Here is a 72089-nt window from a genome sequence, read left to right as displayed (position 1 = left end):
TCCATTCCAATAAAAACACAGAATCATAGATTTAGAGCTGGAAGGGAACTTAGATTTCATTTAGTCTATCGCCCCTCATTTTACAGATGAAGAAATTGAGGCACAGAGAGGTTGTGACATGTCTGATGCCACACATTTAGCACATTTACTGGGGTTTGAACTCCAAATGCAGCCTTCTTTTCCAATGCATGATACACAGCCATCCCTCACGCAAATCAAATTCGATTGCAAGTCATGTCATTGTCTCCTGGGTGTCATGGTCCTCTTCAAAAATGAAGGACAAACCGCATACACACACAGCTGTCCCCATAAAGACAAAATGTTGTCTTTGTTGTTGATTTGTTGTTACTGTTGTTGTCGTCAACTGTTACAACATCCGACCTAACAAATGGATGATTTCGCATCCATTGGCTTTTCAACATGAATTCATATGGGTAACTTTGTCATCATTTTTTCCCATCATTATTTTATCTTTCTTAGGTTGGCTTTGCAATATACAAATGGTAGAGTAGCAGATGGAGAGCTTATGTGCAAGCCAGGAAGACCTGGCTTTAGGTCCTGGCTTAGACATATACTGGCTGTGTGTCCTGGGCAATTTACTTAGCTTTTCAGTGTTCTAGTCAGCTCTCTAAAACTATAAATTGCAAAGAAGGTGCCAATCTACATCGATAGAAGAGATTCCTCATCTGGGAGTTCCCTATGCCAGGGAAATCATAGGCTCAGTTCCTAACCCTATCCCTGGGCTCTTGAATTGTTTTCCAACATGGTGTTGGGCTTCTGAAAAGAATCAGTTCATTGGTTTTGGCCAAGGATTGCTATTTTAGTATGATAGAGATTGATCAAGGAGTAATTCAGAACAAGGATGACATGGATCTTTCACAGAGTATGGACAAAAGAGGAAACTGAATGGAGGGAAAAGCTTGTTTTCTGGTAAAGCAATTCAGATGACTGAAAAATTATAGGACTTTTCCATCTCCTAAGTTTGGCTTGCATGGGGATATTTATTTCTTTTTCTAGTCCTTCCAAAGATTCTGAAATGTATTTCACTCACTTGCTTATTCCACAGAGGCATGAAAGTGGCAATCAGGACAAAGTAGCTCTAGTTTTCTGTTCCACAAAAATAAATTATAAAATAATAATTCAATTTACCTGAGGTAGAACCACCTAACAACATAATGTTTCAAAACCTATTAAGTTCAATCATTCAACTGTTTGTTTTCTGACTTTATCCTTGAGAAGTTCTCTGATTTCCTTTGTGTGACTACCTCTTTTCTGCTACATATTGAAACTCTTTGCAGCTTAATAGATTTAAGTTACAGGGGCAAAATAATAACAATAACATCATCATCATCATCGTCGTCATTGTCGTCATTATATCATCACAATTATCATGATCTGCTGGTCACTATTCTGGCAATGAACCTCTATGAGCCTGCTTGGCTAGTCCCACACCATCCTTGTCTTTAAAGCCTTTCTAGTTCATGAAGTCCTTCCAGAGTTTATATTCTGCTGTCACAGCCTTTGAGAAAGTCTGGTCACCTCTATTCCACATGAAGCAACTAAGGAGAGTGTTACTGGAAGTGTTTTGTCTATAATGACACAAAAATATTTAGAAGATTCTTGGGGTGTTTTGCTAAATTGTCTGAAATGATCAACTGTTTGGGTGCTCTGTCTACACAATCTTATGAGAATTCTAATAGAAGTCTCCCAGCATTGCTTCTCAGTCTGGGACTTTGTAATTTAGGAGAGCTGTGAAATTAGTTGGTCAGTCTACCAGCATCTATTAAACGTTATATGTGCCAGGCACTGCGCTAAATGCTGGGGATATGATGAAAGGCAAAAACAGAGAAAAGGCTAGATGACAACTTGTTGGCTATGTTGTAGAAGGAGGGAATTTTTATTCAGGTTTAAATTGGTCTAGATTGATGATTTCCACTTAGTGATTTGTGAACCTTTGAGGGTTTGTAGCAATGGTCCAAGGGATTTGTGCTGAAAATTCTTTACTGGCGCCTTAAGTTGTAAATAATTACCCAATTATGTTACAAATATATTTTTCCTCTCTGACAACAAACATATCTGAAGCATTATAGGTTTGTTTCTATAATTATAGGTAGAATAAAATTTTACATTTTATAATTTAAGAAAAAAAAACCAGTTCCTGCCTTCAAGGAATTTACGTTGTAATGGAGGAGACAACAAATAGGTGGATACACACAACTATATGTATATGTGTGTGTGTGTGGGTGTGTGGGTGTGTGTGTGTGTAGCAGATGGAAGGCAATCTGAGAGGAGACTACATTAGTAACTAGGTAGAGGGAGGGGAGCCAATGTCTAGATTTCTACTCAATTGCGCCATTCATTTCTATCATCATTTCTAAGTCACTCTGGCGGGGGAAGAAAAATGATGAAGAGGAGAAAGGGGAAGATGAGCAAGGCTTTGCCCTTTCTTTCTTCCCATTGTGCCTATATTTCTGCACTCAAAATCTGAGAGAAATCAGGATTTTTGACCACTTGACTGAACCATTCATTATGCATCCTTCTCCTCATTCCACTTACCTCCTCACTGACCTCTCCTTTACCTTGCATTATTCTGGGAAACATTTTTGTTTCATTCGGGGTTCATTGTTTGAGGAGAACTTTCTTCATTGGTCTGAAAGAGACTCCAAATTCAATTCGAAAGGGTAACACTCCACTATCTTGCTGACCCTCGCCAAGATAAACCTCATAAGAAATGCTCAAATCAAATGGTCTCTGGAGATACAATAAATGTTATCTAAGTTACCATCTTGCTTTCTCAAAACTAATTTTTTTCTCATTACTCCTCTCTCATTCACTTATGTGCTTTCACAGATGAATTAGTGCAGAGAAAAAGTTGCACTAAAGAAACTATGACATATCTATGAGGATTGAACAATACACAAGAAATAATAAGATCATAGTTCTACAGTTAAAGGGATTATAGAGGTCATCTAGTCCAATTTCTTCATTTTATAGATGATTAAACTGCAATCCAGAGAGGCTAGGTGTCTTGACTGATATCACAAAGGTTGTAGATATCAGAGGTGAGATTTGAACCCATAGTCTTTACACTGCATCACATTGTCTCTTCCACAGTCATGACAATAAACTTTTCCAGTAGTTATAGTTTGCATGTGTAAGGGGAGGAGGTAGAAATTTGGCTCCTCTCTAGGATAAAATCATAGAAAGCAAGGGGCAGATAGCAGCAGTAATAAAGTATTGATATATTAATGAGGCATTATCCTCCTTATATGAAATATAGTCAAGCCCAAGATTGACTATAATCCTCTGATAGTCCCTAAAAAGTGAACCTTATCAGCCCTAGGACAAATAGAGACAGAAAACAGTGTTTAGAAGGGTGAATTCTGAAAAAAAAAAAAAAGGGTGAATTCTGGCTATAGATTTAATAAAAATCTAGCTCTGACATTGAACTGCTAAGAAGAAATGACATAAGGAATGTCCCACATAGCAAGACACTCTATCCAAGGGAGAATAATGAACTAGGAGAGAAAGTACTTCAAGGGCCAGCAGTACCAGAAGACTGAGTTACCTTGGTCACATGTGTTCTTTACACACATATCTCACTGCCATTGTACTTTAAGTGTATACACACTCTTCCCATGGACTCCCCTGGATATTCCCATAAAAGAATTCCCATATATATTTATGGGAAAATGTCCCCACAATGTTTTGTAACTAGTGTTTTTAATTATGTTATTCTAGGAAATGCTTTTTCTGTAAGGTAAGTGTGTCTATTATCTAATTGTTAATAGGAAGCCTACCCCCGGGGGCTCAAGAGCTAGAGTTTTAAAAGTGTAGACCCCTTGACTACATCCTAGAAACTATAAGAGTAGCCACCCTCTGGAGAAGTAGCCCAGAAGAGGTGCTATACACACCATTTTTAGAGTTTCATATTTAGAAAACTTCAGATAAAAATTAGTGAGCTAACCAACGAAAATAAATGTGAGGGCTCTTTTCCATCATTAGTTTCATAACTGAAGCATACCTCACATTTTCTTTGGACTCTCTCTGCTGACTCTGAAACTTATGGACAATCTTTCTACAGTTCAACCAGAAAAATCTAAATCTAGGCAAGTCTCTCAGGGCATAGGGTTTCAATAAAAGATTAAAAATAGCCTTAATAATCATGAGTCAGTCAGACATGCACCTATTACAGACCATCATGGAGTCATTTCATTACAAGACCAGGAAAGCCCTGATTCTAAAGGGTTACCCAAACTCTCTGAGGTGAAGGGGGGATGGCTTAAGGTCACACAGGTCATACAGGCAGAACCAAGATTTGGACCCAGGCCCTTTGAATTAAAATCTAATTCTTTTTCCACTGTAGCACACTCTTTCTAATCAACTGATACACACTCACATACATATCTTTACATTACATGTGTGTGTGTATATATATATATATATATACATATTATTGTTTATTATTATTATCCTCATTTTACAGATGATGAAACTGAGGTTAAGAGAGATTAAGTGACTTGCCTAGGGTCACATAACTAGTGAGTGTCTAAGGCAGGATTTGAACTCAAGTTTTCATTATTCAAACTTCCAGGCTCTATCCATTTTGCTACCCATAGGTGGGGGGACCATCTATATTATATATGTGTACATATGGGTCTACATACATATAAGTGTATATACACATTTGCAATATATGTGTGTACATATGTACATGTGTACATATCCACACACATAATTTGTATTTCATCAATATGCAATAACTTTTTCTAGTTCATTATTCTTTCCCTATCCCCTTCTCCTGTAGAATGTCAGTTTCTTGAAGACAGGGGCTGTTTTTATTTTTACTTTTGTATTCCTAGCATACATAGTTCCTGGTACATGAGATTATAGACTTTTAGAATTGGAAGAAAAAAAAATTTAAAAAAAAAAGAAAGGAAAGAAAAGAATTGGAAGAAACCATAGAGGCCAGAAAATGTAACTTCCTCCTTTTACAAATCAGGAAACTGAGGCTCAGAGAGGTGTGATTTGACTAGAGTGACATAACTAGTAAGTGTTTGAGGCATGGTTCCACCTCAGTTCTTCCTGACTCCAAATCCAATATACCTGGGACTTCATAAAGGCCTACTGTATTGAAAGAAAATTCACATAATAATTCTTCCACTGAATTTTTTTAGTCCAAGTCTAAGATTTCACCAGCATAGGAAACTTTTAGTATGGAAATTCTCTCAGCAACTCTCTAACTTAGATCCTCTAAGAGTTACCTTAAGGGGAAAAAAGGTTACATAGGTAGTTTGCATCAAAAGTAGGAGCTTGAACACCTTCTACCATTGCAGGTTGGCACCTCTCTGCAACTCATGGTCTTAGAGAGGTGTCTGAGCCTCTGAGAAGTTAAAGAACTTGTCCAGAGTCACATAGCATGCATGTATGGATTAGAAGTAAGATTTTAATCCAAATCATCCTGGTTTGGGGGCTATCTCCGCTACACCAACCTGTTGAGGAAATAAACAAAATTCATTCAGCATTCTAATGTGCTTGACTACTGTAGACCCTGAAATTGTAATACTAAGAAGACCACTAGCCCATCTTCCTGAAGTGGAATTGGGGAAAGCCAGTGAACCACAAATAGCATATGTTCATTGAGTTGATAAACTTGAAATTTTTCATTTGAGTCCTAGATCCGACCAGACCGCCAGAAGGACCTTGACTCAATGGGAAGAGAGTTAAATTTGAAATGGGAAGAACTGAATTCAAATCCTGCTTCTGCCACTTACCTGTGTAACCTTGGGAAAATCAATTTGATCTCTCTGGGTCTCAATTTCCTCAAACATAAAATGAGGGCATCGGACTAGATCAGGGGTGGGGGAACCTGTGGCCTCGAGGCCACGTGTGGCCTTCTAGATCCTTGGGTGAGGCTTTCTGACTGAGTCCAAGTTTTGCAGAACAAATACTTTTAGTAAGGGGATTTATTCTGTAAAGTTTGGATTCAGTCAAAGGGCCGCGCTTGAGGACCTAGAGGGCCTCATGTGGCCTTGGGGCCACAGGTTCCACATCCCTGGACTAGCTGAACTTGAAGGTCCTTTCTATCCATGATCTGTGTCTGTAGTTTACTAACCAATATCTTAGTAATTTGAATACCCATCCTTTTATTAATTCACTCAAGAGTAAAATTAAAAAATATAAGTTGCCCTGCCACTGTTCTTTCTAATGCTATAGGTGGTGCAGTGGATAGAGCCTGGGAGTTCAAATAATGAAAACCTAAGTTCAAATCGTGACTTAGACATGACCTGTGTGACCCTGGACAAGTAACTGATTCTCTCTCAACCTCAATTTCCTCATCTGTAGAACGGGAATAATTTTGTTGTCATTTCAGTCATGTCCAACTCTTCGTGATGCCATTTTGGGGTTTTCTTGGCAAAGATATTGGAGTGGCTTACCATTTCCTTTTCCAGCTCATTTGACAGTTGAGGAAACCGAGGCAAACAAGGTTAAGTGATTTGCCCAGGGTCATACAGCTAGTAAGTGTCTGGACCAGGATTTGAACTCATGAAGGTGAGGCTTCATGATTCCAAGCCCAGGGCTCTATAATAGCACCAATCTCCCAGGATTGTTGTGAAGAATAAATGAGATAATATTGGTAAAGTTTTTTTTTTAACCTCAAAATGTTTTATAAAAGCTCATTATTATTATCATCAACATCATCATTATTTCACTTAGGGCGAGCAAAGGGCTGCTAACCCCATTTACTCTCACTAAACTATGTCTAGCATGATTCAAGAGTCATTTTAACATGGTCTAGTTTATGAGGGTAGTTCCCTGGTCTAGTTCTCAAATGAAAGAACATGCAGAAAAACCAGAAGTCAGTACGGAATGAAAACGTTTTACAAGAGGAGAAGAACAACTATATTTTTCCAAGGAAAATGTTGTTGGAACAACAACAAAAAGAGGCAGGGATAACTCAGAATAAAGGAAGTAAGAAAAGGAAAGAAGCCACTAGAGGAAAGATGATGATCAAACATACTAACCTTCTGGAAAGTTGGCTTTCCATAATACTGTCCTTTTTTTTAAACCAAAGGAGAAATGGTGTTGGGAAATGCTTCATAGAACTAAAATGTCAGCATTATGACCAATGACTTTTAAAAAGAAAATATCAAGCCCAAGATAACTCAGGAAAATATCTTAAAACAAATAATGAAAGTAGGAGCCCTTAAAATATTCCAGAAACAAATACTATATATTCTACTTAGTAAGCTAGGCCAAAAAAAAGGCAATTTGGAGTAGTGGATAGGGGGCTGACTTTGAAGCCATAAAGAACAGGGATCAAGGCAGAAAAAAAAATTTATAAACTGCTATTATCTTTTGGTGTGAGAGATGATGCTATGAAAAATGAAACCCCTGGCCCTTTGGATAAACATATAGAAATGTATACATCCAAATAAGAGCTGTCCATTTAAAACCATCAGTGATCTTAGGAATCTGCACACATAATGAGACAGGGGCATGGTAAAGGCCAGTGACTTCAAACTCATAGAGAAGTAGGAGTCATAAGACTTTCTTTGGGTCTCAGGTTAACATAGAAAACCACATATTAACATCATCTAAGTTCCATTGTATTTTTATTTTGCTAAATATTTCCCGATTATAGGTTAATCTCATTCAGGTTGAGACCTTCTGATTTGGTGGATAGAGTCTTTAATGTGAATCAGGAAGATAAAGTGTTCATTATATCACAATTTAAAATTATTAGTTAAAAAGCAATCATGTTGATTCAACAATCGAGGCTGCTAGGTAGCCCAATGGATAGAATGCCAGACTTGGAGTGAGGAAGACCTGAGTTCATAATCCTGCCCTGGACACTTACTAGCTATATGACCCTGGACAGGTCATTTAACTTCTATCTGCCTCAGTTTCCTCATCTATAAAATGGAAGATTGAACTAGGTGGCTTTTCAGGTTCTTTCTAGTTTTCACTCTATTACCCTATCACTGAATGCCACATCTGACACATTTGTGACCCTGGACAAATCAGCCTCTCTAAGCATCAGTTTCCTCTTCTGTAAAAGATGGATAACAACATTTGGAGGGCTTTTTGTGATGTTTATATGAGACAATGGGTGTATTTGCAAAGCTCAGCAAAATGGCAACAATCATGTGAATGTTATTATTATTAGGTTCGAGCAATCCTGCCATTGCTTAGGTCATTTTCACAATCCCCTTCTGGAATTATCATCAAATCCCGTTTACAAGCCACACAAAGAAATCTTAGACTCGTGGAATCAGAAATTCAGACAAAGTTAGTTAGCAATGAGGGAACTTTGAGATCACCTCCCCCAACCCTTTCCTTTTGCATACGAACAAGCCAGGACTCAAAGAATAGTCTCATTATTTTATAGAGATCTTGTACTTGAGTTCAAACACTACCTGGCTTAATCCTTCACCTTTCTTGCCAAATTTGGTTCCAAATTGAATTCCAAATTCCTATTGGCTGTTTCCAAACAATAAAGGCACAAAAAAGGAATAAAGATCGACCACCATAGCAACTATGGAAAGGGGACATGCTGCCAGGGTAAGGTTGGGATTAGCTCACTGGATTTGGAATTATCTGGGTTCAAATCTCACTTTGGACACTGTGTAACCCTGGACAAATCATTTGACCTCTCGAAACTTTAATTTCCTCATCTATAAAATGGAAACAATAATAGTACCCAGATCACAGGGTTGTTATGACCATATATGGATTAATATACACAAAGTGCTGTGTAAGCCTTAGGTAGTGGTAATAATAATAATTAGCATTTATATAGTGCTTTAAGGTTTGCAAAGCAGTTTAAAACATTCACTTAGTTTATTCTTACAACAATCCTGGGAGATGGGTGGTATTATTATTCTCATTTTAGAGATGAGGAAGTGGAGAAAGACAGAGGTTAAGTGACATATCTAGGGTCACACAGCTAGTAAGTGTCTGAGGCTGGATTTGAATTCAAGTCTTCCTCATTCTAGGTCCAGTGTTTAGCCACCCAGCTACCTTAAAGAATCATATAAAATTCAAAATGTGCCAACAGCTCTAAAAATAAAACTCCAAAAAAGGGAATTCTGATCCTGTTTAAGTTAGATTGTGCGATGGATAGAGCACTGGGTTTGGAATCAGGAAGAATCATCTTCCTGAGTTCAAATCTGGTCTCAGACACTTCCGAGATGTGTGACCCTAGCTAATTGCTTAACCCTCTTTGCCTCAGTTTCCCCATCTGTAAAATGGAGAAGGAAATGACAAACCACTCCAGTATCTTTGCCAAGAAAATCCCAAATTGGATTACAAGGAGTCGGACACAACTGACAAACAACTGAACTGATAATTATATAGAGAGGCATCTGGGTATAATGGTACCAAGTCCCACCTATCACATACTGGCCTTTGGGGAAGTCATCGCAGGTCTCATGGCAGCTTTCCTTAGACTATGAGTTCATAAAAAGGTGCAGCCCGTTGGGGAGAGTGAGAGCTCCCTGTGCCAATGAAATCAAAGGGCCGGGCCCTGTCTCCATCCTTAGACCATAAGTGAATATTAAGCTACGTTCAGTATAGAATGTCAGAAATGGGGGAATAACCACGGAGGGAAACAATTGAGGGCCTTGGGAGGAGGCAGGCTGAAGAAGGAGGATGAGAGCACGGCAGAGCATGGCTGGAGCAGCCAGATACACAGCAGCTCCTTCCCTGGTATTTAGTCTATGCTGTCCTTGGAGATGCCAACTTACTTGTGCTCATGTTTTCCCTTTCATCCTTCCTGCCCCTCACCCTACTCCCATAGGATGGACACAAAGTCCACAAGGGCAGCAACTACTTCAGTGTTGCTTTTGTATCTCCACTGCTTTGCACAGAGTAGGTGCTTGATAAATGTGTGTTGAATTAAAATAGATCAATTAGTGTGATGCATGATGGGGACCCATGACATCAAGAACCTACACATGGGGGCCCTGAAGAGTGCCCTCTTATTATCTGGTTCTTTGATTTTTGCCTAAATCCTAAGCCTTAGAAGAAATTCACAGCAATTTGACTTACACTAATAACTTCCTAATGGCTCTGAAGCTCAAGCTCGCTCTCTCTCTTTCTCTCTTTCTCTTTCTGCTCTCTCTGTCTCTGCCTCTCTCTTCGTCTCTCTTTTTTTCTCATCCCTCTTCTTCCTCCCTCTTCTTCTCTGTTTTCCTTTCCATCTCATCTTTCTCTCTGTCTCATCTCTCAACTCTCTCTCCACCTCTCCTTATCTTTCTCTTCTCTCCTCTTTCTCTCTCCATCTCTCTCTTCATCTCTCTCCATTTCTCCTATTTATGTCTCATCTCTCAACTCTATTTTATTCCTTTCCTCTCCTCTTTTTTCTCCTCTTCTCTCTCTCTCCCTTTCCCTCTCTTCCCTCTACCCTCATTTTCTCTTCTCATCTTTCTCCCCTCTGCCTCTCCTGTTTTCCTTTCTTTCCTTCTTTCTCTCTCTCTCTTTCTTTCTTTCTTTCTCTGCTTCTGTCTCTTTGTCACACACACACACACACACACACACACACACACACACTCACACTCAATGTTTGCAAGTTGGATGGCGTCTGTTTTGGCCAGCAAGTTTCTGTAAAAGGTTTAGGGCCAGTATTAACAAAAAAAATAACTCATAAGGTGTTAGTTTGAAACAGAATCTGCAAGTTTATAGAAGCATTAAAAGCTGTTAAAAAAAAAACTACCTCCAAACTGGATTCCAATACTAGAAAACAAAAATGTCCATTCAACAGCAAGGTGTAGGGGAAGAAACTCTAGACATGGGATCAGAAGACATGTGTTTGAGCCTCAGAACTGCCACCTGCCCTCTGACCCTGAGCTTCCTTTTAAATCAAATGGGAATAATAATAATAATAATAATGATAATACATGCACTGCCTATATCACTAGGTTGTTATAAAGAAAGTGCTTCGAATGAAAGATTTTGATTTAAAAGACTCTGAGACTTAAAGCATTTAAATTAAATTATAAACAAGGAAACTATTGAGAAGCTGCTGAGAGGATTCTTAACTAAATCAAAAAAACCACTTTAGCTTAACCAAGATGAAAACAATCAATTCATGGGAGGCAATTCTTGGGATTTCTGGACCACAATTTAAAATATGTAAATGACAGGGTCTTGGTCAGCGATGGAGTATGCTTAACAAGGGGCTGGTATGAATATATTTGCCTGGAGTCTTACAAATTTAATCGAAGAGGCTTTACTATGGAAGCAGAAGGGAGAAAACCAGCTATGTGGACCCACCAAACTAGATATTATGAAGAGTAGTTTCAATGTAATAATAAGGAAAACATTTGAGAAATCCAGAAATTCATGAGAAATAAAATCACAAAAAAGAGCCAATTAAAAACATGGCCTCATATGTCTATACAAAAATGTAAAAAGTATGCATAACATAACAGCAATATTGTACGATGAAGAACTGTGAATGACCTAACTATTCTCAACAATACAATGAGCCAAGAGAATCCCAAAGGACTAATGATGAAACATACTCTCCAGCTCTAGAGAAAGAGCTGATATTGCTTGAATACAGACTAAGTATGTTATTTTCACCTTCTCTTTCTTTCTTTCTTTCTCTCTTTCTTCTTTCCTTCCTTCCTTTCTTTCTTTCATTCTTTTCTTTTCATTAAGTCTTCTTGTACAAAAAGATCAATATGGAAATGTTTTACATGATTGCACATGTATAACCTATATCAGATTGCTTACTATCTTAGGGAGGGGTTGGGCAGAGAAGGAGGGAGGAATAGAATTTGGAACTCAAAACTTTTAAAAATGTTAAAAAGTTGTTCTATGAAATCGGGAAAAATAGTATATCCATATGTGTGTATGTGTGTGTGTCTGTATTACAAAAGATATACATAATAAACAAAGTGAGCTGGAGATCCTAAAAAGAAGAAGCAAATTTGGCCTCATAGGTGTCCTAGAGACTCAATAGGATGACTGGAATATGAGTCTGGAAGGGTATGGCTCATTCAAAATATATAGGCTAGAAAGGGATAATAGAAAAGTGTTGCATATTCAGAAGATATACTCATGTGAGAAGAGTCAAGAACCTGATGGAGGAAACATAGTAGAGAACATTTGGGTAGTGATCAGCTACAGGAAATGCAGACATAATACAAAATTTTCCAAAAGTCTTTACTTAAATCTATATTTAAAACTACTTTTAGGACACCCTGTGTTATCATTGGAGTATACATACTACAGACCACTAGGGGAATATATGTTAGGTTTGCCACTTTTAATCCAAATAGAAGAAGGATTCCCTATAGTGTGAGATCATTTAAGCATTCTTGTTTACAAATGACACTGTGCATAATAATACTAACTTATATTTCTATAGCATTTTAGCATTTGCAAAATGTTTTTACAGATCATTTCATTTAATCCTCACAAAAATCTTACAAGGTGAATAATAACAAGTACTAAATTTATTTTTACAGATAAAGAAATTGAGGTTCAGAGTAAATCATGAATTGACCAAGATCCCATAGCCAGTAAGTGGGAGCTTCTGGTGGGGCCAGGACTGAAACCTAGATCTTTTTATTTCAGATCCAATGATCTTCACTAGGAGGTCCCTATGTGGATGAAATTATAGAACCAGACTCCCCCCCCCCAAAAGTACTTATAAGTGCCAATCTCTCAGGCTTCTTATGAGACTCAAGGGAGATAATGTGTGTAAGGCACTTTGCAAAAACATTACATAAATGCCTGTTATTATTTTTTTAATCCAGTGATCTTTATCATGTTTCTGGAAACTAGAGAACTTTCTATTTATTTACTTATTTTGGCTAGGCAATGGGGTTAATTGACTTGCCCAGGGTCACACAGCTAGTAAGTGTTATGTGTCTGAGGCCAGATTTGAACTCAGGTCCTCCTGAATCCAGGGCTGGTGCTCTATCCACTGCATCACCTGGCTACCCCAAAACTAGAGAACTTTTGAATGAAACAACTGAATTTCTGTATTGGTTATCCCTATTGCCTACAGTTTGGGGATGCCTTTGCCATTTCAGAACTTGTGGAGTATGACATAGATATGGAAGACTTGTCATGTATGTTAGCAGCTGAAATTCTTTGCAAAGGATTGTTTCACCCTTTTAAAAGGTTAACAGCAAATCTATAAAAATAAGCAAAATTTAGTAAAGACCAATAAATACGTGGTGTGTGTGGGGTGGGGTGGAAGAAGGAGGGAGACAAGATATCTTTCAGTTTCCAGGGATTATATTATGTCAGACTCATATCTATCATATGCAGCTAGATGTTCTTTGAAGACTGTGGGATTTTCTTGGTGTCACTAAGAGTCTGGATTCATAAAAATAACTAAATTCATGAATTGTTACCAATTAGCTGCAAATGTGTCATTTGGGATTAGCGTTTGGTGCTAACTGTAATATTTCCTGGAATTCAATTCACAAAATCATTGTGTTCCTAAACTCAAACACCTTGAGATCCTTAGGCTAGTGTCTAAGGGTCTGTGTGTGTCACATGAGCACACAGGCAGAAATAGGAGGAAATACTTTTGGCACAGAGATATGCATCATCACACTTTCGAAGGACTCTGGCCTCATAAATCAATACCAGCATTTCTCAAATTACAGTAGGTATGTGGACCTGTATGTACTGGTAGAGTTAATTTCAGTACTCTTAGAGATATATAGCCCTAAGCAATTGTTTAATGGAGGCAACAGTGGACTGTGACCTCTCTGGACAAGGTGAGGCGTCCTTTTCCATTTTGAAACTTCTCCTGTGAGACTTGAAGCATTTGCTTTAGACACTAGTAGGTGAAATGGAGCAGTGGTGCCCCAGATAACTGCTTGGTTTTCTAGTGTCATTGACTACAAAAAGGCCTGGCCAGATCACTCTCTTTTGTAATTTATGGAGGTCATTAGGGGTTAAGAGAAATCTGAGAGGGATTGTGGAATGGAGAGAAATTTGGAGAAATGCTGATCTTTGTTGAGACAGATGGCATTAGAGCTGAATGGAATTTTTGATCTGTCCCATTACATCACTTCCAGTTATATCGAATTCATGTTTCTTAAGCACCACAGCATTTTTGTGGTAGACAAATTTTGTCCCAGATTGAAGCAAAATCCAGATGAGAAGTGAATTCACTGTTGTGTCTAACTGAAAAACATAAAGAGTAAGATCGTTGTTATGGAAAGAAATCTGTAGAACATAAACATGACCCAATATTGCTTTTGAAGAATCTTTTCCCTCTGCAAAAAATGCAATGAGAAAAAGCTTATGAATGGAAAACTGGTGCTAGTCGCATGACAAGAGATTTAAAGAAAAAAAAAATCTGATTTCAAAAGAGGAAAAATTTTGTAAGTGGGGATGGTGGGGGAGAGGGTAGATTCTGAGCCCTCTACTTTTAAGGAGTGTGAATCCCAGTCTGAAGAACATGGAATTAGAGCCAAGTTATTGTGAGGACAAGGGCAGTGTACTTATGTTTGGTTGGGGAACACTGATTTTGATTCAGTCCAGATGATGTACTCTCTCCCTTGATATTTGGATTTATCCATTTTAAAAAAGCCTGAGTGATAACAAAAACACTTCTATCCCAAATCTAGGAAACAAGACCCTTTAAATAACTAAAACTTTTTGCAATACTGTAAGATAAGAATTCATGGTGCCCAAATGATGATCATAGGTCTAGAAGAAAGGGATCATCTAGTCCTACCCTTCTGTTTTCTAAATGAGGAAACTGAGGCTCAGAGAGATGAAATAGAACTCTAAACTTGATTTCATTTACTTTTTATTTAAGTTAGCAAGTAGGTTTGCTAAATATCCCTCTACTCAAACTTATTTTCCCTTTAAACCAGATGACTATAGCACAAAAAGAGAGAAACTTGGTGCACGGCAATTAGTACTAAAATATCGAAAGTATCATGGCAGCTTCTTATTGAATCATCTCACAAGATTTTGTCAAGAGAACTCAATGAAGTAATGTAGGGGAAATGCTTTGAAAGCCTTAAAGCTCTTGTAGAAATGTCATTGATTTTTATTGATATTCTTGTTACTTTCACTATTAAGTGACTTGTCTGACATCAGGAAGCTTGCCATAGTGGCAAGAGTGCTGGACTTGGAGTCAGGAAGACTTGGGTTCAAATCCCTCCTCTGACATCTACTAGCTGACCTTGGCCAAGTCACTTAAACTCCAAGACCTTCAAGTCCCTAATCTGGGGCTGATAGTAATATCTGCAGAACCTACCATGATTGTAGGATTTCATGAGGCTCAAATGAAGTAATATGTGCTATTCACTTTACAAAATTTAAAGCAATTGGTAAATGTCATTGGGGGCAGGTAGGGTGGCACAGTGGATAAAGTGCCAGGCCTGGAGTCAAAAAGGCTCATTTGCCTGAGTTCAAATTTGGCCTCAGACACTAACTAGCTGTGAGACCCTGGGTAAGTCACTTAACCCTGTTTGCTTCAGTTTCCTCATCTGTAAAATGTGCTGGAGAAGGAAACGGCAAACCACTGCAGTAACTTTGCCAAGAAAACCCCAATGGGATCATGAAGAGTTGGGCATGACTGCACTAAGGTGGTGACTGTATGAGTGGAGAGAAGGGCATATATGCCAATGATGTTGTGAAGGTAGGTTCTAGTTTAGGAGAGAGAACAGGATTGAGTATATAGGTCTTGGAATTATATGCCTAGAGGTAATAAATAAATGAGTGGGAGCTAATGAGTTTGCTAATTGAGCTAGGGTAAAGGGAGAAAAGAGGGCCCAGGAGAGTCCTATAGGATATCCATTGTTAGTGGTGGTCTTTTTGCTTACTCTCATCATGAATACTGCCAGGCAATAAGATCAAGTGTCCTATGGAAGAATATTTCTTGTTGCATTTCAGTGCATAATGAAATCAACTGTAGTAATTCCCTTATTCACTTCTTGAGGTGACCCTGTGAACTATCTTCCATTGACCTACAATTCCTTTGTGCCTTCTGGCTTCATTTCTGGCAAGAATGTTGATCTGGGACATGATTCAATCCCTCCAGCAACTCAGTTGTTGGACAGAGACCTCCTATTTGGAGTATCAACAGATAAAGCAATGTTTATAAGTTTGAAACTATTTGACATGTAGGATGTCCTTTGCAGAATTTTGATGAAAATGGGATTGTCAATAGATGGTGAAATCCTTCAGATGCCCTATGAAAAAATATGGTGTTAATTGTATTCAGCGGCAGAAAATCGGAGACTCCTCAGGGAGATCTACAACCACTTAGAAGAAATCAGTCTAACTATCCACACAGAAAACCACAAGTGGATAAAGAACACATATGGTCCTGAGTAAGTCATGTAGTTAGTCAGGCTGCCCATTTGTTATTCCATTGACCTTGAATAGGCACTATAGATGGAAATACATTGAATTCAGACTCGAATGAGAAGAAGAGAACAGAATAAACAGAATTTGGGAGATTGTGCTTTCATTGATCCTAAATTACTCTATGCTACAAAGCAACAACTCTCTTTTCTAACACCAATATTGCTCCTAGTGATGCTATAATAATGATGGAAATTATGGAACACAATGATCATCATGACAGGTAAACTATCAGTGACCCAAAGGGCAATGAACAGATGTCTGGTGGATTTCAGTAGGATGTGGCACATTCCCAATTTACAAACAAGATGTAACATAAAAGACATCATTCTAGAAATCTACCAGTGTAAAAGGAAATGATCTGACTGTGTCTCAAGGCTGAGGAGTAATATATAAATAATCCAAGATCCACATTGGTATCTGCTAATGTTAAAAGAACTTGAGGAGTATCTCTGGAATGTTGGATGGAGCCTCAATGAAGACTTCGTGGGAGGAGAGTAAGAAGAATCACACAGGATGAGAGGACATGGATGGGTTGTGACCTCTACCAAATGGAGAGAACATTTACATTTATAGGGCTGTGGCTCCATCAATATTTCTCTGTCCTTTTCTGTATTAGGCTTACTGTTCACTTTCTTTTCTCAAGGTAATAACTAAAAAAAAAATTATGCATAAACATATCATCTTAGGGCAGGTATTTGCTCTGAACATCTTGAATATAAAATATTTCAATCCATCTATGATTACCATTGGGAAACCTCTGACACTTATTCTTCCAATCCTTTTTTTTTTTAACATTGCTCCTTATGGCAGCAATCTAATTCTTACTGTCTTTTCATACATTAAACTATCCGTCCTAAACCAGGCAAATAAAACCAAATAGAAATGAAAACAAATTTGAACACAACGTGTACGTGTGTGTGAATGTGGTGTGTTTGAAAACAACAACAACAACAAAAACTTTGAGTTCTTTTTGCTGGCTGTTTTTCAAGTTACATAGACATAAATTTGTCCAAACACACACACACACACACACACACACACACACACAAACACACACACGGCACACTGCAAACTAGCCTAAGATACTTAAATGTCAAAAAAGAAATCAGAAAAGAGAGTTTCATAACTTTGAGCTTTTACTACTGAAGCCCAAATCAAAGTAGTCATTAAATCTTTTATTTCGAAGCATATGAATGCGGTTTTCTATTGCAAAATGAAATGGAAAATCTCTTCCTCGCCCACCACTGAAGCTCTTCTCTGTTTTCTTACCCCTGACTTAAAGTAAGGTATTTCCTTAATCCCTTTCTTTTATGAATATTCAATAAGGCCAGTTAACAAGAAACATGATGGTGCTCAAAATAGATTAAACCTGATTGATCCCAAATGCTCTACACCAAGATAGCTTTGAATACGCCAACTAGTTTAATTCCTGGTATCAGTTTTTTCATGACTTAAATGGCCAAGGCAGTCAAGACAGGCCAGATGGTCACCCTTATAAGGTTCTTTTGCTGTAGCTGGCATGTGATAGTCAGGAAGACATTAGAAGCCACCTTAAAGGTCATCTGGTTCAAACAGGTCCAGATAGGGGAAGTGATTGCCCAATACCATACAGCTAAGTGCCATAATGGTAAGGAATCAGGAACACCTGAGTTCAAATCCTACCTTCATTTCAAACTCTGTGACCTTAGGCAAGTCACAACCTTTCCTAACCTCAGTTTCCTCATCTATTATAGCATCTACATTATGAGGAACAAATGAGATTATATCTATATCTATATATATAATTCTCCCACTTATTACCTATAAAATAATGACTAATTAACATTTATATAGCACTTAGTTTACAAACTGATATATGTATATATGATACACATGGATCTATATGTGGTTTATATGTAATATATAAAATTTGATGTATATATACATACATACATATATATCAGTTTGTAAACCATAAAGTACTATATAAATGTAAATTAATCATTATTTAACTGGCAGTAAGTGGGAGAGCTAGATTTCAAATCCAAGCTCCCTGACTCCAAATCCAACTTCTATAAATTAAAAATATAGTTCTTAGGAGTAACTGAAGCAAGATGTATAAGCATTTCTACAGACAGGTGAAATTTATTTGCTTTTCCTGGGCCTATTTGGGCCTACTATATAGGCTTCTTAGCCCCAATAAGACAGATTGGGAGGGTGAAGAGCACAGGACTAGACATGATAAGACTGGGGGGGAAAGAGAAGAGGATGGAAGAGACTGAAGGAGGAGAAGGAAGAGATAGATGGAGAGAGAGACTGAGAGAGGAAAAGGAGGAGAAGGGGAAAGGGGAGAGAGAAAGAAAGAGAGACACAGAGAAGGAGAAGAGAGAAGAGATGGGAGGAGAGGGGAGGAGAGGAGAGAAGAGGGGAGGAGAGGAGAGGGGAGCAGAAGAGAGGAGAGAGGAGAAGAGGGGAGGAGGGGGAGGAGAGTGGTGAGAGAGAGAAGGAATGATATAGCCAGATATTGTTCATCTTCTGTTTTTGAAGAGGACCAATGACATCGCAGGGTGATGGCTGTGATTTGGATTTAAGTGAGGCTGAGTTAAGCAAAATTGTCAGCTTCACTCTCTCTTCCAGAGTCATTCAAGTCCAGGGGCAGGACAAAAGTCAAGATGACTGGTGATGGTCTAGCACAAGGTAGATGACCTTAGTGTCTTTGATGTCTGATCAGATTGTAAGTGCTCCACAGCACCTGCTTCAGCCATTTGCAAGGAAAAGTCAAGTGCACACACCATTCTGCTGACTTACATATTTTTTCCTCCACTGAATGATGCTTCTATAGAGGATGGTTTGCCAGGTATCATTAGTCAGACAGAAAATAGGTCAAAGCCAGGAAGCCAGGCAAGGCGAGACTGGGTAGGAAAGTTTCACTGGGCTTAAGCAGGGTTCTTAATCTGAGGTCTTTGAACTTGGCTTTTTAAAAAAATCTTTTGATGACTGTATTTCAATATAGCTTGTTTCATTTTCACATATATTTCCTTTATATTTTCTGTTACGTATTGAAAAACATGGACATTTATACATTGAAATATATCTTTCTGAGAATGGGTGCATAAACTTTCCCAGATAGCCAAAGGGATTCATAACACAAAAATTGTCAAGCTTCTTGTTCTAGAGAAAGGTGGTGTCAAGAGCTTGGGAGTTCAGAGTTGGTGAGAATAGCCTTCATGGGTGGGCTACACCAGTGTGGGCTCTGGGCTTAACCAAAAGGCAGCTCACTCACTCTCTGCCTTTCTGTGTAGGGGTCCTGTCAGCGCTTACAGGTAGAGAGATATGTCTGTAGCCAGAGGAAGAGTTCAAGTCCTCCAGGCAGAATGTGTTCCTAGTGAAGACTAGGGAAGAGGTGCTATTCCTTGAGCCTTGAGGAGATAAGGGTCAAAAAGGAAAAATGACATTCTTTTGTCTGAGAAATTCTCTTCAATTCTGTTTGGTTCTGTCAGTAGAAAGCTGGTCTCCCGCGAGCCCCTGGGACCTTGAACCTTTAGGTTTATTTTGATTCAGTCAGAAACAAGATCTTAAAAATAAATAATCATCTTTGAAAGCAATCCTCTTTGGGTCATCAGGCAGGGCCAGGACTCCAAAGGAAATTGCTGGGTGCCCTGATTGTGTCTGTTACCAGTTGGCTATTTCAGACAAAATGCTCTGATTGCACTTCTATTGGATTAGAAACAGCGCAGACAGATCCCCTCACATGGCAACCAGACCTGTTGAAAGAATGCCTATCCCTGGGACAACCTACAGTCAAACACTGGCTCATTTGGACCAGAAAATGGGATTCTTCTAATGCTGTATGTTTTGGAAAATAGTTTTGTTAATCTTCAACATAACTTTCCAGTGAATAAACCAAAACTCGGAGCATTGCTCCCCAACTGACTGTGAGCCGTCTGTTCTGCATCCCCCCACCCCACAGCTTTGTTTGTACTTCTCTTGCTTGCTCTAGTCTGCATGGCATCGTTATTTTCCACGTGTTGGTCTTATCATTCTTATGATAAGCACAGATCTGGTTATGTCGCTCTCCTACTCAAAAAGCTTTATGGTTCCCTTTTGCCTCTAGATTTCAATATGCATTTCTCTGTTTGTCATTTAAAGCCCCTCCCAATCTGGTGTTGGTCTACCTTATAGAATTAATTTCACATGAGTTCCTCTCATAAACTCTCTGTTCTGGCCAAAATGATCCATTTGCTGCTGCCAGCACATAACATTCCACCTCCTAGCTCCTTGCCCACGTACAGTCCTGAAATGCTGGTCCTCTTCACCTGGGCTTCTTGAAGCCCTTAGCTTCCTTCCTACTAAGCTTAGGCATCAATTCCTGCATGAGCCTTTTCCCTGCCTCACTAATGATTGGCGTTTTCTGCACCCGCCCCTCCTAATTACATTGTATTTTGTTGTATGTACTTGGTACCTACTTAACTGTGCACACTGTAACCCTACAATAGGTTGTAACTCCTTGTGGCCAGGGTTGATAGAATTTTTGTTTTTGAGTTCCTAAAAACTTACACGTGTGCAGCATTTAATAAAGGTTTGTTGAATTGAATTTTCATCTCTTTGAGGCTAGAAACAAAGACCTCTCCCTCTCTCTCTCTCTCTCTCTCTCTCTCTCTCTCTCTCTCTCTCTCTCTCTCTTCCCCCTCTTCCCCCATATACATACACATATATACGCATATGTGTGTATACATATAACTATATAACAACTATGTATAGTATATAACTATAAATATTATATAACAACTATATATGTATATACACATAACACTTTAGAACTATATGTGTGTGTGTATATAAAACTATGACTATTGAGACACACACACACACACACACACAGTGAGAGAGAGAGAGAGAGAGAGAGCTGTTTACAAGTTGTTTCCTGCATCTGATTGGGGCAGAGACTTGAGGGCAGGAACTATTTTGCCTCCTGATGTAAAATAAGCGCTTAATTGACTTGACTTATATCTCTTCCCTCAGCACCTAGCCCTGTGCTTTGCCTGTATTATTAGTTATTACATATTTGATGGGTTGAATCAAATGAGACATTTAAATTACTCTATATATATATGTATATATATATATATATATATTTATTGAACCAGTTCTAGACCAAAGCAAACATTAATAAGATTAGCATTACATAGAGACAGAGAGAAAGGCTTATACCAAAGAAGGAACCATTTTTCTAATTAGTCTTCTTAAATGTTTCAGAACATGAAAGCAAAAATGCTAATGTGATATAAATATGAAGATACACATCAAGGCTTCTATCTATCTCTCAAAAGGTTATTTTCCCCCCATAAAAGAGCTTTATCAAATTATATACTCCATTATAAGAAAAAACATGTCATAGTAAGGAAGGGATTTTGGACTTTGGATTCTAGTCCCAGCTTTGCTATTAGCTAACTTTGTTATGTCATCTCCCTGAGTCTCAGTTCCCTCAGCTGTAAAACACCAACATTGAATAAGATGGTCTTAAAGGTCCCTTCCAGCCCTAACAGTCTTATGGATCTGGAGTTACTCCTTTATATTTTGATGAATATTCTCTCACCCACTCTGATGACTAACCCCGTCATGGTTCTGGAAATAATTGCCATCCTGCCATAAAGAAAAGTTTACAGATTTGCAAAAAAAGTTACAAAGAGGTTATGGGGAAAAGAAAAAAAAATTAGCGGGTCTTCCAGGTTCCATTATCTAGTTCAAGAAGTCCACTCAACAGATTGTTTCCAAGGTAAACTGACTCCTTTTCATGGGTCATTAAAGTTTGTGTCCCATACATTTTCTCCAACTTATTTCTTGCTAAGAACTTATTCTGAGGATTCTTGTGTTCACATGATGAGCTTTCCACTGTGCGTGCAACTGCAGACTGAACATTAATACTGGTATGTGGAATTGGCCATGAATCTCTAATGGGAAACTTTCTGCTTTCAGATATATGCCTAAGCTTCCCATATGTGGCTGAGAGCAGATTTTGGCTCTGTGGATTTATTATTTTTTCCCCTTGATCATCTTTCTTGCCTGTGGTCCAATGCCCCCTGAAACTCCATTGTCCTGTCTGAGTAATTAAACATGAAGCACTTAGCAGGTGAGTGATCAGAATCAGATGCCTCTGATTTATTCTCCTTTTCACACCAATGGAAAATAACGTTTAGTGGGGGTCTTTTTCCAATGGCTCTACCTTTAAATAAAGCTCTATCTAGCATTGACTTCAGCATCACATTCCTCAAATTAACAAGGTGAAAAGCCATATGTTTCCACTTAGAGACTAAACTTAAAATGTGTTTTCAATACACCAGAGTTTACCAAGACTCCTGGTTATGAGCCCATCTTGTTCCAGTGATTTTATGTCTATCTCCAGTGCTTAGCATAGTGCTTGGCATATGCTGTTCAATCTTTTCAGTCCTGTTCGAATTTCCATGACCCTATTTGGGGTTTTTTTTGGCAAAGAGTTTGCCATTTCCTTCTCTAGATCATTTTACAAATGAGGAAACTGAGGCAAAGAGGGTTAAAGTGACTTGCCCAGGGTCATATAGCTACTAAGTGTCTAAGACCAGATTTGAACTCAGGAAGATGAGTCTTCCTGACTCCAGGTCTGGTTCTCTATCCACTGTGCCACTTAGCTGCTTAGGTACTTAATAAATGCTTGTTAAATGAGTAAATCAATAAGAAGGTTCATTCAACAAAAAGGCTATGGTCAGGATGGCAAATCTTTCTCCATAAAAATCATAATACAGTCAACAAGGCACCTACCTGGTTTTGTGAATAGAGCCATGGACCTGGAATGAAGAGCTGGGTTCAGATTTAGCTTCATACACTTAACTAGCTGTGTGAACCTGAACAAGTCACTTAATCTGTTTGCCTCTGATGCCTTGTCTGTAAAATGGGGATGATAATAGCATATACCTCCCAGGGTTGTTGTGATGATAAAGTTATATAATATTTTTCATAGTGATACAAGATAATATTTGCAAAGTGCTATGTTTATGCTAGCCCCATACAATTTTGTAAACATTCATCAAATTTCTTACACATATTTGCATATAGTATTACATGAGTTTATGATATAAAATGGTGGATAGCTAGATTCAAATTTTCAATTAAGGAGAGTTAAATTTTTCTCATGATCCTACACCTGGGCTTCCCAATGAATAAAATTATCCAAAATGAAAAGGACTGCTGGGGAGTTGTTGGGTTCCCTGGCCCTGAAGGTCTTCAAACAAAGGCAGATGAGTACCTGTTAGGGATGTCATAGTGTGAAATTCTCATTCCAACATGGGTTGTACTGAATGGCTTCTGAGATCCCTTCCAACTCATATCCTGTGGCACAGATGGTAAAGCCAGCAGAGGTATACACAGACCTATGGCAATCTGGTAGGCACCTGTTTCTAGATTGACTCCAACCCATCCAATTTGGATGTATGTTTGTTCAATGAGTTTAAACTCTGTCCACTCAAGTAAACTATCACTCGACCTATATTCTTCCATCTTGTCCACAAGTCCAACATGTGTTTTCTAAAATGTCTTGCTAAAACCCAAATATAATATAGGATCACAGATTTAAAAGTGGACAGGATTGTTAATAGGTCATCAAGTCCAGCCCTCAGTTTTACCAATGAGGTTACTGAGGCACAGAATCACATAGCTAGAAACTATCTGAGGTAGTATTTGAACCTGGCTCTTCCTGGCTCCAAGTCCAGTGCCTTCTCTACCCACAATACCAAACTCTCTCTCAATAGGTGTACAGCAGTCCTCTGAACTACAATCTAGCTGTCCTATCAAAAAAAGAGAGAGACCTTTAATGCCTGGTTATTCCATTCATGCTGGTTCATAGTGCTCAGAACCATCCACTTAACCACATCTAGGGGAGTAGCCCTAGAAATCTCAGGACCCTTAGGATTTGGGTTCCTTTCCAAGTCTCTTTCTGGGACTCAGTGACCTGATTTTTAAAGGTCACCCTGATGCAATTCTATCATTCTTTATGCTAATATGTCTCTTTCTGATTCACTCAAGGGACTAATTTGTAACTCATGTATAGATAGCTTAGCATAGTGCCTAGCATATAGTAAGTGCTATATAAATGTTAGTTATTAATATTTATTATCACTATTATATGGGAAATCACCCGTTGTGGCCACATCTTTTATGGTTAAGCATCTCGTTGGAGGGCTTCTTCTCTGAGGTCTACGGGATGAGGTCCTGGGCTCTTGAGGATCGCTCCTTACATATGCATTCTAGGATTTTTGTTCACACATTTCAGAATTTACTTTTTCCTTTTTTGGAAAATTAGGACATTTTCCCATCTCTCTGCCTCCTGGACCCTCTCCTGTTTCCTACCATTTCTCAACTATTACCAGCAGCAGATTTATTGCTCTGATTCCAAGTTATTTCAATGTCTTGCCTGCAATTTCTCTGGGCCTAGAAGTTCAAATTAGAACCACTGAACTATTGAATTTCATACTGAAAGTAGGGGTGAATTGAGATCACATCGCTTAGGGTTTTCACGGACCCCCTTGGCAATCTGGTGAAACATCTTCTCAGAATAATATTTATAAATGCATAAAATAAAATACTTATGATGACAAAAGAAACCAATGATATTGAAATGTATTTATCACACTATTAAAAAAATTCATAGACCTCCTAAATCCGTTCACAGAGTTCCTGAAGGTTGGGGGACCCCATGTGGAGAACCTTTAATCTAATTGAACTTCCTGATTTTATAGATGGGGAAATTGAGATACACTCAGAGTAAGTGACTTGCCTAAGGTCATACCATGAAGGATCCAAGCCTAAAGGCTGAGACTACAACATAGGACTCCTGACTCCCAGGTCAGCATGTTTTCCATTTTGAATATGGGTGTAGATGTCATGCCAAGGAAGTGCTTAATTTATAAAACAGAGAATCAAGTAATCCATTTCTCTTCCAAGTTGAAACTGAAAAAAAGGACAAAGTATTTGAAACAGGAAAACAGTCTTTTTTGAAGAGAAAGTGAGTATTACTGAAGAAAAATAGAATCAAATTCATATGCTAAAACATTTTATAGAAATTTTTAAAAGTCCAAAAAAGGACTAAAAATATTAGGATTTTCCAGTTCCATTCATTGTCTGATTCCCTTTAAACCTCAACTGTTTTCTGGGAAGGTCAGAACACATAATATTTGACAAACTATCATAAGAATAGTGGAGAGAATTAATAAGTGGACTCCCCAGTTGACTTCTCACCAATCCAGTTGATGAAATGACAGAATACAAAGAGGAAGATAATACATAATAATGTATTAATATACTTGAGATAGTCAAGGCAGGAGAGACCTGGCAGCAGAGAAGAAAGTTACCTATGTGGGAAAACCCGAGTTCTTGAGTTCTTTGCCTTTCCCTTTGAGTCTCTACCAGGAGACAATGGGAGAGGGCTTTCTCTCTTTCTCCCTGCTATTAGCTATGATTCATTTCAACAAAGCTTATCACCCAATAGTAGACCAGAATTAAAGCAAGAGATAGAGTTGAGGAGTGTGACCCAGGCAACAGAGAAGAGAACCAGTTATGTATTCAAGAGAAAATTGATTATGGCAGTCAAGAATTGAGTTTCAGAGAGCAGCATCTCTGGGGACCCCAGATTAGCAGCTTGTCCAGGAAAGGCACAGTGCCTGAGGGAGAGGGAGAACATTAAGGAAAAGACAAATGATACTGAGACCCTAAAGTGCTGGAGATGTGAGTTGCCTTGCCTATATCTCTGTTCTGTATGTATGTCTCACTCCCAGTATACTCTTAGTAGGTACTCACTAGTCCCACTAATACTGTATTTTGAGAGAATATAACTCATGTTTGTGGATAGAATATTTTGCTGCTACTGTCCTTACTATACCATCTCAGTAAATTCTTTCATTTGGGGCTGTTGTTTTAGCTGGCTAACTATTGGGGAAGTGGGAAGGGGAAAGGCATTTATTAAGTGTCTTCTGCATGCTCGGAATCTTGCCAAGCACGTTATAAAAATTACTTCATTTGGTCCTCATAATAACCCTAGGACATAGGTGCTTTTTTATCTCATTTTTACAAATGAGGAAACTGAGGTTGACAGAGGTTAAGTGACTTGGCCAGGATCATAAAGCCTGTAAGTTTCTGTTCTGAGGCAAAATTTGAACTCAGGTCTTCCTGAATCCAAGTTCTTCACTGCATCCACTGTACTACTTAGCTACTTCTCTAGAAGGAACTTGGAGAGTCATGAAGAGTTCACCAATATGGCCTGGAATTGATACTTTAAAACTAAGTTTCATTGGTGCCTTTTCTCTCCACACCACACCTACCTACTACCCTCCACCCCAGAACTGAAGCCTGGCTTGTAATGAAACAAAAAGTTAAGTTTTAAAAAAATTGATAAAGTGACCCAGACAATGTATGTAACACTTTGTCCCTGTATCCTCCCACCTCTTTCCCAAGAAGAAAGGAATGTTTTGTTATCTTTTCTCTCAGGCTAGTTATTACAATTACTTAGAGTTCATCTTCCTTTTAGTGTTTGTACTTAGCACTATTATAATCCTTAAGTTGTTGTTCTAGATACACTTACTTCATCTGGCATCAATTCAAACAAGTCTTCCCATTTTTTGCTTCATAAAAGAATGTAATTTTTCCCCCTTTAGAAAAATCAATGATTGCATCCAGTATCAATCAAATCACAATCCAAACTGTAGTCTTAGCGTCATTGATAAGGGTAGTACCAGAGGTGTGCACAGACCATCGGCTGCCATGAGTGGCCCACACTCTATTTCTATGGTGGTGTGAAAAGAATGGGCATCCTGGTGGAGCCAGCTAATACAGACTAGGATTCAGGGGAGAAGTAGTCAGTAATTATACATTAAAATGAAATTTTAGAATAATTTGTGAAATTTATTATTATAACTGATTTTAAAAATAAAAAATAGACTTGCTCAGTGATTTACAAATCATCCTTTCCTAGTAGAATGTAACCTCCTTGAGGACAGAGTCTGTTTTGTGATTGTCTTTGGATCCCTTTCCCCCACATTCTGGAGCAGAGTCTTTCTTGTTCAGAGTAAACACTTAATAAATGTTTCTTAGCTTGCTTAACTTGCCTTTTTTCTTTCCTACTTTAAACCTCATGAAGTTTGGTTTTTAATATTGAAGTCTGGACAAGAGTGTTCATAGTATAAATTCTTAATACAAGATTTCTTTTAAAATGGCCTGGCTTCCATGACATTTCATCATGTTCAGCTCTATGAAAACTTTGATTAAAAAAGAGACATTTAGAACAGTTGGTTGACAAATTGGAATGCACCATGAAAAGCTCCCACTGAGATCTTAGTGAAGAAGCCAGAATGAAATGTGATTGTTGTTTCAGGGCTATTTAAAGAAAGCTGAGTTCTGTGTGAGCCAAAGGAGATGATGGCACTTTGGCGACATGAAAAGAGTATGAGATTTGTAGTCAGAGTATCAGGGTTCAAATGCTGTTTCTGCTACTTATTACCAGGGTGGGACCTTGGGCAAGTGCTTAGACCTCTCTGGAACTCAGTTCTCCATCTGTAAAATGAAAGGGCTAGATTAGATGATCTCTTAGTTATAGCCCTAAATTTAAAGTTCATTCTATCTTTATAAAAAAAGTGACATATAAATCATGCTTTAAAGATTTACAAAGAACTTTACGTACATAATCAAATTTGAGCCTAGTTAATAGAGCAACCCTGTGAGGTCAGTCAGTCAATAAGCATTTATTAAGCACCCAGAATATGCCATGCTAAGCACTGAGGATACAAAGAAAGGAAAAAGACAATCCCTATCCTCTAGGAATAGACAATCTAATGAGGAAGTCGATAAGCAAACAAATACGTACAAACAAGCTGTATATGGGATAAGTAGGAAATAATTAACAGAGAGAAGACACTAGAATTAAGGGTGATTAGGAAAAGCTACTTATAGAAGGTGGGATTATAGTTAAGACATAAAGGAAGCCAGGGAAGTCAGCAAGTAGAGATGAGGAGGCAAAATGTTCTAGGCATGGGGGTGGGGGACAGCTACAGAAAATGCCCAGAGCTGAGAGATGGAATGTCTTGTTTATGGAAAAACCAGGAGGCCAATGTCTTTGGATTGAAGAGTGCACAGAGGCAGGAAGGTATAAGAAGACTAGAAAAATAGGAGGAGGCTAGGTTATGTACAAAGGGCTTTGATGCCAAAATAGAGGATTCTATATTTCATCCTGGAGGTTATAGGGAACCATTGGAATTTATTGAGTTGGGGTGTGTGTGTGTGTGTGTGTGTGTGTGTGTGTGTGTGTGATGATTATTAAACCTGCACTTTAGGAAATTCACTTTGATGGCTGAATTGAGAATGGATTGGAGTGGGGAGAAACTTGAGGCAGGCAGACCCACTAGCAGCTATTGCAATAGTCCAGGCATGACATGATGAGGGCCTGCACCAAGATGGCGGCCATGTCAGAGGAGAAAAGGCAACATATTGGAGAGATGCTGCAGAGGTGAAATCAACAGGTCTTGGCAACCACTCAAATATGGGGCGGGGGTTGGTGAAGAGTTGAGGATGACACCTAGGTTGTGAGTCTAGGAGACTGGCCGCATGGCAGTGCCCTCAATGGTAGCAGATAGGATGCAGGAAGTATTTAAAGGGTTTATATGATAATGGGTTTGTGAGATAATGAGGTAGGCACTACAGATATTAGATAGACCAGGACACAGTCTCACAGGTGATCATAAGTGTCACAAGTAGGATTTGAACCTTAGTCTTTTAAACACTAAGTCCAGCATTTTCCAGGATTAGTAATAGCTAATAAATAGCTCACATTTATAAGACACTTTAAGGTTAGCAAAACACTTTACATGTTATCTCATTTTTTTTTCAAGTTTTGTTGTAGCTTTTATTGAGAGTGTTCACATGATGATTAGGCAATATTACTTTCTTACAAAGTTTTGTTTTTTCTACTAAAAAAAATCTGTAACCTTTATTATTACAAAAAAAACAGTACAAAAATGTCCAAAATATTGAAAATGTTTTCCCTCTCCCTCACAGCACCGTTATACAGAATAGAGAATTAACAATAATAGCCCAATGATAGGCTAGATGGAGAAATCTCCAAATAACACCCCAGACACATAGTGGTTTATTTCTCCTTCTCACAAAAGCTTAAATAAAGACCAAGAAAATTCCAGTAACACAAAAATGGCAGAAAAATTTGAGCGATCTAAAAAAATTCACATCACCAATAATTCACATCTTACAGAAAAGTTATGGACAAGATTTCTTTTATAAAACTACATGGTATCTCATTTGATCTTCACAACAATCCTGTGAAGTAGGTGCTAACCCATTTTACAGATGAGAGAACTGAGGCTAAGTGAGGCTAACTGACTTTCCCAGGATCACACAATTCATGTCTGAGATAAGATTTGAACTCAGGCATTCCAAGGTGATTCCAGATCCCACACTCTGTCCATTGTGCCACCTACTTGCCATATAGGTTAAAATAATAATAGTAACACAAAATAGTGTTTCTGGTAGCAATCCAAGCTATCCCTTTCCATTGACCTATTCCTAAATGATAGTTACTTTTCTGGATTTAAAAAAAAATTAAAGTAAAAGAAAGCCCATCAAAATATAAGAGCAGGATTCCCAAAGCCAAGAATCTCAAGGGCAGAGATAAAGAAGCATTATTTGGCCTAGAATGTCCAGTTGTTGCCAGGTGGATAACATGGGGAAATGGGTTTTTCTGAACTAGCCTTAGACAAAATTGTGAAATAGACAATATATCTCCTAGGAGCCTCAGCCTCTCAGCTCTGCACTGTTTTTGCCCCAGCAATGACATCTCCCTCACATGCCAGGAGTTTGGTTTTCTCTTATAAAAATGGCTTTTAACAATCTGAACCTCATTCTCCACACTGTTAGGAGAATATTGCAATTGTCCAACTCCCTCATTTTGCAGAGAAAGAAATTAAAGTACAGAGAAGTGGAACATCTACTGTCAGTGTCCATGAAGATCCTCATCAATGCTTGTATGATTCAAAATGGGAAAGGGACATGGGTTACCCAATGGTTGAAAACATTTGGACACACGTTGGCTCCACTGACCTATTATCTTAGCTTGAACATTAGAAACTTGACTTATAAGATCCTGGCTTTCTAATAAAAAACACCAGAGGGTTATCCCATAAAAGACCTTCCCCCCTCCCCAGGAAACTACTGACACTGCAGGGTTCATTTAGGTAATGAATGGCAATTCTGTCTGAGGCAAGAACATGGTGGGATTTGAAGTCTTCTACTAAAATCAGAGCATGTCTGGAAGCAGCTCAAATTTGCTAAATCAGCTGAATTTGCTAAATAAAAACTAATGTTCAGTTTTTTGCTACTTCACTACTTTCTTCTTCCTCTGAAATATGGGAAGATTGGCCTAGAGGATTTCTAATGTCTTGCCTAACTCTAAGAAATGTGTCATGACAATGTAACCTGTGACTCCAAACCCCAGCTCTGGGTTTATCTGAACTAGGTTCAATATTTAGGAACTTCTCACAAGTCACTTTGTGAGGGGCTTGTGCCTTCACCCAGGTTTTTCTTGGGTAATATTAGAATTCGGTTGGTTTTGTCCACACCCAGAATTTTCCCCTGGGAACATTAGAATAAAGCTAATATCAAGCATCACACACACACACACACACACACACACACACACAGCAGTCTAAAAGTTTTCTCCTTTCAGGATAGAAAACCTTCTAGATGTATTTTGGACTCTTAGAGGGAATTGTTGTTATTTTTCCTTCATTTTTGAAGAGGACCATGACATCGGGGAGGTGTCATGACATACAAGTGACCTGGATATAAGTGAGGCAGAGCTGTGCAAAGTCACCAGCCTCACTCTCCTCTGGAGCCACCTGGGTCCAGTGGCAAGGTATAGATTAGGATGACTGGAGATGGCCCCAAATGCAGTGGGAAATCTTTGCCTTTTTAAGCTAAGGTCTTTCTCAGGTCTGTTTGTCTGAGGCAACACCCATTCAGTGATTAAGGCTAGGTAAGAAATAAGGCAAAGAACGACCTCTTTTACCTAGTCAAAAAAAAAATCATTCTGGGAGGGGAAGACCCTCAGGGTTTCTAGCCAAAACGGAAACAATTGCTATTTACATTCACTGTGAGCCATCAGAGCCTAAACAATGACCAAGTGAGGCTTGGGCTGGGACCTATTCTTGGCCAGTCAATAAGAGCCAAAGTGATTTGGGTTTGAGGCATGGCCCTTAAAAAAGAAATCTAGCCCATAAACCCCAAGATATCTTTCGAGGTTTCAGTAATCAGAATTTATATTCATTTGGGCAGAGCATCTACAGGTAAGGTTATGATTCCCTATGTGGACAGAGGAAGGGAAGGGAGAGGAAGGAGGAGGAAGGAAGGCAGGAAGACAGGAAGGAAAGCAGGAAGGAAGGAAGGAAGGAAGGCAGGAAGGAAGGAAGGAAAGAGGGAATGAAGGAAAGAGGGAAGGAAGGAAGGAAGGGAAGGAGGGAGGGAGGGATCTGCATTGTCCAACTGGAACCGGCCAGTAGGGTCCCCAGTGGGGCATACTTCTGTAAAAAGGACCATGTTTCTCTCCTGAATGTCCATGTGCTTACTTCCTGCTCTTTCTTAGACCAAGCTGTCAAGGAGGCCAGAAGCCTTCCATTCACATATGATGATTTAGCTGATTGCTCATTTATATTCTTTTGTTTTATTTGGAAGGTAGCTAGGTAACCCAGTCAATAGAGCACTGGGCTTGTAATCAGGAAGATTCATCTTCCTGAGTTGAAATCTAGCCTAGACCTTTACTGCTTGTGTGAATCTGGGCAAGTCACTTCATCCTGTTTGCCTCAGTTTCCTCATTTGCCAAATGAATTGGAGAAGGAAGTGGCAAACCATTCTACTATCTTTGCCAAGAAAACCCCAAATGACTCAGGGTAACAAAGAGTGGGACATAACTGAGTAAAAACAAGAGATTTTATGTAGATTTGTTACACAGCCATTGATTTTAAAGTTTATCTGCTATGTGTCTTTACTGCTTTTGCTCTAATTATTTTGTGTTAAGAATTCTAGATTTGGTCTGACTCCACTGTAAAACAGTTCAACTTCAGTTGGCAATAGTTTAGCATCAGAATTCTTTTCATTTCATCTATCATCTTCATCTGTTTCTTGTCAAGAAGATGGTTTACCACACTATTTTTAACACTATCATTTTTTTAACAGTCTACTGTGAAAGTCAAATGATTGTTTAGTTAACTAGATGTATGACACTGGATAAATTGGATAAATTATTTAACCTCTCTGGGCCTCAGGTTTTCATTCATGAAATGACAGGATTGATTAGATAAAGCCTGGATGATTGGAAAGAAGGTGGTGCCCTTGACACTAATAGTGAATTTCAGAAGAGGGAAAAAAACAATTAGTTCTGCTTTGGACAAGTTGAGTTTGACATGTCCAATAGTTGTTATGGACCTATAATTCATTAGAGAGGTGTGAGCTGGATATTTAGATCTGAGAATCATTAGCATGTAAATGATCATTGAACCCCTGGGAGAAGATGAAAGCCCCAAGGGAGAGAGTATAGAGAGGGAGAAGAGAAGAGGCTCCAGGGTCCAGGATGGACTGAGAAGGAGTGGTAACAAGAATGAGGAAGGTGATTGTCTGGTTATAATCTGGCCTGCCCAGGCAACACGTGATATATTATATTCAGTTCTAGATGTTACATTTTAAGAAGGACGTTGAAATATAGGAGCATATCCAGGAGAGGGTGAACCAGTGAATTAGTGAAGAGACCAGAGACAATGTCACATAAGGACTAAATGAGTGAAATGAAGATGTTTAATCATTCAACATGCATTTATTAAGCACTTACTATTCCCCAGATATAGTACTAAACACTGAGCATGAACATTAAAAAATAAAAACCAGTCTCTACCTTAAAGGAGCTCAAACTCCAATGGGGGAGACGAGACCAGTACAGAAAGTCAGCCTTAGAGGGAAGATGCTGGGAGGACCAAAAAAGGAGAAAAGGGCACCCTGAGCTGACTCTTAAAAGAAACCAGGGACTCCAATAATCAGGGGTTGGAAGGCAGGATATTCTAGGCACGAGAGCGAACATTACTGAGGGAAAGTGCTTGGCTCCAGATGGTTAGACTAGGAGTATTACATGGAAATAGCAAAGAGACAGATATCAGCTTGTAAAGGGGAAAAAAACCAAACCAACAACTTTTTAACAACTAGAGGGAGCCAAAGGTGAAATAGGAAGATTTGGGCAGCTGTAGGCACTGGTAATATTCAACCACAATATTAGTGATCACTTATCGGGAATTAGTAGGAGGAATTCTTGTTCAGATATAAATAAGAAGAGAGGATCAATCACCGCAAGAGATTCTATAATTCCATGAAGTTACAGGAAGACAGGTTTGGGCTCAATGTAAAGAGAATATTTTTAGCAACTCTAACTGTTCCCAAATGGCAAATGAGACATCTCTACTACCAGCAATGCTAGAGGATAACTCACATCTTCAGTTTCCACTTCTTGTTAACTAACCATTTTCATTCTATCTTTCTGGACTCAAAGATCATGATCTGTAGTAGAGGGAAAAAATTAAGAGTTAACTGATTCTTCTTTCTCCTCATCATCTGTATCTATTTCTATCATCTATCCATATCAATTTCTGTTTCTTCTTTCATCATTCTCTTACCTTCAACCTAGGGGGAAAAAACCTCCCCAAACTCACAACCCAACATTTTGGCTAAATATATTTCCACAAATTTCTAAAGAGAGAGATTTCCCCCTTTTTTCATCCTCATCATTCCTTCTACCTTTTAAAGATTTAAATCTATCAGGTATGAGAAAGAGAGATCGAGAGGGAGGAGAGGGAAAAAGGAAGTGAAAGAGAGAGAGAGAAAGAGAGAGAGAGAGAGAGAGAGAGAGAGAGAGAGAGAGAGAGAGACTCGAATAGCTCTTTGCACTATTAAGGTTCCCCCATCTTTACTATATCATGCCTTTTTGCCACTTTTATCATTTATCATTTGCTTCCTGGACTTATCTATTTCCTCCTTCTGGACAGGTTATCCATAATATACTCCCATGACAATATTGCTTCTGTTTGTCTTTCCATTGAACCTCACCCAAAAGCTCTCCACCATACTCACCCCCTCCAGTTCCTGGATTTCCTCACATGAATAAATCTTGTTAATATATTATGCTCTTCTTTTTCCCCACTGTAAGAAAAACAAAACAGAACAAAACAAACCTGCTCTTTCAAAAGAAGGTTTATCCCTCCAGACTTCTCATGAACTACATCATCGTCATCATAGCTAGCATTTATATGGCACCTTAGAGTTTATGAAGAACTTTACAGATATCATCTCATTTTATCTTCACAATAATTCTAGGAAGTCAGTATGTTCCATTATTTTTCCCACTTTATAAATAAAGTTCAAATTCTACCTCTGATATCACCTGTATAACCTTAAAAAAGACCCATCCCCCTCTTGAGATTCAGTTTCCTCATCGGTAAAATGAGGGGGTTGGATGAGATGGTCTCTGAGGCACCTTCTAGCTCTTGAGCTATGATGCCATAAGATTCCTGCCAAAGTCCTAATGGAAAGACAAATTATTCTCAGCTGTTTTCGGAGAGGTCTTAAATAAAAATCCAATTTCCATAAGATCATAAGTCTCTTGCCTGGAGGGAATGTTTCATTCTTTCTACTTGTCTCTGAAGCCATTGGAACTGTGACTGGCAAGCAATCAATGAACATTAAGTGCCTGCTGTGTGCCAACTTCAGTGCTAAGCACTAGGGATACAAATAAAAGCAGAAGGCAGTCCCTTCCCTCAAGGAACTCGTAGTCTCAACAACTATGAACAAACAAGGTACACATATGTGATAATTTGGGGACAATCAACACAAGGAAGGCACTAGAATAGAAGGGGATCAGGAAAGGCTTCCAGAAGCAGAAGCAGAAGCAGAAGCAGAAGCAGAAGCAGAAGCAGAAGACGAAGAAGAAGAAGAAGAAGAAGAAGAAGCAAAAGAAGAAGCAGAAGCAGAAGCAGAATTAGAAGAAGAAGAAGAAGGAGAAGAAGAAGAAGAAAAAGAAGAAGCAGAAGCAGAAGCAGAAGCAGAATTAGAAGAAGAAGAAGAAGAAGAAGAAGAAGAAGAAGAAGAAGAAAAAGAAGAAGCAGAAGCAGAATTAGAAGCAGAATTAGAAGAAACAGAAGAAGAAGAAGAAGCAAAAGAAGAAGCAGAAGCAGAATTAGAAGAAGCAGAAGCAGAATTAGGAGAAGCAGAAGAAGAAGAAGCAGCAGCAGAAAAAGAAGCAGAAGAAGAAGAAGAAGCAGAAGAAGAAGAAGAAGAAGCAAAAGAAGAAGCAGAAGCATAATTAGAAGAAGCAGAAGCAGAATTAGAAGAAGCAGAAGAAGAAGAAGCAGCAGCAGAAAAAGAAGCAGAAGAAGCAGAAGCAGAAGCAGAAGCAGAATTAGAAGAAACAGAAGAAGAAGAAGAAGCAAAAGAAGAAGCAGAAGCAGAATTAGAAGAAGCAGAAGCACAATTAGGAGAAGCAGAAGAAGAAGAAGCAGCAGCAGAAAAAGAAGCAGAAGAAGAAGCAGAAGAAGAATAAGCAGCAGAAGAAGAAGAAGCAGAAGCAGAATTAGAAGAAGCAGAAGCAGAAGTAGAAGAAGCAGAAGAAGAAGAAGAAGAAGAAGAAGAAGCAGAAAAAGAAGCAGAAGAAGAAGAAGAAGAAGAAGCAGAAAAAGAAGCAGAAGAAGAAGCAGAAGAAGAAGAAGAAGCAGAAAAAGAAGAAGAAGAAGAAGAGAAGCCAGCAGGATAGGCACTAGGAACTCAGGGAGCCTGGAATGGCCTCTTGCAAGATAGAGTTTGAGATGAATCTTGAAGGAAGCCAGGAAATCCAGGAGGCTGAGGTTAGGAGAGAGAGAGGTACAAGTATAGGAGGGCAATCAGTAAACAAACAAGGAATTGGGAGATGCAGTGTCATGTCCTGAAGCCAATAGATCAATGTTGCTGGCTTGTAGAGTGGAGTGAAGGGAACAAAACTGTTATTTATCCTTTCTTTTCTTTTTTTTTTTAGTACTTCATTAATTTATTTTGATTTATCAACAATCACTTCCATAAGCTTTTGAGTTTTAAATTTTTCTCCCCCTCCCTCCCTAAGATGGTGCGCAATCTGATATAGGCTCTACATATACATTCCTTCAAAGAGGACCAACCAATGACATCATGGGGTGATGTCTTGACTTGCGCTTGAATTGGATTTATGGAAAGGTGGGAAGGGACCAGGTAATGAAGGGCTTTAAAAGCCAAACAGAATTTTATATAGATTTCTTCTCATCTACAAGTCCACATTATGGATTTCTTCTTCTCCTTGGAAGAAGAGGGGGACCTCTTTCCCCTCCCCTTGATATAGCATTTTTATATAGTTATTGCTTGTTAAGTGTTTGCTGCTGCTGCTACTGTTACTGTGGAAAATGGATAATGATGGTCAAAGATGGACGATCATGAACAGTGTTATGGTAATGGTGGTGGTCATATTAGTAAAATATTTATTTCTCAGAACACATTCAATCATCTCTAAACTGTATGGCCCAAATTCAATGCCATAATGGTTCTAACAAAACAAGTTTGAAAAAAATCCTACATATTTCCAGTCAAAAAGGATGAAATGATCATTTTACTGACTCCAGTTATCCATTTTTACTGAAACAGCAGTGGCAAACTTCTGCACTTCTTGGGTTTAGTATGTTTCACAAATATTAAAGGTCACGTATGCATCCATTAATAGCTAAATCCAAAACATGGCCAAGTATTTTTCAAAGCTTAAGAAAATTGCTAGCTTGGCCAGACCATGGTTCCCATACTCTATATGTTTAGTTCTACGAGATGCAATTTTTTTCCTTCTTGCTTTGCCTCTGTTGCATGCTTGTAGTGTTTCAGCCTCAATGGTGTTTAGCATCCAGATTCTAGTTTCCATTCCTTATATGACACATCTTGTAGGGACTTGAAAATTAATGCGTATGTCTCTGCAATTCTTATGACATTTGTTCATAGAAACTCATCTCCCACTCTGATTTTGAAAACCACTAACATCGTTGCAGGCCTAGTGACTGGGTCTATCTGACTTGGGCAGCGAGCCTGGTTCTCTCACTTCTCAAATTCAATGCATGTTATTTGGTTGATGGTTTAGCTGTTTTTCTATGGTTTGCTTGGGCTGAGATCTTATGCTCCATCTGATGTTATTAAGTCATGGGGGTGATATCTCCATTGTAAACCGAGTAAAGATTTATTAGTCTACTTAAGTGGGGACGTAATGAAAAACAATCCATTTCCTTCTCGTGTTTCAAAGGGCACCTGGCTTCTTAAGGCTGTAAATCATAGTGATTAGTGATTCTGTGCTTTCTTCATATGTTATTTACCACCGAATTAGCCATAGTAGATGGCCATGATTTTCATGCTACTGGTATTCACAGAAGCCCAGCTTTGCAATCATTCTTCAGCACTGCAAATATATGGAGCAGCCTCTGGGAAACGGAAATTTAGAAGTCATACCTACAGTTTTGCTGTTGCGTCTGCATCCTACGTTCCCAGAGATGTTCAGAAAAAAGGAACTAGATCCTTTCTAGGGTCATCTACCTAACACATTTCAGTGCAAAAGTGTGGCGCCTTGCCAACTGCTAGGGAGATCTGCATAAATGTGGCATCCAATTTCCATTTGTCGCGACAAAGCCCTGGGCCAAAGGAAAGGGACAGCATAGGAAGGCATAGTTTCTCCAAGTTCCCATTGAGAACATTTGACTCTTGTTTTCCTTAAATGTTTCCCACTATTTCCCAAAGCTTGATTACTTCAACAAACAGACTCAACGGGCTTAATGGTGTGAGTGAAGGCTCCCAGAAGGGGGTCTCCTGTCATGCCAAAAGGGACCTTGACTTTTCACTCACTTCATGCCTCTTGAGGTCTCTGGGTGGCACAGTGCACGGAGCACTGGGTCTGGAGTTAGGAAGATCGGAGTTCAAATGTGACCTCGGATGCTTTCTAGCTGTGTACCCCTGGGCAAGTCACTTAACTCTGTTTGTCTCAGTTTCTTCATCTGTAAAATGAGCTGGAGGAGGAAATGGCAAGCCACTCCAGTATCTTTGCCCAGAAAACCCCAAAAGGGGTCATAAAGAGTCAGACATGACTGAAAATGACTGAATACATGTGCCTCTTGAAGTCTTCGTGGTGGCAAAAAAGATGCAATGCTTGTGTCTGCAGTCGATAGCACACATTACATGGGTATTCTAGGGAAATGGAGCTCCTTTGTCAATTTGCCCCAAAACAATCAATAGTTAAGGCAGGTGCAGTGATTATGTCCTAGGTCAGAGAGCCTAGTATGTTATAGTCAAATACTCAAGGAAGTCTCACTCTACCAAATTTGATCATGCAATGACAACAACAAACCAGAGTCCATAGCTGACTGATAGCAGGCAGCATGGTATCTTGGATGGGGAACTGGGAACTGGGGAGGGGGGATTTAGAATCAGGATGACTTTTTGACACCAGATAGGTGCATCTGGGTAAGACTGGTGGCAAACTGCCTTTGCTGGAGAGAATTTCTACAATGGGAATTTCTCAAGTTTACAAAGTACTTTAGAGTGTAAATACTTTAATTGCATAAAGTATTTTATATGTGTTATCTTTCTTAGCCTCAAGAACAGTGAGGTGTGTATTATTAATACCATTTTAGAGAATAGTCTTTTTTTTAGAGAAATCAAATGCCTTGCCAGGGGTCTTGCCTTACTGTTAGAGGCAGAATGTCAATCATAGTCTTCCTGACTCCAAGTCCAATCTAATAATATAAACTCTTTGACTTCTCTGTGCCTCAACTTCCTCTTTGTAAAATGAGACAGTTGGACTCAGTAGCCTCTAAAGTTCCTTCCAATTCCAAACCAAGCATCCTGTGACTACCTGATTTTTAAATTTGTATCCTCAAATTTGTATCCTGCACATTGTCTGGTACTTTAGTAAGCTGCTTAATAAATGCTTGTTCATTGATTATATTCATTTGTGTATAAACCCCAGCTCCTGAAATCTAACTACTTGCCCCAAAAAACTGATGGAGCGTGGGTACTATACAAGGCTAAGTTTTGCTCAGTCCCTCTGACTGGAGTTTTAAAGAAATTCTACTGTATTTAAGCAACAACAGATCAAATAAATATACTAATTTTGTGTATCTGTAGCAGCAACTATTCTGGCCCCCATTGCCTGAAGGCCAGGTGTGTTCCATTTCCAGCCCTCCTCAAGATCTCTGGTACCCTTAGGGGACTTGGGGGGTGGGGCGTGTCTTTGGTCTCTACCTTTGGCTCAGACGTCTACTGTGTTCTCCCAATTAGGTCCACAAGCACAACGGTTCCATTTAGGCATTTAACAGTAGGATTAGCTTTTACAAAGGCATAGCAGGAACAAACTTAGAATCATTCCCTCAACATCTGAGGGCATAATCTTATCTCCAACACCTCTTTGGTCTCTGGGGATCAGAGATTCAGTTTCTAAATAGCTTTAGGCTCAGCCAGTTTCAAGTCTAAAGCCCCCCTGGGCACATGTCCCCAGATGCTGGCTTCTTCATTCTTCCCAGCTAGGCTAATATCAACATTTAACCTAGAATCTTGGCTCCAAGCTCAAGGCTTGAGTTCCCAGGTCCAAGACTCCACCCTGAACATCTAGAAGTGAAAAGAACAAACAAAACAAGACCAAAACCCCAAGCTGGGCATTTGGAACCATGGAGCCTAAGAGGAAAAGGAAGGTAGTCTCAGGCCCTTTCCCAATTACTGCATTATACCATTCACTGAGGGAATGAGTCCTTCAACTCTAGATACTGAGGAGAGACAGACAGATAGACACAGACACACAGACAGAGATAGAGAAAGACAGAGACAGAGAGATGGAGAGACAGAGTGACAGAGAGACACACAAACAGATAGAGACAGAGACAAGACAGAGTGAGAGACAGAGATAGAGAGAGACAGAAACAGCAAGACACAGAGAGAGACAGAAACAGAGAGTCAAAGGGAGACACACAGAGAGAGACAGAAACAGAGTGAGACAAAGTGAGCAACAAAGACAGAGACAGAGTATATCCCAGTCTGGTAGTTTTAAAGATGAAACCAGTTTTGTCCATGCAGCCAATGAAAAGAGGCTGCTCCCACCTATGCAGTAGACCAACACAATGTCTTCACCCAGAAGTAAGTCTCTGACATCTCCCAAGTGGATGACTCCATCTTAGGTGATTTGCTCATGGCCCCAAGGTGATCTAGCCTTAATTTCTTGTCTGGGCTTGAGTCTTCCATCAGAATTAGAAAGGAACCACCTAGCCTCCTTGAAGTCTCAGCTCCAGTTCCACCATCTGCAAGAAGACTTTCTCAGTCCTCCTTAATCTTAGTTCCCTCCCTCTTAGATTACCTGCCACCCAATTTATCTAGTATATAGTCAGTAGTTGTTTGCGTGTTGTCCTTCCTTTTAGGCTTTGAACTCCTTGAGAGCTGGGACTGTTTTGTTTTTTGTTTTTTGTTTACATTTCTTTGTATCCCGTGAGCGCTGCACAATGTCTAGCACACAGTAGGTGTTTAATAAATGTTACTTGACTGACTGACTAAGGAGCTTCCTTGAAGATCCTTTCACTCTGAGACCACAAGACTTCCATGGATCCATCATCTTGTTGATATGGCCATTCCTTCCAAGAGTGTGGATCATGAGCTATTCTTGCCTTCTCACCCTGAGCGTCTCTCATCCTCCTCGGACTTCTTCTTGCCATTGCATAGATACCAATGTAGCCTTGGGACTGTCCATCAGTGATCCCTCACTCTCACTCCATAATTCGCTCACCACCTCTCCCAATCATATTTACCCTGGATAATGACTTTTATGTCAAGTCATATTGATAAGACAGATCTGGCCATTAATCAGAGACTTTTGTCATCATTGTAGTAGTAGTAAATAGTAATAGACAGCAACAATGTTACATTTTACCTTAAGATAATATGAAGTCAGGGAAAACCTGGGTTCGAAGCTTTTCTGAGACACTTACTAGCTATATTTCTCTGGGTAAGTCATTGCTGACCTCTTGATTCCTCCTCTGTTAATGAGGATAATAATAACATCTACCTTACAGGGTTAATAATGTAGAGCTGGTGTGTGGATCAAATGAGATAATATAGGAAATCTCAGAGAGCTTTGAAATTATGACCTATTTAAAAGTCATATTCAAAAAGTTCCACCACAAAGATTTGTTACATTTAAATTTTATCTCAATGTGCTTTCCTCCCCATTCTTTGGCAGTTTGTGTATCATTGTCCTTGACACAGACCAGATACAGCTTTAAATCCTTTCAAGAGAACTGGTAGAGCCTGAATGCAGATCAAAGATGCTTTTTCTTTATTTTTTTTGTCTGTGTTTTCTTTCACAGAATGACTTACATGGAAATGTGTTTTGCATGACTACATGTGTATAACCTATGTCAAATTGCTTGCCTTCTCAATTTGAGGGGGAGGGGAGAGAGGGAGAGAATTTAGAACTTATAATTTGAAAAAAATGTTAAAATTATTTTTGCATGTAATTGGGAAAAAAGAAAATATTAAATAAAAAATCCTTTCAAGAGCTGTTGAATTCCACCCACTTAGTCCTCTAACAAACATGTGCTGCTCTGGCTCCTTTGATGTTTAACACTGATTCCCCCAAATGGAGATGCTTTTATCAGCAAAAAAAATGTAGTGCTTCCTCCTTCTTTCTTCCCAGGAAAAGTGTTCATTCTTTTCAGGCCTTTTTAGAAATGCCTAAACATAACAATTAGATTGCATTTAACATTTTCTCTAAACAATGTTCTGGAAATTACTGAGTGGAACAAAAGTTTTGGGATGAATAGGCAAAATAATCTGCTGACGTATGACATTCAGAAAACTATAGCAGTTGGTATGGTAGAATAGCTGTTGTGTGTCATAGTACAGTCAATTCCCAATTATCCCTAGATGTGTTTGAGGGTGGTAAGTGAGAGGGAAGAAGGTAGATATTGGGAGAAGCCTGAAAGGTTGGAAGCTAAACCAGTTGGGTAGAATGAAATTCTGCCAGGAAGATTCCACAGGTCATAGTCAGTTAATAAACATTTATTAAGCTCCTACTATGTGCCAGGCACTGTGCTGAGCACTGGGGATATACAAAAGAGGGCAAAAGACAACCCTTGCTCTCATGGTACTGAGTCTAATCATAAGATTAGGAATTGGAAAGTGCCTTTGAGCATCTCGCCTAACCCCTTCATTTTTACAGAAGAGCCCCAGAGAGGTGGTAAGAGTAGAAATAGTTGTAGTAGTACTCATAACAGTAGTATCCAGCCAATCCATAAGCATTATTAAGGGTCTATTATGTGCTAGGCTCTGTTAATACAAAGATAAACAGAATAGTTCCTGCCTTCAAGAAGCTTACAATCTATTAGGAGAGGTAACATGTGCATATAACCTTGATTCACTCGTGAGGTAAATCCCCATACATAAATAAGCATATATAAAATAAATACAAAGCCAGTGGTTTTTAATAATAATGACTGATATTATGTATCCCTTTAGGGTTTGCAAAATGTTTTATATTAGTAACTGCAGATACCACCTGGTGAGAGCTCTTCAAAGGAGCAATAACCCCAGATACCATCCGGGTACTGAATTCTTACCAAGGAATAGGAAGTCCTAGGGTCCTTGTGCCCCAGCCAAGAGCAAAAGCAGAGTGTGTCTTAAAGAGACAGGTTGTTTTTCTCCCCTGACCCTAGGAGACAAGTTCCAACCTTTGGTGGAGTTCTCACCAGGCAGGAATTTTGGAGGGGAGCTAAGTGCTGCAATGGATAGAGGACTGAATCAGGAAGACTCATCTTTTATGATTTCAAATACAACCTGAGACACTTACTAACTGTGTGACCCTGAGCAAGTCACTTAACCCTGTTTGCCTCAGTTTCCTCATCTGTAAAATGAGTTGGAGAAGGTTGTAGCTGTAGTAGTTTTGCCAAGAAACTCTCCTTCCAAAATGAAGAGAGACTGAAAAATAGTAACAACTAGGGCTTTTGGAAAGAGACTGCAGAAGGGAAGAGGGAAGAGGGAGGTTGTGAGAGGGGTCCAATAAGCAGTGGCATTTATAATGGCAAATGGAGAGAAAGAAGCCACTGTAGGTTTTCCCCAATACATTCCAAAAGGTCGAAGCATTGCAGTCTGGCTTCAGTAACAGGCCCCCACTTTGTTGAACCCGTTCTTTAATGTTTCCCTTCAGTAGTCTGGATAATCAAGAAATGAATAAATATTTCCTTATTTGTGGGATAGAATAAATGACCTTATATATTTGAATGTAATCAATCGGCTCTCCAGCTAGAAATTCAGGAGGTTATGAGTTATAGTTCCTACTTGGTGACTGAGAGCTAGTATCTGCATAGCACCCCCACTGCCACTGGCACATGAAGTTGTGAAACCATGAACCATATTCAAGTCAACTGTGCCATTGTTCAGTCAACTCTGCCATTGTTCCTGGATGGGACATATCAGCCTATGCCTACCATCCCTCCCCACTTCTCCTTTTTACTTTCGTAATTTTCAGAACCACATTCAGTGGTCCCTGCCCTTCTAGACCATCTAGGATTTCTAGGCCTTTGTATATCGTCTCCCCCATTAGAATTTAGGGGTTCTCAGGGCAGGTACGGTCTTTGCTTTTGCATTTATATTCCAAGGTCAGATCTCCTGCCCTAAAGTCCAGTTGGAGTAATGCACAGCTTCACAAGAATTGGGTAGTTCCAGCTAGTTAGTTATCTTCTCATCAGCTCCCCTAGGAGCTTCCATCCTATCCTAATCTAGCTCACTTTGACCTTCTCTAAACCCCTTTCAAGTTGTGGAATCATAAATCAATTCTTTCATTGCTACTGGAAAGGGTATCACTCTACCCTCAATTCACTAACCATCCCAATAACTTTTCAAACTAAAATAGCCATGGTAGCCACCACTCTCCTATGAGTGTTTTAGCTCCATATTAGAATATAAGCTCCTAGAGGATAGAAATGGTCTTCACTTTTGTATTTGCATAACCAGCCCTTAACTTTTTTCATTCATTCATCATAATGCTCTGAGGCACTATGAAAGAACCACCAAAAAGATTCTGTAAGTCTAGCCCACTTGTACTCCAGGCAGAAAGTAAACTCATACATTTTAGAGTGAAGTTCAACCCTGAGTATTGGACAAAAGAAAAAAAAGGCTTTTAACCAAAAAATTCAGTGACCCCCAAACTCCATCCTTCACCCAGAGCCTTTGAGTTCAGTCAGAAAATAAGCATTTATGAAGCATTTAGTAAGTCCCAGATACTGTGCTAATTAGTGGGATAAAAGTCAAGAAGAAGGCAAAAACAGGCTCTGCCTTAAAAAACTTACATTCTGATGGGAGAAGCCAACACATAAAAGGGGAACTCAAAAAGGGGGTGGAAAAAAAGGTCCTCAGGGTGGGGCAAGGTGGCTAATTTTGGAGATTGAAGGATGTTTCATCTAAAGCCTTTCCTTCAAATGGAAATTCTGGGAAGGGTAGAACTCCCCAAAAGGGAGGATAGGCCTACAGATGATTAAGGTTTTGCTTTATTTAGAAATAACCTCATTATTAAATCCCATTGCCTGTATGGAACTGAGGAAGGCATCAACACAGCTGTTTCATATTTTTTCCAACCAAAAAACAATGTGGCAATTTCATAAACAGTGTATTGTATCTGAAAAACTCTGGGGAAAAAAGATTTAAAAACCAACTCTTTTTTGTTACGCAGCATTTTTCACACAGTCTCCTCTAACAAGGTCTCCAGGGCGCCTTTGAAGGCTCAGGCTGAATCACTCATGGCTCTGGTTTTCCTCTCCTTAGCCCTCAACCTCAGGTAGAGCAGAACAGCTCTTTTTTTTTAGGGGGGGTGGTGGTGGTTCACAGATCCACATCCCTGTTCTGAAGGGGTGCATTTACAAACACCATGTGAATAGGCATTTGTCACATTGCCCAAACCCTCTAATTTGCAGGAGGAACTGACCTACTTGAAGAGGTCTAGAGGTTTGGGGTGCTCAAACGGACCCCAAGATCACCGCGCTGGGCCTTGCCTGAAAGAATTCAACTCAAATCTTCTTCCAGCCAGAGAAAAAGTTTATTAGAGATAAAACATACAGGCCAGGTGACTCCGTAAGGATGAGCCAGCCTCTAGGCATGAGAGATTCTCAGCCAGCATTTGAATGGGGGCCAGGGTGGATCTTAAATACACTAAAGTAACTTTGGGTGGCCAGAGCAAGTGGGGGTGGTTGGGAAAAGGGTCTAGGTGAGAATTCCTTGGAAGGTCTGAGAGATTGAATAGACAATGGGAATAGCTAATGAAGGGACCTGGAAGGTAGAAGTTTGCTTTCAAAGGGAGATAAAGAGAGTAGATAAGGAACCTAAAAGTTTAAGGGTGTTCTGGGACCCCTAGACAAACAGGAGCCAGATTCTTTTTAGGGCTGGGGCAAAGGTGCGTCTGAATAAGATCAGAAGGTGAGGCTAAGGCTTTCAAAGAGAGATAAGGAGAATCTATAAGAAATCTAAAAGTTTAAGGGTTTTCTGGGGTCTGTAAACAAATGGGAGCCAAATTCCTTTTGGCGAAAAGGGGCAAAGGTCTCGGCTTCTGAAACTGAATGATGGGCGCACAACCCTGTCATACTGACAAATGACTCAGCATGTTAAGAGTTAACTGATTCTGGGCCTCTGATGTAATTGGTGAACAGGGAAAAATCAGGGAAATGAGAGGGAAAGAGCCAGCTCCTGCCAGCTGCTCCTTGTCTTCCCACTCTGATTGTAAACACTGCTCCAACAGTCCTTGTCTTGGGGGGGGGAAGGGGAGGACGATAAAAAATAACTTATTTTGCAGTATTCCAAAACTAAGGAAGTCCTTTTTAATGAAATGGTTGTATGGATGGGTCAAGCACCTAAGACACAAGCACCTTGTGTCTATAAGACATTGCCCCTAGTGGTGTGGTATGATAAACATTCGATTAGCTTTTGAATTAGGAAAACCTGGATTCAGTTCAAGCTTCCTGGCTGTTACCTGGGGTAAGTCAATTGTCCTCTCTGAGCCTCCATTTCCTCTTCTTTAAAAGAAAAATGATACTTGTTACTTTCAAGTTCTGTTGTGAGCAGGGGTATGCTGGTAAATGTTTAACAACCAGCTGTCCCCCCCAAAAAAGGATGTAGGTAGGAGAGACTTTTAAGTTGAATCTGCACTGCAGTTATCCCTTCTACATCTTGACTTTCTCCATTGCAGTTTTGATATATTGTGGGTCGCCATAAGAAATTAAATGGGAGTTTTTTGGGAGTTTTGTGGAAGCTGGAAACAATATGTAAAGGCCAGCAGATAACACAGAAAAAGTTTAGGAACCCAGACATGCATAAAATATATGTATGGTATGTATAATATCAACCCAGATTTTATAATAAGGTACTGTAAACACCCCATAAAAGAAAAAGAAAGGGGCAGCTAGGTGGCGCAGAGGATAGAGCACTGACCCTGGATTCAGGAGGATCTGAGTTCAAATCTGGCCTCAGACACATAACACTTACTAGCTGTGTTGACCCTGAGCAAGTCACTGCCTAGCCAAAAAAAAAAATATGAAAAAGAAAAAAAATCAGACTTCTTCTCTGGTGTGAAGGGAGGGCCAAAAATTTTTTGCAGATTTTCCAGATCACAACCCCGCCCCCCACACACACAACCACCCTGGATATGGCAAGGATAAATGTATTAACATTATTTCTATCACTTTCTTAAGTCTACAATCAACAGAACAATGACTCAAGCCCTGATTTGTAGTTTTGCCATTTTCCGAAGGGTAAATGTTCAAATCTACCTTTCCTGACCTAGTCTCTCTGCGGACTTCCAATCTTGCATCTCCAACTGCCTTTCAAATATCTCGAATTGGAAGTCTAGTAGATATCTTAAACTCAATATGTCAAAAATAGAACCCACGGTTAATTTGGATATTTATAATAGTCAAAATAGTTAATTCACTCAAAATCATTCTTAAAACAACATTGCTGTTACTGTATACAATGTTTATTTGGTTCTGCTCATTTCACTCCATTATTTCATGCAAGTCTTTCCATGTTTTTACTAGGATCATTGAGCTCATCATTTCTTACAGCACAGTAATATTCCATCACAATCATATACCACAACTTGTTCAGCCATTCTGCAGTTGATGGGCATCCTCGCAGTTTCCAGTTCTTTGCCAAAATGAGCTGCTATAATAAACATTTTAGAACATATATAGGTTTTTTCCTTTTTCCCTAATCATCTTTGGAGATAGACCCAGTAGTGGTATTGCTGGGCCAAAGGGTATAGGTAGTTTGATAAAATTTAAGGGACACATGAAGAAAGATACTATCTGCATCCAGAGAAAGAACTGATAAATAGAAGTATGTATAGAATAATTTCACACGCACATACCCCTATTTGTGTCTAATGGTAGCCATATCTAAAGCAGGGTGGGGGGAAGGGAAGGAAAAAAAGGAGAAAAAAATTTACATGATAATTTTGTATATTTGAAAAGAATAGCAAGTTGTGCATATTAGATTTGCAGTTTCATGTACAATCATCTTTTTTATTGTACTGTATTATGAAAATGCTTGTTTTATTCCATAAATATGTATTAATACAATAAAAAAGGGAGAAATAAAAACAAAAGAAAGAGACCTCATTATCTTTCCCCTTAAACCTTTCCACCCTCCTACCTTCCCTAATGTAGAGGGTAACAGCATCCTCCCAGTCTCTCAGGTTTGCATGACCTGGGAGTCTTCCTGAATTCCCCCCTATCTCTCACTCCCCATATCCAAGCTGCTGCTAAGGCCTTTCAATTTCATCTTTGCCGAGTCTCCCAAATCTGCCTTCTTCTCTTTCCTCGGTCACAGCCAGCGCTCTAGTGAAGGCCTCATCACCTCATGCCTGGATTATTGGCATAGCTGCTGGTGGGTGTGCCTGCCTCCCCACCCCAATACAGTCTTCATTCAACCACTAAAGTGGCTATCCCCCTTCCCCAGTTAACTCCAGTGACTTCCTATTGCTCCCAGGATCAGATACAAAGTGTTCTGTTTGGCATTCAAAGCCTTCCCCATCTTACCTTTCCAGTTCTCTTACATTTTACTCCTTGACATGTATTCTTAGATACAGTGGCACCGGCCTCCTGGCTGTTCCATGCATGAAACATTCCATCTCTCATCTTCAAGCATTTTCTCTGATTGCCCCCCCCCCCCCATGCCTGAGATGCTCTTCTGGCTCTGCTCTGACTACTGGCCTCTTCCTTTAAGTCCCAAAGAAAAGCCTTCCTTCTACAGGAAGCCTTCCCCAACCACTGTTAATTCCCATCTCTTCTCTCTTTTAATTATTTTCTATTTATCCTGAATATAGCTTGTTTTGTGTATATTTGTTCACATGTTGGCTTCCCCCTTTAGAGTGTAAATTCCTCATGGGCAGGAACTGACTTTTTACCTTGTTTCATATCCATAATGCTTAGCATTACACATAGTAGGCATTTAATAAATATTTATTGATGGATTCACTGTTTGATTAAATTTGATTAAATGGGACAAATTATGACTTTGCGGGCTTTGAAAGATTGAGAAAGCCATCAAATATCCCTTTGCAAAAGTTAATTGGAGGTAATAGGTTGAATGATGTTAGGGCGTTTAGATCATATTAAGGCAATATTAACTGGCATATTAATTAATATTAATATTAATTGGTGGGGGGGGACACACTGATGACCAGCTTGTCTTCTAATGGAGGAGACTACAGTTATCCCTTCCACATCTCAGGGGTTAGGGCCATGGTGTCCCCACGATCTGGAAAATCCACATAAAATATTTTGACCCTCCCTTCATACCAGAGAAGAAATCTGAATTTTTTTCTTTTTCTTTTATGAGAGGTTTACAGTACCTTATTGTAAAATTTGGGTTAAGTATTTGGTCATAGGCTCTGTGTCATCTTCAGCTTCCACAAAACTCCTGAAAAATTTCCATTTAATTTCTTATGCCTACCTTGGATCTATCAAAACCTCGATGGAGAAAATCTCAATGTGGAAAGGATAACTGTATACATATAAGGAAGTAGTGGCCAGGAAGGGTGTTTTCAGGCACTCAGGCATAATTCCAATTGGTACCTTACTTCTGGAGGGAAGTTAGAGATACTAAAGCCTAAAAAATGAGATATTCCCAAAGTTTAGATGGGCCCTTCATGTGAGGAGAGAGTCCCTGATGCAAGGTTTGCACATGCAATCAATTATTGTGTTGATATCGTTGAAAACAGCTCTTTTTTTTCAAAGTAGGATAGATGCACTTCACTACCCATTTACTTTACACTAATAATAATAACAGCTGACATTTATATAGATATGAATCTCATTGGAAAAGTCATTCTTGATCAATCAGTTAGCCAGTCAGTCAACTATCATCTATTAATTGCCTACTATGTGCATTGACTCTGTGTTAGGTTCAGGGGATACAAAGAAAGACAAAAACAGTCCTTCTTCTTCAGGTGTTCACAATCCAGTGAGGGCAATAACACACATACATTTATGTACAAACAAGTTACATACAGGATAAATTGGGAGTAATGTCAGAGGGAAGGTGGTAAGAGTACAGTAGAAAGGCTTCTCATAGGAGGTGGGATTTTAGCTGAGACTTGAAGCAAACCAACTTGATTTTAGGTACATACTTCTTACAATATTAAGAAAAGATCTTGTTATTCCTATCTTTTCTAGTGTATTAGACAGAAATGAGTGTTATGTCTTGTCAAAAGTTTTTTCTGCATCTACCGATATAATCATATGATTTTTGTTTTTCTTGTTATTAACATGGTCAATTATGTTTACGGTTTTCCAAATATCGAGCCAGTCCTGCATTCTTGGTAGAAATCTAACCTGTGTATAGTGTGTTGTCTTTGTAATATGTTATTGTAGACTCTCTGCTAACATTTTATTTAAAAATTTCATGACAATATAATATTCTTTAGGGATATTGGTCTTTTTCCCCCTCTTTTTTGACCCCCTCTGGTTTGTGTATCGAGACCCATCTTGTTTACATTGATGATGATGATGACAATGATGATGATGATAGCTGAATTTAAGTAGTGTGGTTTGCAAAGCATTTTACATACATTTGAATCTCATAATGGTCCTGTAAGGGAGGTTCTATGGGTTTTACATTAAATAGAGTGCCGTCCTTAGAATCAAGAAGAGTTTGGTTCACATCTTGCCTTGGGTACTTATATAGATATTAAAAGTTCCTAGGGCTCTTGGGGTGCCTCTCTCTCTCACTATCAAATCAAGTCTCCCAGAGCAAGGCTAGCTACGTCTCTCACTCACAGTGCCTGGCACATAGTAGGCACTTAAGAAATGTTTATTGACTGACTGACTTAGAGTTCTAGAGATACCTCTGGGGGTTTAGGGGTATCTTTCTCAATGCTACTGGCTCAAGCCCCTGTTCTGTTGTCTTCTCCCTTAATATTAATCTCAAGTTACAGTTAGTATCTATCTTCGATACCCTCCAGTGATCAATGCCCCATTTCATTTAACCAATTAACATCAATTAGCTTTTACAAAGGGATATTTACTAAGATGGGGCATCTAGGTGTTTCAGTGGATAGTTCACCAGCCCTAGAATCAGGAAGCCCTGAATTCAAACTAGCCTCAGATATTTATTAGCTATGTGACCCTAGACAAGTCACTTGACCTTGTTTGCTTCAGTTTCTTCATCTGTAAAGTGAGCTGGAGAAGAAAATGGCAAATCACTCCATATCTTTGCCAAGAAAAACTCAAATGGGGTCACAAAGGGTCAGCCATGACTGAAAAAACAACTGAATGACATTGACTAATATGATATAGAAAGAACAGAACTTACAAAAGATTTCTCCCAACACCTGAAAGTACAATTTTACCTGTATTACCTTAGTCTCCAAAGAGGAATGTGCTCAAACTTAAAGCAGTTTCCCCACCAAGTTGGCTTCTGAATGTGACATAGCAGATGGATAGAGCAGTCCTTCTTGTAAGATCTAGCATCTCCGCTGCTGGGTCAGTCTCCCAGGCTACATCCTAGTCCATTCCATTCCCAATATTCCTTCACCTAGGATAGCAAAGAATAGACCCAAGAGGTCCAGGAGCAAAAGTAGGGCTCTACGTGTTCACGACTTCTCCTTGACCAGGCCTCCCCACAGGTACTGATGCTACCTCTCTGATCAACAGTGGGGCTCTGAGTGACTCTGAGTGAGAGAAGTCCAAAGGCCCACTCACTACCCAGAAGTCCCTAGCAGCTTTGCTAGATACTAGGAAAGAAAAAGGGCTAAGTTGCCACCGTAGGAGTCTTTTGTATGCAGTCACAGTTCTGACTCAGCAACCAATCAAAAATATGATTCTCCATTATGTGAATGACAGAATGAAAAGCATCAGAGAATTGCTCATAGCATGAGGTAGGAGATTGGGTTTCCATTACATCCCATCACACACTTCCAGAAGTACTCCCTGCAAGCCTCCCCACGTGGTTTATCAGTAGGATGGAGCTCCTGTCACCCTGTCCTCCATTATACTTAATATTACATAACCCACTATGTGAACAATTTACTTAGTCTCTATTAATCTCAGTTTCCTCATCTGTAAAATGGGGTATAGGTTAATACCTATAGCACCTACCTCACTGTGTAGTTCCTAGGCTCAAATAAGATAATATATGTAAAGAATTTTGCAAAGTATTGTATAAAGCCAACTATAATTATTATTGTTATTCCTATTTTTACTGTTTTTTAAGCAGCTACCATGTGCAAAATTTGTTTCTAAACAAGTTAATTCACCTGGGTGCCTGCTCCTTCATTTGGGAAGCCTGGATTTCTCCATACCTTAAAAGACTGTTTAATGAATCATTTCAAGCCAATAATAACAATAATGATAAGCACTCATGGCCAGCCTTCTGATAAGCCTCTCTAGACTTAGGGTGGTCCATGGAAGACTCTTAGCCTTTTTAGCTTGATAGGGCCTGACAGAGTTTAGAAAACTAGAGTCCTTTCCCTGAAGTGCTCAGGCATCAGAGTAGGCCATAGGGGAGCCTCTGGCTCTTTCTGAACATTTAATAAATGTTTCTTGAATTGAACTGAAAAATCTGATGTTATCATCTCTAATAAAAAAAAAAATCTAAAAGGCAGAAGTAAGATGTAGCTCCCTTGATTCTTTGACAGATTTGCTATAATGATGCCACACCTTTTCAATGTGGAAAATAACACACAAAGTTCTCATTCACTGCCCGCCATGTCCCTAAATGACATATTCTCAAGGGAGGCTGTGGCTGAATTCCCTGTCATCACTGCTTTTGAAAAAATGATCTACTGAGAACCCTGGCACCCTTCATATAAAGTCAAAGAAAATGAAGGAATCATTTCCCGAAAAATACTTTTGCTGCCAGAGTCTTCCCGCGAGATTAATGGTTTCAGTGAAAGGCATAGCCAAAGGAATTGTGTATTTTCTCTCCCTATGAACAAACCTTTAACTAATTATCTGCAGATGTGCCAAAGAGCGTGCACAGAGCTAGAAAGCCCTCATTTAGCTACCACTTTCAATTTTAGTGGAATTCTATAGGACTCTAGCATGCTTGGGAACTGAGTGAACATTCCCAGACACAATTCTGTCCAAACTGAATACTACGGAAAACTAGTGCAATGTATGCTGAAGTTGCCATATCGACTTGAAAACAATCATCTGGATGTCTTTCAACTGTTGTTTTGGAGGGTAGAAGTGGTCTAAGTAATCAGGATGTTCATGCTCATTACCCTGATAGTAATAATAGCTAAATAAATACTTTCTGAAAATTTAAGCAAAATCATTCATTCCAAAGAACTCAACAGACAATTTGGAAAGAGGTGCCTGTGTGTACTGTGTGTGTGAAAGAGAAGGCTTGTCAGAGAGAAGAGCCCATCTATTTATCCGAGAAAATTAACTACTTTAAAGAAAAACATCCAGTTCAGGAATGGGGAAAGAGATGGGGCAGAGAGATAGGAGAGAGTGAGAGGGAGGGAGACCTCTCACCCATTTGCATCATCTATGGCCAATGAACTGGATCCAGGATTGAGTAGGAGAAAATAGCTAGCTGGATTGCATTTGGGAAATTGTGCTGTGTTTTTAATGACCCCAAACTTTTTCCTGCAAGAAAGCTCAGTTTTATAACATCAATATTTCTCTTGCGATGCTATATAGTTGTGAAACATAGAATGTCATAATTCTCAAGCAATCAAAAAGCAGATTACTCAAAGGATAATGGAAAGATATATGATAAGCATGAGTAGATTGTAATGTATTGGCAATGGAGAAATGTACATAAGTAGTAGTAATACGTGTATTATTTATATCCACACATGTACACACATATATCCATGCATATATATTGTCAAATAACTGCATGAGAAAAGGATATAGACCATTCATGTAATGGGAATCAGTGATAGCTATAAGCTAGTCCATGTTCTGTGTTGGTACTCATTTAATGTCAAGAGAACTAGGTGAAGCAATGTTCCAGGTTAGACTAGCTGGGAAGCATTTGTGAGAAGTGAGGAATGAGAATTGCACAGGGTAAGGAGTCATGGATGGGAGGTGACCTGTGCCTTTGGAGAGAATCTTTGTGTTGAGCTGACTTGGCAGTACATGGAAGGTGAGTGACTCAAATATGTCTAATCCCTCTATAACCAACCTAGCTCTAGGATCTCATCAGCTCCAGCTTTGGCCCAACAGGTAGGACCAGAGACTGGACATCTGTTCTACTGTTGCTCATGCACAGAGCTTTACCTCCTCCTCTAGCCCCCACTTTCCACCACATACACATGTTCAACCTCCTCAGCTATTAAGGTAGACTAGGCAAAGAAGCAATATCTAATTAGTTGATTAGATTATTGCCCTTGCTAATGTGGAGGATCTGACAATTTAATGCCCTGTAACTCCATTCAATAATCACTGTACTTCTGAGATGTGGGCTGTCTAGACTAAATCTTCCTTTCCTGACCACTGCTCCTTGTTCTTTTATAGCCATCCATGTTGGCCCCATGCCTCCAATGCCCCTGTCCCAATCTTCTCTGCTCTTCCGTCATGCTTTCTGGATCCCCTGCTCTATTATTAACAAATAGAACTTCCCTTCCTATTAGACCAGTGCCCTTGCTCTTCAAATTATTTTGTATTACTTTATGTACACACATTATTTCCTTCCATTAGAATGTGAAGATCCTTGAAGCCAGAAACTATTTTTTGTATTTGTCTTTGCATCCCCAGTACCTAGCAAGTGGTTGGCACCAGGGGTTGCTTAATGAATACTTAGTTGAATTGAATTTAACTCATTCAATTACCCATACCAATGACATCACCCTCACTGAAGCTTGGATTATGAAGCTTCCAAAAATGGGCCCCCATTTTTGGAAGCAAATTCTGGTATTCTCAAACATGACATGCTTGACTTAAAAGCTGTCTGTGTTGACCTAACTGAGATTAATAGAGACTAAGTAAATTGTTCACATAGTGGGTTATGTAATAGTAAGTATAATGGAGGACAGGGTGACAGGAGCTCCATCCTACTGATAAACCAAAAATGGTCTTTGCTCATCTACCACATGAAATTCAAGTGAGTTTCAATTTTCTTATTTGATTGTTGACATAGGCCTATAACTTAGGTCTTGCAAGGACTGAAATAGATCCGTGAGCTCATCAACCTTGTTGATTCTTTCAGGATAAAGAACACAACCTCTCCACGACTGCCTTTCCTGGACAACTCTTGTTTGTGTGTTCCCACAAGACAGTCATGTTCCACCCAAAATGTAGAGGACTTCCATGCCTGCTCTGAAAATTGTGATGCTAACAATGACATGGGAAAGGCAGTCAGGCTGTCTGCTTATCATCCCTTTCCCTCACCAAGGAAGCAAGTGCATCTTTTTATTTGATTAGACGTTTCTTTGATGACAGTTTAGGTGGTGCAACTGGGCATGGGGGTCAGGAAAACCTGAGTTCAAATCCAACCTCAGACACTTAGTACCTGTTACACTGCACAAGTCACTTACACTGTCTGTCTCAGTTTACTGTAACATGGGACAAATAATAGCACCTTCCTCATGCAGTTGTGAGGATCAAATGAAATAATATTTGAAAAGCACTCATCACAGTGCCTGGAACATAGTAGGTATTTAACAAATGCTTGTTCTCTTTCCTTTCCTACTATAGGAGCTTTATAATTTCCTGAAGGCAATTCGGCCCACTCTCCTCCTATTTAATTCTGGACCCATCTCAATGTCCACTTGTTCTATATCACCCATCTACATGTAGTGAACAAAGCTGTCTAGCAAATTCTGGTATTCTCAAACATGACATGCTTGACTTAAAAGCTGTCTGTGTTGACCTAAAATCTTACTCGTCTTAAAGGATGTCATGTACCCATTCTGGAATAGGGTAAAATATTTTTCCCTTTGTCCACTATAAAAAGTCAATTACTGGAGAAGATCATGTATTTAGAAGGATTTCATGTATTTTTGGCCTTTACTTATCTGGAAGGAATGTTTACATTGACAGAAGGTTCAACCCCAAACCTGATTGCATTTCAAACTGATCTATTAAAAAATAAAGAGTTGGGGGATTACTAGGGCAGAATGTTAGTTACTTTGTCAGACACAAAGTATTTGCTTTTGCTTAATTACTTTTGTTTGTTACAAGGTAGAGTTGAGTCTGGAGGAAGGGATTCCTAGAAATGATTGTGATGTAGAAATAAGTGTCACCAGTTAAACATATTTTAAAAATTATCTAATCAACTCAAGAAGGAAGCATGGCTAATGGGGCAAAGGGAAAGAATGGTGGAATCAAAAGAGTTCCATGATCAAGTACCAGAAAGTAGTGACGTCGGTGGTCTCACTTCACACAGCATAGCAGCATAATAAAAAGGGGTTCTATTTTTTTTTGAGGGGGCAATGTTTTTACTCATTAAAAACATTCTTACTCCAAGATTTCCACCAGTATTCAGTTGGCCTGGGCTCTTTGAAAACAGTATAAATGTTCCTGGTGCCCTGGCCCATTCAGCTTTGAATTTTTGTTTTACACTATGCTGTTGGAAGATTATTGATTTTGGGTTTTTTTAAAAATGAATTTACTTTAATTCAAAATCTTTTTTAATCCAATCCAATAAACATGTATTAATCACCTGCTAAATACCAGGCATTGTACTAAGCACTGGGGATACAATTAATAAAAAGAAAAACAATCCCTGCCCTCAAGGAGTTTACTATCTATCTAATTCACTAATCAAAAAATCCTACATATGACAAGGATTATGCACTTTTGCTTTTCCCATACAGTATCAGGTCTGAAATTCCTTTTCAATTATCTGGGACCTTCCTCTGCCTCCTTGAGATGCTTATTTGTATTTAGGTGAAAGTCAACCAATGAACAAGCATTTATTAAGCACTTATTGTGTGCCAGGCGTGGTGCCAAATGCTAGAGATACAAAGAAAGCCAAAACCAGTCCCTGCTCTTAAGGAATTCATAGCCTAATGGGGGATATGATATGCAAACAACTATGTACAAACAAGATCTATTCAGGATAAATGGGAGATAATCTCAGATAATCTCATTAAAGCACTAAGGGAATCTGGGAAAGACTTCTTGCAGAAAGTGGGAATTTAGTTGAGCCTTGAAGGAAACCAGGGAAGCCATAAGGCAAAGACAGGAGGGGGGAAGTTTTAGGCACAGGGGACAGCCAGTGAAAATGTGTGAGTGTCTTGTATGAGGAAGACCAATGGCACTGATAGTATAGTACATACAAGGGAATAATGTTTAAGAAGACTGGAAAAGTAGGAAGGAGCTGGGTTGTGAAAAGTTTTAAAAGCTAAAGATTTCACATTTGATCTTGGAGATAATAGGGAGCCATTGGAGTATATTGAGTAAGGGGTGATGGTGACATGGTTAGACTTTCACTTTAGGAAAAACTGAAAGCTGAGTGGAGGATGTACCAGAGCAGGGAAAGACAGGAAGCCCAATGGTCATCTATTGCAATAGTTCAGGTGAGGGTCTTCACCATGGCGGTGGCTGAATCAGAGGAAAGAAGGAGGTGTATTTGAGGAATGCTGCAAAGGCAGAAAAAAAACCCTTTCTATCACTGCTATAGACTGGTCTTCCGTCTTCCACTTCCTTCCCTTGACTTTTTGAGGTGATTCCAGCTGTCTTTAGTCTATTTATTATTTTTCCTTGGCTTCTCATGTGCAAGAATTTACAGGGCTATATTCACACTCTCTGGTCAGTGAGTTGGGTTAGGCTTCTCTTCACAGAGACCAGTGAAGCCACTCTGTGCAGTCAGACAGAGCTTATTACAGATTCCAAGTGAAGTATAAAGTTATGGGTCTCAGGTTCCCTTTTGCCTCTCCCTTCCTTTCTACAGCAACTCTGTTATAGCAAAAAGGAAAAAAAAAAGCTTACCTTTATTTGGAGATTAAAAAAAAAACCCTTATCAAAATACAGACATCAAATAAATAAGGTTTAAACAGAGCAGGAAAATTCCAAAGGCAGTGGTGCCATTTGGCTAGGCAGTGTTGAGATAGAAGAGAGAGTGGAGGAAAAGGATAACTTCACCATGACCCACAGCATGTCTCAGAGCACCACCATCATATACATCTAAGCAAATAGTAAATTCCAGGGATTCCTCCATCCTCCTTTTCTATAAGCTTTCAATCCCTTCTTCCAACTGGGAAAACAAAATTTCTCATCAGCTCCCTTGCTAATAACAGACCATGCTAAGATTTATGCATGCCTCAGTTTCCTCAACTGTAAAATAGAGATACCTACCTCCCAGGGTTGCTGTGAAGATAAAATGAGACAATATTTATATATCACTTTGTAAACATTAAAGATCTAGATAGATATGATGATGATGATGATGATGATGATGAGGTGGTGGTGGTGGTGGTTGTGGTGTTGGTGGTGATGCCTGGGGCGAGAGGAAGAGGGGGAGAGTGTTTATTTCTTTGGTAGAAGGCTGAAGAATGTTTTTCTTTATCTTTTAAAATCTGTCTTCAAGTCCTCCTTCATCCCTACCCCTCCCTCCTCTTAGCCAATGCTGAATATTTAGTTTTTACTACATTAACATCTTCCCCCATGCATTTTCTCTGCTCCTCACAATAATCTACTAAATCTGGCAGGATGAGAATTATCATCCTTGATTTCCTGATGAGGAAACTGAGGCATTGACTCCTCCTCCCCCAGTGGCAAGTTTCAATGACTTGTTCCAGGTCACACAGCTCATTAATGAAAGGGGTGGGATCAATGGCTCACATTTATAGAGCAATATAAGGGCCACAAAGTTATTCATGGTAGTGGCACAATCATTATCTTTCAGAGGTGGCAGAACCTCAGGGATTGGCTAGTCCAGTCTATAACCAAACAAAACTCCCCAATGAAAAAAGCCAGGAAGTGGTCATCCAGCCTTTTCTTTCTTTTTCTTTTTTTTGCAACCATATTTTATTTTTTTCCCCAATTACATGTCAAGACAATTTTTAGCATTCATTTTTACAAGATTTTGAGTTCCAGGGGCAGCTAGGTGGTGCAGTGGATAGAGCACTGGCCCTGAAGTCAGGAAGACCTGAGTTCAAATCTGGCCTCAGACCAAACACTTGACACTTACTAGCTGTGTGACCCTGGGCAAGTCACTTAACCCCAATTGCCTAAAAAAAAAAGAAAAAGAAAAAAAAGATTTTGAGGTTAAAATTTTTCTCCCACCCCTCCCCTCTTCCTAAAATGGTTATAAAATGATATAGGTTATACAAGCGCTATCATGTAAAATGTATTTCCATATTAGTCATAGTTGTGAAAGAAGAAACAGATCAAAAGGAAAAAATCCATGAAAAAGAATAAAGTAAGTGAAAAAAGTATGCTTCAATCTGCATTCAGAGTCCATATTTCTTTCTCTGGATGTGGATAGCATTTTTCTTTGTGAGTCCTTTGTACTTGGCTTGGATCATAGTGTACCTGAGAAGAACTGAGTCATTTAGAGATGATCATCACACAATGTTGCTGATACTGTGTACAATGTTTTCTTGATTCTGCTCATTTCACTTAGCATCAGTTCATACAAGTCTTTCCAGGTTTTTTTGAAATCTGCCTGTTTATAATTTCTTACTGCATAATAGTATTACATTACATTACTATACCATAGCTTATTCGGCCATTTTCCCATTGATGGGCATCCTCCCAGTTTCCAATATTTTGCCATCACAAAAAGGGCTGCTATAAATATTTTTGCACATGTAGGTCCTTTTCTCTTTTTTATGATCTCTTTGGGATACAAACCTATTAATGGTATTGCTGGATCAGAGAGTATGCACAGTTTGGTTGCCTTTTGGGCATAGTTCCAAATTGCTCTTCAGAATGGTTGGATCAGTTCACAATACCGCCAACAGTGTGTTAGTGTCCGAATTTTTCCACATCCTATCCAAAATTTATCATTTTACCTTTTCTGTCATGTTAGCCAATCTGATAGGTGTGAGGTACTACCTTAGAGTTGTTTTAATTTGCATTTCTCTAACCAAAGGTGATTTAGAGCACTTTTTCATATGCCTATTGACAGCTTTGGTTTTTTCATCCAAAAACTGTCTGTTCATATCCTTTGACCACTTATCAATTGGGGAATGGCTTGTATTCTTATAAATTTGACTCAGCTCTCTGTATATTTGGAAAAAATGAGGCCTTTATCAGAGACACTGACTGTAAAAATTATTTCCCAGCTTTCTGCTTACCTTCTAATCTAGGTTGCATTGGTTTTGTATGTGCAAAAGCTTTTTAATTTAATATAATCAAAATTATCTATTTTACATTTTATAATGCTCTCTATCTATTGTTTGGCCATGAAGCTGTAACTCACTTAACTTCTCCTTTAAGAATTTGGATGCCATATCACTTGGTTCATATATGTTTAGAATTGATATTACTTCATTGTCTACAGTACCTTTTAGCATGATGTAGTTTCCATCCTTATCTCTTTTAATTAGGTTTATTTTTGCTTTTGCTTTGTCTGAGATCAGGATTGCTACCCCTGAATTTTTTTTTTTAACTTTCAGCTGAAGCATAATAGATTCTGCTCCAGCCTCTTACCTTTACTCTGTGTGTATCTCTCTGCTTCAAGTGTGTTTATTGTAAACAACATATTGTAGGATCCTGGTTTTTGATCTTCTATGCTATGCTATCCACTTCTGTTTTATGGGAGAATTCACTCCATTCACATTCACAGTTATGATTACTAACTGTGAATTTCCCTGCATCCTATTTTTCCTTCTGTTTGTCCACTCTCTCCTTTCACCGTTTCCCTTCTTGACAGTGTTTTGCTTCTGTCTACCACCTCCTCCAGTTTGCCCTCCCTTCTGCCAGTCCCCTCCCCCCCCCACACATTTTCTTAATCTCCTTCCCTCTTTCCTGTTTGGTAAGATAGATTTCTATATTCAACTGATTGTGTATATTATTCCCTCTTTGTGCCAATACTGATGAGAGTAAAGTTCAAGTGATGCCCATCACCCACCCTTCCAACTTTCCATCCACTGTAATAGGTTTTTCGTGCCTCTTCATGTGAAATAATTTACCCCATTCTACCTCTCCCAGTGTGCTCCTCTTTCTTATCTTTTCATGTCATTCTCTCAAATTCACCTCTGTCTATATATATTCCTTCTAGCTGTACTATTACTGGTACAGTTTTTAAGAATTAAAGGTATCATCTTCCCATGTAGGGATGTAAATAGTTCAACTCCATTGAATCCATTATATTTTCTTTTACCTTTTCTCTTTTTAGGCTTCTCTTAGGTCTTGATATTGGAGGTCAATTTTTTGTTCAATTCTTGGTCTTCTCCTAATGAAAGCTTGAAATCCTTCTATTTCCTTGAATGACCATTTTTTCCCCTTGAAGTATTATGTTTAATTTTAACAGGTAGGTAATTTTTGGTTGTAGTCCTAGTTCCTTTGCCTTCTGCAATATTATGTTCCATGACCTCCAGTCCTTTAATGTGGCAGCTACTAAGTTCTGTGTAATCCTGATTGTGGCTCCCCAATATTTGAATTGTTTCTTTCTGGCTACTTGCAGTATTTTTCCTTGATCTGATAGTTCTGTAATTTAGCTACAATGTTTCTTGGAATTTTTATTTTGAGGTCTTTTTCCTGAGAGGATTAGTGGATTCTTTCAATGCCTATTTTGCCCTCTGGTTCCAGAATATCAGGGCAGTTTTCCTTGATGATTTCTTTCTTTCTTTCTTTCTTTTTTTGTCTGTTTTTGTTAGGCAATGGGGTTAAGTAACTTGCCCAGGGTCACATAGCTAGTAAGTGTCAAGTATCTGAGGCCAGATTTGAACTCAGGCCCTCCTGACTCCAGGGTCGGTGCTCTATCCACTGTGCCACCTAACTGCCCCATCCTTGAAGATATCTTGAAAGATGCTTCCCAGGTCCTCCTCTTGATTATGGCTTTCAGGTAATCCAATTTTCCAGGTCAGTTATTTTTCCAATGAGGTATTTTACATTTTCTTCTATTTTTTCATTCTTTTGAATTTGTTTGATTGATTCTTGATGTCTCATAGGATCATTAGCTTTCACTTGATGAATTCTAACTTCTAAGGAGTTGTTTTCCTCAGTTAACCTTTGTACTTCCTTTTCCATTTGACCAATTGTACTTTTTAAGGAATCATTTTCTTTTTTTGGAGCTGTTAACTCTTTTTTCATAATTCTCTTACATCACTCTCATTTCTTTTGCCAATTTTTCTTCTTTCTTACATGATTTTTAAGCTCCTTTTTGAGCTCTTCCATGAGTTCTTTCTGGGCTTGAGACCACTTCCCATTTTTCTTTGAGGTTTTTCCCATAGGTGTTTTGGCATTGTTGTCCTCTTCTGAGTTTGTCAGATTTCTATGTCAGATTCTTTTTTTGTTGTTTTTTTGTTCATCTTTTTTGGCCTTTTTCCTTTGTTTTAAATTTGATCTCTGCTCCCGGGATGGAAGGGGCACTGTCTCAGGCTTCTTATGTTAGGGGCTGCAGGCCCCGGCTGTTTACCTGGTGCTGCACTAATGTTGCCCTGAGACCCACGGGGGACCCTCTGTCTGGTGCTGCACTGAGGGAGTAGGGTGGGAGGGTGGCACTACTGGAGGCCATAGGGGTCTGGTAGCTTACCTGGCGCTGAGCTGGGGTCTTAATGCTGGTGTCTGGCGTGTTTTGAGGCCAGTGGGGTGTTTCTGTGTTTCCCCAAGATTACACTTCAGCACGTGGACGTCTGGCCAACGGAGGCTGCCTATTTGCCCAGAGCTAAGCTGAAGCACTTGGTGGTTCTCAGAGCTGGAGTCTGCCCATTCCCCTGGCTATGCTGCGGCATGTAAGGGGTTCTGGTGTTGTCATTTGCCTGCTCAACTGCACTGGGGCTCAGGATCTCCCACCTGAGGTGGGGCTTGCTGCTGGCTTGCTAGAATACTTGCTGTTCTGGACTACATTGTCTTTTTACCCAAGTGAGACAGACCTTTGCTGTTGATCTTCCAAGTTTCTTGTGCTCAAAGATTGTTTCAGCCCATCTTTTGCTGGTTCTGCTCTTTCAGGATTTGTTTGAGGTTGCTATTTTATAGTTGTTTGGAGCATCCAACCTTTTCTTGAAGACTTTTGATGATAGAGAGCCCATCAATGTGGCAACCCACTCTACTCTGGAATCACTACAGGAATTGGGAAATTTTCTTCACATCAAGCCTAAATCCGTATTTCTGCCATTTCTTCCCCCCCCCCCCCGCCTCCCACTTCTAGTTTTTACTTCTGGGACTGAACTAAATAAATCTTTTTCCACAGGATGGACTTTGGTGTAGAGGGAAAACATTGGCCTTGGAGCCAGTCTGAGGACAATCAACCACTTACTACCTCTGTGATCATGGACAAGTCACTTAGCTGTTCTATACCTCAGTTTGCTCATTTGGAAATTGAGGTGGTTAGACTAGATGGCCTCTAAAATCCCTTCCACCTATAGGTCTGTGATTCTGAGTACTGACCCATAGTGAACCCAGATCTCCTCAGAGACTGGCCAGTTTTCTACTTTGTTACACTGCCTTATATGGATATGAAACTTAATATATAGGAACATTATAAGTCTTTTCAAATACAGACCAAGCTGCCAAGGCCAGACATTCTTAGGTGAAGTGATACGTTCTGTGGTGTGCTTTTAAAAAGTGCCCCAGCAGCAGGACTCAGGTCAATAAAGGAAATTGCTAGTACTTAATAGACTGTGTAAAATGAGTGGTTTTAGTCCAGTGAATTAAAGTGGCCAATTACAGCTGGTCTTAGCTGGAAATTATGGTAGGAAAACAATAATGATTAACCATGCTTACACAGGTGTGCACACCCATAATCCATCCTGTCCTCATGGTAATTTTTTGTCAAAATATCACTGTTTTGAGTAGTGTATAAAGAGATTAAAATCTTATAGAATCTCAGATTTAGGTTAGTTGTGAGGGTGTTCCTTTATTATGTAAAAGGAAAAGGGATAGAGACATAAATTCAGGATAGAGGGCGGTGAGATCCCAGAAACTGTTTATTTTTTATAATAAAATTGAAGTGTGTATACATACACACATACATACATATATAGTGTGACTATGTATATATATATATATTATATATATTGACTACTTTATTAAAAATAATAATTTAGTTCTAGAAAAAAAACTGGGTATACCTTGATTGTTTGGGAGTTAAGCATCTATCTGTTGGACTATTGCAGTCTTTTCCTCATCCTCTTCACAGAATTATAAACTTTCTGACATGGAGGGGACCTTAGGTGGTAACTAATTTAACCTATATCTCAGTTGGGGTAGCTAGGTGGCATCTTGGATAGAGTGCTGGGCCTGGAGTCATGAAGACTCATCTTACGGAGTTCAAATTTGGCTTCTGACACTTACTATGTGAACTTGGGCAAGTCACTTAACCCTGTTTGTTTCAGTTTTCTCATTTGTAAAATGAGCTAGAGAAGAAAATGGCAAACCACTCTAGTTTCTTTGCCAAGAAAAGTCCAAATGGGGTCATGAAGAGTTGGCCACGATTGAAACAACTAAACAACAATAAATCTATCAGTCAGTAAACAAGCATTTATTAAGAACTTAATATGTGTCAGACATTGTGCTAAATTCTTGGGATTAAAAAAGGCAGAGAGAGAGAACTATAGTTTTTGACCTCAAGGAGCTCACATTTTATTGAAGAAAAATTTCCTCAACAAAATAGCTGACAAATGGGCATCTGGACTGCTTGAAAAGTCTCCAGTGAAGAAGAATTGACTGCTTCCCAGAAGCGGCCATGGGACCAGTGTTAATCAATGTTTCCCGATGTAACCCAGGGCTCAATCTTATTCATTTGCATGTCTCTCCTCATTGGTGGAAAGAATGATTACTGAAACTGCATTATTGGGTCAAGTTGGTCAGGGCTGGTCAGAGTTTGAGGGACCAGGGAACTTACCCTTGGTCAAGATCAGTCTGTTTCTCTCTTCCCTGATTCTTCCTCCTCCCTTTTCCATTTTTTCTCCCTCTCTACCCTCCACCCACCCCCCCAAATCAAGAGAGCTCATTCATTCTGTATAATGTCTGGTTTCTGTTTGCAGCTTGCTAGGATATATAAATGTATTTGCTATTCAATATTTGTGATAGCTTTTGTATAATTGGTAGATAGTGAGAAATGAGCCAATCCTCTAGATATGGTTTAGGGCATGCCTTCTCCTTAAATGATAGTGACCAGGAAAAGTGCTTTGAACCTAAAAATGATCTCTTCAGATTAAAACTGCTATCTCCAGTTACCAGTGACTTCTTAATTACCAGATCCAATGACCTTTTCTTCATTCTTACTGTTCTCGACCTCTTAGGTGATTGTGACACTGCTGTCTCCAGGTTCTTTTCCTACCTGTCTGACCATTCCTCAGTTTTCTTTGCTGGATCTTCATTCAGGTCTATTTGCAGGCCTCCCCCCATGATTCTTTCCTAGGACTTTTTCTTTTCTCCCTCTATCATATTTTGCTTGGTAACTTCATCAATTCCAATGGATTCAATTATCATTTCTATGCAGGTGATTCTCATATATATTTGTTCAGCCCTAACCTCCCCATTGACTTACAATCTCACATTATAAACTACCTGTTGACTATATGGAACTGGATATCTCATAGACATCTTAAACTCAACATGTCAGTCAGTTCATAAACACACCCAAAACTGAAATAACTATCTTCCCCTCAACATCTCATCTTCTGAACTTTGCTATTACTTCAACCTCTTTCCAGTCACGCAGAATTAAAATCTAGTTTTATTCTCCTTATTCTCACTCATCCCCCATATCCGATTTATTGTCTGCCAGTTTTACCTTTGCAACATCTTTTGTGGCAGCTAGGTGATGCAATGGATAGAATGAGGAGCCTGGAGTCAGGAAGACTCAACTTCATTAATTCAAATCTGGCCTCAGACACTTCTTGACTGTGTGATCCTGGGCAAGTCACTTAACCCCTTTTGCCTCAGTTTCCTCATCCATAAAATGAACTACAGAAGGAAATGACAAACCATCCTGGTATCTTTGCCAAGAAAACTCCAAATACGGTCATGAAGAGTCAGACATGACTGAACAAAAATAAACATCTCTTGTATATGTTAACCTTCTCTCCTTTGACACTGTAACAACTCTGGTCCTTGACCTCTTAGTTTCACACCTGGACTATTGAAACAGATAGCCGGTTGGTCTCTCTCCCCACTCCAGTCCGTCCTCCCCTCAGCTGTCATATTGATTTTCCTAAAGCACAGGTCTAATTATGCCCCTCACCTATTAAGTCATGTCTAGTGGCTTGCTATCTCCAGATTCATATCTAAAATCCTTGGCTTGATTTTTAAAACTTTTCACAACCTAGCTCTTCCTCCCTTTCCAATCTTCTTACTTCTTATTCCTGTCCACCTATTCTGAGATCTAGTGACACTGGCATCCTCACGATTTCTCGCACAAGACACTACATCTCTTGACTCTGGGCATTTTCAGTAGTTTTCCCTCATGCTTGGAAAGTGTCCCTCCTAATCAATTTCTCCTTATTTTTCTGGTTTCTTTCAAGTCTCAACTAAAATCCCACTTTCTGCAAGATGCTTTTCCAGTACCTCCCTAATATTTATGCCTTCCCTCTAAAATCATCTCAAATTTATCCCATGTATTGACTTGACAATATTTAGAAGAATCCTTTTGCTAAAGAGGGCAGAGCAGGCCAGCCTCATGGTCCCAAACTCCTGTTCCCTTCCTAGTAGGAATCCAAATCTCCCTTGGAATTACATGGGCAAAATTTCAGAGATGTATATTTATGCCTCTTTGTGAGCTCCACTTAGACAGATACTTGTGGAAAGACATAATCTACATGAGCGACATATCACTTACACTTGCTTTAGGTCTAGATTTGTCTCTTTAGGGAACTTTTCCTTGTTCAGGATGAGTCTGTTTCTGTCTGTCTCTCTTCCTATTCCCTTGCTTCTCCTTTCTCTTCTTTCTCTCCCTCCTCCCATCCACAACCAGGAGAGTTCATCTATTCTGTGTGTGGTTTGACTTCTGTTTGCTCTTCGTTAGGATGTATAAATTTATTGGCTAGTATATATAAATTTGTTCCCACTCATTGGTCTTAGTCCCCTTCACATTTTTTCTCTGGTGATTTGAGTTTTGGCCACGTCATCACCGTAGACACCCATTCCACCCAGGCCAGACAGATGAAATCAAAGGACATGAAACTTAAGTCAATTACTGTATCTGCCTGTCATTAGCTCTGGTTTAAGGTCTGGCAAGGTAGATGTAAATAAGGGCTACAACAGCATTATGGGATTATCTGTCAGTTTCAATAATCCACAATGAACATTCTCTCTTCTCCATTGTCATGGGTGATAAGGAGTTGGCACTACTGCCCAAATGTCACCATTTCTAATTTGACGTTAACTTTGACAGAGAAAGGGAAATAACTACTTATCGAAAATATACACCAATACCACCAACTTTGGGTCCAAAGAACCTAGTACAGTTGTTGCATAATTAGCCACACTCATATGGACATGATTCTGACCATGGTGGGGAAGCCCTTCTGTGGCACACGGGAATCTACTTAGGACTTGACACCTTGAAAAACTGAACAATTTCCACTCTTTCACAGAACCTTTAAGTTGCCGATGCAGCAATTCAGGAGTGATGGGCATTAAATTTGTTTAACTTTTCAGAGTAAGTTTCACTCAAGAGAAAAAATAGTAAGTGAGAATGTTTATGCGGGCCTTAAATTATGAGGGAAAGTCCACATGTCATTTCCATTTTCCAAAGCAAACATATAGATGAGTGAGGGTTTTTCAGCATACTACAGTATATGTGGTCAAGCCACAAAATACATTGGGTACTACTACATATACATTTTAGGTCCTGTAAATCCAAGGCCTTCTTATACATCCCCAAACACAATATTAAATTACAGAGCACCCTTCCCAGAAGGCTGCTGCTGAAAAACATGTGGAATATTTTATGCTAAAATGTGGTTGTGATTTAATGGCATTGCCTTGGAGAAAATACAATTGTCAGACAAACCCATGCTGATTTTTCTGTCTGCCAGAAACCATTGGCACATGAGTCTTCCAGGGAGACATTGTTTTGGCTGGAATTCAGAACTGTTGTGAAGCACAAAGGTTTGAATCAAGTGAAAGGGTGTCTTAGCAGAATCAATGGGCATGAAGTTCACAATGAAGTGTTAATGGGTGATTTTGTTGTTACCCAGGGCTCTCAAAGGGAGTGATGTGGAGATCATTAACAGAGCTATCATGGAATCTTTAAGCCTGAGATATATCTGCATGTGTGCTCATAAATTCATTCAAATTTTCCATAAACAAATATTTAAATCTCTATTTTGCCATGCAAAGAGGAAGGTTTCAATGATACGGGTTGCCCTGAACACTGTTAGGAAATGCCTTTAAGATAATTTTTTAAAAATCACTATTGACTAGCATCTGAGTCTCCTCTTTCATTGGAGATACTTATGACCCTTCCCTACTACCAGCATGTACTGCTAACTAAACTCAGAGAACAATCATTCACATAATAAAGAGGACAGAGACTCAGTCAGGAAAACCTGAGTTCAAATTCCCCCTTCAGACTTTTGCTAGCTGTGTGATCCTGTACCACTTAACCTCTCTGGGTCTCAGTTAACCCATCTGTTAAATGAGTGGATTGGACTCAGAGGCTTCTAAAGTTCCTTCAAGCTCTTGATTTATGATCTTTTGATCTGGAGAGCCTATCTTTGAGGTTCTAGCCTTTCAAGCAGAACGTCCAAGCAGTGTTTATTTCAAGCCAAACAATGCATCCAGTCATCTTGAAAAACAAAATGAGATATTTTAAATGAGGGGGTGAGGCAATTAGTGGGAAGACTCAAGCAAATATCACCTCACTTATTTCTTGGCTTGAAAACAAGCTTCTCATTTCAGGGATTTTTTGGGGTGACTTTTGCTTAGCAACCATGATCTGTGGTTCCTCAAGGTCAATCCTGTGTCTTCACCACTCCTGAAAATGATGTCAAGGCCCAGACTTAGTGCTCAAAGCTCTGAGCTAGGCTAGCTAGAGCTGATCACAGACTTGGCTCCATCCCCAACCCAGGGCAGAAGGTTGGGCTGGGATCATGGACAGTGCTTATTGTTCTAAGCTAAGCCACTAGAGAGGGGATGCCCAGAGTTGATCACAAACTAAGATCTGAGCCCAAAACAACAGCTAGGAGTCTCCCAAAGTGGGCAGAGTCTGGACTCAACACCCAGAGCTGCAGTGCAGGGATACCCAGAGCTGATCTTGGACTCAGTCCCAGCCCAGAAACTCAAGGTATGGAGCATGGACTCAACCTGGTCTCAGCACTCAGAGCCCCCAGTGGAGTGGGGGTGGTCTTAGGTTGGGGGTAGGGGTTGTGCAGAGTAGATTATGGACTCAGTCCCTTGCTCAAGAAAGGCAGGGGTGGATTCAAGGGTCTGAGATCACAGACTCAGCCCTAAAAGAGCTTCCAGCTAGGCTAACAATTGCTAGGTTGTTCAGCACTATGCTGAGGTCAGGGATTCATAGGCACACACCCAGAAGAAGAGAAACACTCCAAAATACCTAGAAGCAAAGAAAAATACAGCTTGCCTATAAGATCAATTAGAATTCCTATAGGAAATGAGGCAAGAGTTTAAAAATTAGTTTAAACAGTATTAAAAATGGAATAAAAACAATAAAGGAAAGAATAGGAAAATAAATGAAAACAACAGAGGAGAGACTTGGAAAGAGAACTAAAAATTTGGTAAGAGGTACAAAACCTTACCTAAGCAACAGACTCTAAAAATTAGAGTGGATCAAACAAGTGGATGACCCCATAAAACCATAAGAAATAATAAAACAAAGTCAGAAAACTGAAAAAAAAATGAAGAAAATGTAAGTCATTTCACATTAAAAAACAACTGATCTGGAAAACAGATCAAAGAGAAATATTTAAGAATATTGGACTACCTGAAAGCCATGACAAAAAAAAAATGCCTGGATATCGTATTTCAAGAAATCATGAAAGAAAATTACCTGGCTCACTTAGAATCAGAAAACAAAGTAAAAATAGAAAGAATCCACCAGTCACTCCTTGGAAGAAAACCCAAAATGAAAACTCCTAGGAATATCACAGAAAAAATCCAGACCTTCCAGGGCAAAGAAGAAAAAAATGCTATAAGCAGTAAGAAAGAAAATGTTAAGATACTTAGGAATCACACTCAGAATCTCACAAGATTTGGCAGTTATTACAATGAAGAAGCAGTGAGCATGGAATATAGTATTCTAAATGGGAAAAGATATAGGCTTATGACCAAGAATAAGTTACCAAGCAAATACAGTACAATATTAAGGGAGTAGGGTGGGAGAATGGATCTTTAATGAAACAGAGTATTTCCAAGCATTCTTGGAGAAAAGACCAGAGCTTAGCTGAAACTTTGAAGTCCAAACATGGGAATATAGAGTAACACAAAAAAGCAAAGCAAACAATAAGAATAATTTAAGCAAATATATTAAAAATAAACAATCAGAAAAGTTTACAGAGATGTTGTGCTTTTTCTCTAATGCTCTCATCTTGAGCCTCTATTCCAGTGTGGTTTCTCCAAATATTAACCTCCAATAATTAACTCCCAGCTCCATTTACCTAATTACAATTGATAAGCTTTTTAAAAATGGGTATTTACTTAGAATTCATAACAAGAACAGAAGTATAGACATTTGCCCACACACACACACCAGGGTGGGAATGGGTAATGGGGGAGGGGGGCAAACTTCCTGTATATCACATCGGTCCCTGGGAAGAATGTGCTGAAATTTAATGTAGTCTTTATGTAGTATTCATCCCACCAAATTCAGTTCTAAATGAAGCATAACTACTGTGTGCAGGGCTAGTACATCCAAGGTATTGGTCAGGGCTTTGATACTTGACATTTCCTGGCAAAGAATCCACTCCTAAACCTCCTGGTGGCTAATCTTTTCTCCTGACCTTTCAATGCTCAAAAGATGTAGCCATCTTCCACACCCTTTACCTGAAAGAATGGACTCAACAGATGCAGAACACTCAACAGGTACCACAGGGCCCTGTGCTTTTGGCTTTATGCTAGCTTTGTGTGACAGAGGGGATGAAATCCCTACCCAACTTGGAGGCCCTCAGTGACTTGTCCTATTTCTTCAAGTCCAGCAAGCATAGAAAGAGCCATGCCAAGTGACTCGTCTTGGCTGATAGTGCCTTTTTTTTTAATGGACTCCAATTCTGGTGATGTAGCCAGTCAACCAACACTCCTCATTACATGGTCAGCAGACCTAGAACCATTGACAGATTGTCTTCACCTGTTCCAAATTCCAGGTGGGAATTGCATTAATTGAGTACTCTGTACATGCTCATAAGCACTGGCCTCACTGGCCAGTTCCCCATTATACATTTCACAGTTTCTTTCAACAAAGAGATGGTCATCCAGCAATGAATATGGAAAGACTTGTCTGCTGTGGCTAGAAATAGCCTTTAATTGTAACCAGGGAAGTCAAAAAGCCACCTCAAAGTATCCATCAATTATTCTACCAGTGCTTAGCGCATTCTAACTCAGACGGAAAGTTGATCATGCATTATTGGTAATAAAACAAAGTATACAGCATGGAAAGAATCCGTGAATAGATAGGGTGGAAGAGATAGTGGATATAAACATTTCTACCACACCCTGACAGGGAGGAATATTTTAAAAAATCACATGCAAACAGATATTCTCTGCTTAATAGTGATTATTACTGACAACCTCTGCTGTTTGTTTCTGGAATAGTAAATAGCATTTCTATAGAATGCCAGGACTTCCCAAGTCTGATGTACAGATTTTCTGAACCAAAGATTGAAATACAGAATTTGATGAAGGAAATTCCTTCTGCAAGACCTTGTGAAAGGTATTCTGTTGATGAAGAAAAATTTTCTCGCTCTCTCCATTGCAGAGTTGGGGGACTATGGATGTGGTGTATTACATATACTAGCAGACATAGTAACTATCTTGATTTAATTCATGAACTACTTTTTGCTCCTTTAAAATCTTTTTTATAAGAGATGGTTTGCTATGTCTAGAAGGAGGGAG

The sequence above is a fragment of the Vombatus ursinus genome, unplaced genomic scaffold, assembly GCF_900497805.2.
Source record: "Vombatus ursinus unplaced genomic scaffold, bare-nosed wombat genome assembly UNPS02014810.1, whole genome shotgun sequence".
NCBI lineage: Eukaryota > Metazoa > Chordata > Mammalia > Diprotodontia > Vombatidae > Vombatus > Vombatus ursinus.
The sequence above is the reverse complement of the archived record's forward strand: the minus strand, read 5'-3'. Positions refer to the sequence as shown.